Source organism: Lampetra planeri, chromosome 77 (assembly GCF_965212315.1).
Source record: "Lampetra planeri chromosome 77, kcLamPlan1.2.h2, whole genome shotgun sequence".
NCBI classification, from domain to species: domain Eukaryota; kingdom Metazoa; phylum Chordata; class Hyperoartia; order Petromyzontiformes; family Petromyzontidae; genus Lampetra; species Lampetra planeri.
The window spans coordinates 3,223,764-3,277,099 of NC_136182.1; the positions used below are offsets into that span (position 1 = coordinate 3,223,764).

Consider the following 53,336-nt stretch of genomic DNA (forward strand, 5'->3'; position numbering starts at 1 on the left):
CCCGGGGGCCTCGCGCAGTATATGGGCCCCACGGAGCCCCGGGCTCCGAGGGGCCCCGGGCGGGGTCGGGGGCGACGAGGACGGCGACCCTTAAACCCCACCGCCTCTGAGTTTGTTCCCCAGCCCGCAGGTGCCAGAGACCGAGGGGAGCCGTTGGAATGGAGGAGGAGACCACCGCCGGAGCCCCAGGAGACGGAGCCGCCACCCCCGAGGCCAGCCACAAGGGCCGGGCGAATCCCGCGGACCCCGCGGCGATACCTCGTGGGGGCAACCCAGGCGAGGTGCTCCAGTCAACCCGGGACGGGGACTGGCACCCCGGGGGGCTATGTGGTGCCACAGCGACGGGGCCGCTCGGCCGAGCCAGGGAGCCGCCCGGCTTCCACCGCCGCACTGCCCCCCATCACCCCCCCCACATAAACACGCACCCGCACCCACGTAGGGCCTCGTGGTCGGGTCACCTACCCTGAGTTTTCACCCGAGGGCCCCCTAGGGGGGTTACCCCACGGTTTCTCAGGGCCAGGGAATTGGACAGGACCCTTCCCAGGCCAAGTAACACTGCGGCGCCGTGGGCGGATTTGAGATCGCACGACCACGGCGAGCTCAGAGAGCCCCGCAGTTAGAAACGCATACAAACACAAACACGGGTCAGCAAGGCAGATAGCTGGGATCAGGACCCGGGACGACTGATTGGTCGAAAGTTCAAAGGCCGGCGAGATCGCAAAAGAGCGGGAAATCCTAGGCTCAGGATTGGTCGAGAGACCAAGGCGGTCGGGACGGGGGCGCCTAGCGTTTGATGTGAATAGTTTAAAAGAAAACGCAGGGGCAGTAGGGAAGTCTCTTCTTTTGGAGTTTGGACACGGGGTCAGCGACGAAGGAGTCATCGGGCGAGCCGCTAGATTGTCTGCAGGACGATCTGAGCGCCGCAAGGTCACCAAGGACTACAGACGGTATCGTGTTGCGCGCCTTACAACACCTCAGAGCGGAGAGTAGGATCCGTAGGAGAGGGTTAGTTCGGGGTAAGGACGAGTAGGAAAGCGGTTTAGCAGAGAGCGCAGCATAGAATAGGGCTACACGGCACCAGAGTGTGGGTTAGAAGCGCCTTGCTGGCCCGCACACACACACGGGTGGCTCGGTTGGTTAGCAAGGGCTAATAAAATCTCGAGCGTAGTAACAAAAGCGTGTTGTTGGGTGTTTTTGGAACGTGGTATTAGCGTGCACTGCATTCGCGAGTGTGTGGTCGTTGTATGCATAAAGGCCGTGGTCTCTGTACGATTGTGCGGGTACGGAGGTGTGTGCGTTAACGCCCGGGGAGAGCACTTTTGTGTGTTGGCGTGACTACGCAGCCGTGTGAGAGGAGAATCGTCCTTGTACGATATTTGTGTTGACGTGCACGCGCGAGTGGGGGAGGGGACGAGTCGTTGTGTCGGCGTGTGCCCCGCTTGCGTGTGCTCGTTACTTGCGTAAAGTGCGGCGCGGTGGTGGACCCCTGACACCCGACCCCGCGGCTCGAGCGCGTAATCGGCTGCGCATTGTTGTACGGTTTGTCTCGCGCGCACGGCGGCGGCGGCTTGAGTCGTTGTGTCGGCGTGTGCCCCGCTTGCGTGTGCTCGTTACTTGCGTAAGCTCTCGGCGTGCGTAATCGGCGTACCCCAGGTGCGCGATCATAACGTGAGCGGCCAGCGCGGCGCAGAGCGGCGCAAGAGTGGGTATCGCGTGTGGAGCTGTATGTGTGTGCGCGCACGTTCACGACGCGTGTAACACAGGTGCGCGATCCTAACGTGAGTGGTCAGTGTTGGGGAGTGCCGTGCAGAGCTGTGTGTGGGTGTGCGCGTACGTGGTTAACCATGCCTGCTACGCGGACCCGCGGTGGAGGGGAATCCTCGGGTGACGGCTCCCACACCATGGGTGAGGAGCCTAGCGGCGGTTCGCTTAGCAGCGGGGGGGCGATTGACGATGTTAGTCCGGCCGTTAGTATTATCGAGGGAGGGATTTCGGGGGCTAGCGACCCCCACACATCAACGATCAGATCTCATGATCACGTGATTAAAATTAAAAATAGGCTGTCTCGTGGTAACGCGACCATACACACAATGCCCCCGTTATGGTGATTCTTCTTGGCCCACAACCTGTGCAAGGTACAGTGGAAATAGTGAGTGTAAAGTTTATGTTTCTCACTTCTTCTTTCTGAACAATATCTCAAGTCTCACAACGATGTGTAGAACGGCAGGCTTCAACCACAGTTGCAGTGCGCTCGCGGCCTCGCTGCTCCTTGCTCACTGCTCCTTCCATGGTTGTCTGTGCGTCGTGCTCGACCCATGCTGGAGGGTGCTCGGGGCTCCCGAGTCAGCACGCTCGTGGTCAGCCGCTAGCTGCTGCGCTGCACCGGTGCAGGTTATCTGCACGCCAGGCTCGATCAGCAGTCGGAATGGGCTGTGGCCACGTTGCTCCTCATTCCTTGTCATCAGCAGCTGCCTGCTTCTCGCGAGTACCCTTGGTGCCCCCAGCTCCCTCGGGACGGCTCCTGCTGTGCGCCGCTCATCACTGCTCCTCGTTCACTCTCCAAAACTCATCATAACGCTTATCATCAGAATATCAGTCACTTGGGCAACATAACTTTTCCAGCCTATAGCTTGGACAACATTTCATGCACACTCGATATTGTTGCATAACTCAAATCTCCACTTAACTTCTCACATATCTTAGCTGATCACTGTATGATATGAAAATGCATTCGCACACCTCTTAGCTTCTCACAATTCCTATAGCTTAGTACAGTACAACTTATCGAAGTCCTTGACTCTGCAAGCGACTCAAAACATAAGGAAAAACTTAGAAACTTTCAGCGATACTCAAGAGTCTGTCAGCGCAGAACTCAACACTTGGCAACACAGAGCCTTTGACTCTGCAAGACTTGACTCTCTGGTTGTTTACGAGGATCACCCCCCGAAGTTTGCCATTACAAGACTGATCTGTACGATTTTGGGTGCTGTTTATATAGGATTTCTAGCTCATGTGGTTAATTACCTAGGACACCTTACGGCCCAACTTCTTCCTTTCATCTTTGCACACGTGGTGCATCTGGCGGATCCTGGTTCTTGCTCTGCAGACCTGGCGCCTGATGTTATAACCCCTATAAAATCCCCTCCCACCGGAAGATCATCTTGCGATTTGTGCAGTCAGTTTTTAGTTGACCTTTTAATCTGGCTGCCTGGATATCCTGAGCCAGTGATTGTCACTTACCCCCCCCCCTTCCTCCAGAGGTCGACTCAAGGCGTGTGGATGCAGATGTTCTTAATTGCCCCTGAGTGTGTTGTGTGTCTGTCGCCTTATTTATTCTGAAACGGCCTTCCCCCCTCTTTAGGTCGGCTCATCTTTAAAATGAATTATTGCTGCAGCATGTAATGACAGCCAATGGGAAGACAATGGTGGTTCGGCAGGCTTTAGTTATATCCCTGGAATACATATTATTCTGGTCGTGGAGAATTTATGTAATTCGTATTATGTATATCTTCTTAATGATCCTTTGGTTCAATAATTCAATATAAAACTTACATAATTCGTTATCAAGTTTATATGCCTAACCCAGATCACATGGCACTCATGTATAGATAGGTGGATGGTAATAAAACATGCAACTAATCGCATTCAAAACCTCAATATTTTATGTATTGTCATGTAACAATATATCCTATCACCAAAGTTAATGTTTAATGCCAGGTTGGTTAAGAATGTTCCTATGCATGGTTGGCATTTGAACGTTCCAACTTTCCAGGCACCAGGGTTTAATTCAGAGTAGAATGGCAATGGACATTCTTGTCTCTTTGCCCTGGATTTGCCCTCAGTGGGCAGCGAGGTTATGGTGTTTTGCCATGGGTCCTCCCTTGCTTCTCGGAAATTCCCTGATCACTCCTTGCATTATCATTAGTTTTACCTGCTTATCCCAGACCGTATGGCATAATAGTAATTGTTAATGAAAATATACAAAATAGTTACATCGAAATATTATATCATGTTAACATTTACTACCATAATGTTTGAAAATATTCTTATGAGGTGGTGGTCAATCCACCTTTACAACTTTACAGCCAAAGCCTGTGGAAAATTTACCTCCAGATGCCAGTCTCTTTTGTGTGAGGAACACTGCAGAAGCAGCGGGGGTGTTCCTTTGGCCTTTGTTGTCTCAATGGAGTTAACAGGCCTCCATTACTGCGTTTTTTAGAACGCGCTAAATCCAAACATGTGAAAAAAATAACTCTTACATTAAAACTAAACAATATCACTCAATATTATTTCTTGGAAAAGGCATATATACAACAGTCATGATCTGTTTCTATGCAAACTAAAGGTTTCATTAAGTTATAAATAAAACACAAGACAAATATTTCCCGTATAGCCTTAACAAACAGTTAAGGCAAGTGCTGTTAGCGAGCACCCATTAAGGCCAGCACGGCACACGAGGGGGTCCGGTGGCCAGCATCACGCCACCTTTGTCACCCCAGTGGCGATGTTTACGCACCGCACCAGTTACTCATATGAGGCTGAATCGACCACAGGGAAGCCCACGACTGGTTCAGATAATTGTCACTGATTTTGGCCATGAGCAGGAATTGAACTCAGGTCGCCGAGTTCGTAGCGCAGTACACTATCGCTCACCACACACACACACGTGCACGGGAAAATGAACCTAAGAACAATGCACTGTTGGTTGCGATGATTGCGGTTCCGTTGAAAATTTTAAATTGTTACTGCCGAAATTCTTATTTTGATATATAAACATACTGTATTGTATAGAATGCTGTTTGTTGCAGTCGTGTGCGTGAATAGTAATATAATATGCACTTAAGAGGCACCTTTCACAATTTATCATGTTCGCCAGCCACCGCAACACAAAATTAATTGTTAGATTCACATAGAATATCTTTTTTTGTAAAGCGACAAAAGCTAAAAAGTGTCCAAACTGCGTGGATAAGTGCATGCTTGGAATTACATTGAGAGACAAAAAGAAGAACACGTCGAATAGAGATTGTATGTGTTACCAGGTAAGGCCCACCAAGCTATGTAGTAGCTCTCTTTCAGAAGTGACCTGGACACAAATAATAGCTCAACGAAGTGGCTTACCACGTGGCAATTTATAGCAGCAAAATACTCTAAATGCACGTTCATTCTAAATGTGGATGTAAAAACATGAGGATCCAGATAAAAATCCATGCGACCACGGGGAGAACAAGGGGGGGGGAGACACGCAAACTCCAAATATACAGCAGGCTTTAGGGTCGGAATCGTACCCACGACCTCCTGTATACCAGTCATTGCAGAAGGATTTGCATCACACCTGGATCAGTCTATAAAAATAAGAATAGATTTTACCCTTTCTGGCAATAAATATTCAGATGTTGAAACACCAAAAGAAACCCTTGTGCAATAATCAATCTGTTTAGCCATGAATGCTCCTGCAATCAGAAATTACCATGTTTTAAAATACTAGTAATAATTAAACAAAGGAGAATGCAAACTAACTCCAAGCTTCCAAGACACCCCTCGTTGTTTCGACGAGCAGTGAGTAGTCATTTGTGTTATCCTCTTTACAAAAGTTAAAGCCTCTCCTACCACATGACAGCGAAGTTACAACCTAAATATTTCAGAAGAGGCACGCATTCTACAAACTACTCCTTTTTGTACGGGACTAGGTTCTGGTTTTAGGGGTCGGGATCGTTGCTCAACTTTTTGCCTCAAGCCAATGCGGAGGTCCTCTTAATTCACTGCTGTTGATTGGGTTCATTGGGTCCTCAGACTTGAGTTGCTCCATGCCCATCATGAGGCGGCGTCTTGGAGTAGAGGAATGACGCCTAAAGCTGCGATGGCTCCAGGACGTCGCAGATGCCCTCCCTTGGGCCCAGCGCCGTGTACTGTGAACTCACAAGCAACAACAACCGCCATTCGCCAATAAGTGGCGGTGGTGTCGCCACGGTGCTTGTGCTAGTTCAGCACACTGGTGTGTTGGACAGTAAACCCAATACAACATTTACCATTTGAATACAGTGACGTTTCACTGGTAATTACAACCAGCTTCATCGAGCGAGTTACATGTCCCCCTGTCCACCGACTATTCCCGGCACTGCAGATTCCCACTTCAACCTGGGTACCGCGTTGGCACCCCCCAATGCCCAAAGATTTGCGGATCCAGAATTGGACTCCTCAGCCACCTCGAGAGCCACCACCAAACCTGGTAGACATCAGCCTGGCAGAACAGTTATATCTATGGGGATTTTTTGCCGGTACCAAAACGATGAAACAATAGAAATAGGTTTTACCCTTTCTGGCAATAAGTAATATTTTAAAACATTTTTCAACACGCTTTAATGAAATGTACCGTACGAGTAATGGCAGAACTCCACGACTCCAGGAAGTGGCCCGAAGCTTGCCGTAACGTAAGGGACCGTGGTGATTTACAGCCAACGTGAGTTGAGCGTGGACAATTAGACCCAAGCCGAAACATAACATGTACAATTTTTTTTCAAATATAGATTTTTTTTAATGATAAAATATAGTATTGTCATGAGTATGACATAAGTATACCAAGTTTGCAGTCGATACCACATTGGGAAGTGGGTTGAAATTGAGTTACAAGATTTGAGGCTATGACAACAACAGAGTGAGTTAATAGAGAGCGTGTAATAAAACAGGTGTTAAGATGTTTTGCCACAAGTAACGGGTGTGGTTAATGCAGACTTGATAACTTGCAAAAGGTGTCTATTTGGTTTTCGAACATTTTAACACAAATCCTGCTTTATTGCCAGAAAGGGTACAACGTATTCTTATTGTTTCAGCGTCATCCTGGAACTCCCGAGGGACTGACAACGACGGCTATTCCCATTTCATCTCAATGTGTGCCTCTTACTGAATATTGTTCCTCTGCTAGCTATGGTTTACTCTCAACTCATCAAGTGCAGTTTCGAAACGTTGCCATCATTATCCGTATGTAGGCCATCACGACCGAGATTATAATTCGTAATCAGATGTCACGCGTGTTAGGTCGTGTAAATATGAGTGTGTTGTACACCCTACTCCACCCGACACAGCCAATGGATAAAAATGTCACGTGACTCAATCGTGCAAATTCTAGTACTGCTTCAGTAATCTCACAAAGTGTACGGAAGTTTCAATGGAGATTACATCCAGCATTATCAGATGTCCCCTGGACATCTGTGAAAAAGAACTTCACATATGATCAGATTCCTCCTCCAGTTTAAATAAAGATTCTGATTCTGTCAACAGGAGCTCAGATCTCGAGCGAAAAAACTTCCTGATCCGGGTCCTCGAGTAGATGCCATGATATCATTATCTCAGTCATGCACGTGATCGAATTTAACCAATTAGTTGATTCCTAGTTGATTGCTTGGTGAATGTTCACCGTTTAGCACGGTTTGGGTACGTATGGCGCAAACATTAATTACACTATCCTAACCTGCCAGTCACAATAAATCGAAAAGTAATAAACTGGAATCACGTGGCCATTGCGTGACCCGTGATAAAGACACACAGATACCCAGCCTCACGGATTGAACAAAACCTTGCGGATCTTAGTGGTGATGGCTCAGCACATCCGATGCAGTCATGAAGCCGAATGCACATCTCATTGTACTGACCACACTGTTGTCCAGCAAGATTTCAACTCACCTCATTCTCAGGTGGAGAAGCCTCTTGGTTAGACGCTTGTCGATTGCCTGCTGAGCACAAACACGCAAATGGTAATGATACAATCGACTCATGCTTAGCCCAATTAAACCTCATATAGTTTTCATGATTTTTGTCAAAATGAGATCAGACTTATTTCTTGGGTACGCTGAGCAAGTTCATTTGTGAAACGTTCACTGAGAATTAACATTGTTCAAACTGAGTGCCTCAGAGGAAAAGCAACATTTAGGTGCATCATAGGACAATGGATATTATCTGCATTGCCTACCATAATGTGTACATGCAGTCCCCGGGTTACGGAAAGGTTAGGTTCCCGATAATGATCCATAACTCGAATTTTCCATATGTCAGAAACTGAATAATTTCCCCCCAAAATTAAGATAAAATCCCATAGCCAAAATAGTTGTGCCTCCCCTACTGTATCGCGTTGTTGTCCATTTTCTATCGCTACCTGTATCATATCGCTGTACATACGCTCTGCGCTTCTTATCATTATTTCATTTATTCTAATATCTAACCTAGCACTACCCATAATTAAACTAATGGAACATATGTTGTGTCCAGAAAACAAATTTTTTGTAATGCTACAAAAGGAAAATAATTCTGTAACGCAAACATTTTTTTTTACCTTAATCCTAGTGAAGCTTGGGCTCGGTGACGGCTGGGTTTTGGAAGAGCAAGGCGTAAGGTGGCCCCGCCTAACACCTCGCTCTGCAGTATTAATCTGCAACCTCGCCGCACCGCACTACTTGCGCTTACGTAACTCACGCAAACATTTCCGCATTTTAAACGTTTTTTTTACATTATTTATGGGAGCATTTCCGTAAGGTCGAATTTCCGTAAGTCTTCCGCAACCCGGGGACTTGCTGTACTCGTGATTACGACTGAGTACATAGCCTATCCAACACGAGTGCCCATTATTATTTCTCAGTAAAGACCAAAGTCGCGAGGATTTGTTTTTCTCCGGGGGACCGGTATTAGGATGTTCGTAAAGAAATCCACTTTAATCAGGGTATGAAAATAATAATCATAGGTTTAATCCTTTCTGGCAATAGAACAATGAATCAAGTCTGCATTAACCACTTGTACTTGTGGTGAACATGCAAACCAACTTGCTCTGATAATCTTTGCATTGTCTTTAAAACTGATTGGCCTTCACCAGAGACAGCCTTCTTTCTGGCCTAATCTCACCAGTGTCAGACCAAAGAACATCAAAAGCCGAACAGTACAAAGCCAATGCACGTATCAGAGCATTTAAAAAGGGTACTTTATTCTGTTTTTTATTGGGTTCTCCGACACAACCCCCCAAATACAGGGGAGGTGGTTTGCCCCGAAAGGTACAGAAAGGTCACACACCAACTTGGTCTTTTCCCAATATTTTGCACAGGCCACCGCTTCTGGCGATGGCATTTACAAATATTGAGTGCATTGTGGCGCTGCAGGGCGTTTCTACTTTTCAATGTGAGCGTAAGTGTAATGTAGTAACTCGGCGGGAGACGACTTCACGGGTAGCACACTCTTTTATTTCACCAACTATAGTTACACGGGTGACTAACACCAGCTATAGTTACTCGGGTGACCAACACCCACTTAGTTACACGGGTGGCTAACACCAGCCTAACCCACACGGTTCTCCTGGCTACACCAACACGGGCTCTTACGCCCCGTAGCCTCTCGGAACACACCCAGCCGGGGTGTCCGTCTCGACTCTGGGTCCCACAGTCCCGACCCACATGGGCGTCGGACCACGGGTCCCACAGTCTCGCCTCCGAGCCACACAGGGCCCCGGTCCTGACAAGGACAGCGGGACTAGGGGTCTCAGGGCACTACTTCTTCAACTCCGTCTTCAATCTTCAACTGGTTAACAACCCCGAGTGCTCCCGCGCGTCCTCTTTTATGTCCATCCTGCGGACGTCGCTGAGAGCACTCATCCCAGTTGACCAATCACTGCGCGCTGCCCACGATCCCCTTTTCTCACCTCGTGTCAGCGCGCACAATCCCCCACGCCGCGCCGCCCCGTACTCACTCACTCCCGGCGCGCGCGTCCACACCACGCCCACATGCGTGCCCAACCCCGCACACCGCGCCGCCCCGTAATCCATCACTGTCGGCGCATGTCAACACCACCACTACATCACCCCCTACCACATAGCTCGCAGCCGACCCGGCTGCTATAAAAATGTATTACTCCCCCCCCCCCCCCCATGTGTGCCCCGTAACACAACAACAATCACAACAACACAACAAGAACACCCCCATTCGCAAAAATCAGCACATGCCACTGCAACAACAAGAACAATATGTACAATCCGGCGAGTGACAACAATAAATGTGTATGCAAGAAAAAAAAATTTCCGATTCGTGCAGCGTCCCATTCTTTCCGAGCGCCCCTTGAACGGGACATTACCCCGGCAGAGGGGGAACGCGGCGGCGAACTCGGGTTTGATTTTTTTTTTTTTCATGAAAAGTGTTGTGTCCTAGCACGAGTCCGCCTTGCCGGTCCGTCGTACGGCACCCGACGCGGTTGACCGTCCGGTGGTGCCGGCAGTCCAGGAAGGCACGGGCCAGGCATCAGAGATCCGCGCGTGCCGCGGGGTTCCGGTTCCCGACGGTCAACAGCCGTCAGGTCCGAGACACCTGGGGGTGGGTCAGGTGGAGACACGTGAGGATCAGCCTGGGACACATCCCTCCCCGAGTCGACGGCTACATCACACGCCCGGTCACCACGGCACAAAGTGGGGTCACGCGGTGCCGCGAAGGGTTTCAGTCGGGAGGGGTGCACGTACCAACGGCGTTTTTCCCATTTAATCTGTATACTCTGGGGTCGTGCAACACGCACAATTTCCACCGGTCCCCTCCATGATCTCAACAATTTAGGGGACGTAGCCAACGGTGTATGTGGACAATGCAGCCAGGCCTTATCGCCTGGTTTCCAATCGTGTGTATGCACCCTTCGCCCATGCAATCTTTCGTTCGCAATCTGCCGAGACCGCGAATTCAATCTCGCAGCCTCTCGCGCTTCAGCCAGTTTGGCGATATTAAATTTGATGTGGTCTGCCAATTTAGATTATTCGCGTGGCTGGGAAATCCCCAGTTGGACGTCCATGGCCGGATCGGCCTCCCGCCCATACATGAGAAAAAATGGGGAAAACCCCGTCGCCGCATGAGGGGCCATTCGATAGGCCGCGAGTACCCCAGGTACCTGTAAGTCCCAATCAACCTGATCGTTGCAGACCTGTTGGCACAGCATAGAAGTAATCGTCCTGTTCAGACGTTCAACCATTCCGTCAGTCTGCGGGTGGTACGGGGAGGTACGCACTTTCTTTGTACCCAACAGGTCGCACACCTCGCGCAACAAAACGCTCGAAAAAATTTTCCCTTGGTCCGTCAGCAAGCGTTCGGGGGCGCCCTTGTCCAAAACATAGCCCTGGACAAAGGCGTCCGCCACTGCCGCAGCCGACTGGTTGGCGAGTGGCCATGCCATGGGCCAACGGGTGAAGTACTCTACGCCAACCAGCAGGTACTTATTACCCCTAGGTGTAGCGGGAAAAGGCCCCAGGATGTCGAGCGCAACCAGTTCGTTTGTGCGTGAAACCTGAATGGATTGCAGCGGTGGATTAGCCGCTATTGGCGGCGGTTTTCTTTGGGCGCACCCTACACATCCCTTAAGGATGTTCGCCACGTCGTTGCCCATCCCCGGCCAATAACAGTCTCGCTGGATTAGGGCGAGCGTTTTGTGAAAACCCAGATGCATGAGTCGTTCATGAGCAGCCAGAACGACCCTACCCCGCATAGCAAATGGCACAACGAGCGCGTGACGCCGAGACATGTTGTCCCACTTCATCAAGAGGCCCTGTCTGCACACCCAGGAACCGACCCGCGTTTTCCCCCCTCCGGGAGCGTCAACCTTCCGACGTAGCGTGAGTAGGGAGCTGTCGGCCATTTGGAGATGGCCCCATTCGATGAGAGGCAACGCTAGTAACGAGTCCGTCCCCGTGGGAACGTCGACCCCCATAATGTCAGTGGCGGCGAGCAAAACTTCCGCGGGGGCGGCGACAGGGGGTTTACACTGCGCCGATCCCAGCAGACATGCGCATTCCGTGCGCGGCGGCAATCACGACAAGGCATCCGCAATCGAGTGGCGCAATCCCTTACGGTAAATCGTCGTGAATTGGTAGTCCTGAAGGACCTCCAACCATCAGGACAATTGGCCGGAGGGTTGCGCCACCCGCATAGCGTATTGGAGAGCCGCATGGTCCGTACGAACCACAAAAGGACGGCCGTAAAGATACGGCCTGAATTGCTGTATAAAAAAAACAATCGCCAGCAATTCACGACGTGTTACGCAGTAGCGTTGTTCCGCAGGTGACAGAACTCTGCTACCGTAGGCGACCACCCGTTCGACCCCCCCGACCACCTGTGAGAGCACTCCCCCGATACCCGTGTTACTGGCATCCGTGTCGAGCAAAAACGGTTGCGTGAAATCGGGGTAACACAAGGGGGGAACCCGCACCAAGGCGTCACGAAGGGAGCAGAACGCAGCCTCCTCTTCCGGCCCCCAGTGAAACCTCACACCTTTAGCCGTCAGAGCGTGCAGGGGCCTGGCTATGGTGGCAAATTGTTTGACAAAACGACGGTAGTAGGAGGCGAATCCTATGAAGCTGCGGACTTCAGTGACCGAGGTTGGCGTTGGCCATGAGCTGACGCAGTGCGTCTTAGCAGGGTCCGTCGAGATCCCTGAACGGCTAACGATATGGCCCAAGTACCTGACCGATTCCCGAAGCAGGTAACATTTTGCCGGTTTAAATTTAAGTTTAGCGGAACGCATCCTGAGGAACACCGCTCTCAGTCGCTGGAGGTGCTCCTCAAAAGTCCGGCTGAAAACGATGATATCATCGAGGTAAATCAAACAGGTGTCCCATTGGAGTCCTGACAAAACCAATTCCATGAGCCTCTGGAACGTGGCGGGAGCGGAATGTAAGCCCATGGGCAGTCGGTTGAATTCAAATAGGCCTCCCGGTGTCCGAAAAGCGGTTTTTGGTTTCGATTCGTCATCGAGGGGCAATTGCCAAAATCCCGAAAGCAGATCAAGCGTCGAAAAAAACTGTGCTCCCGCCAAGGCGTCCAGCGACTCATCCATCCTGGGGAGCGGATACGCGTCGGCCATTGAGATTTTGTTTAGGCGGCGGAAATCGACACAGAACCGCAAGGACCCGTCCTGTTTTTTAACAAGGACGATGGGAGCACCCCACGGACTGGAAGAGGGCGAAATGATGTTGGCCGCCAACATGTCATTAACCGCCGACTGCACATGCTCCTTCTCGGCTGGGCTGAGCCGGAAGGGATTCTGTCGAATAGGGGCCGCGTCCCCCGTCGCTATGTGGTGGTGCAACAGGTCTGTGCAGCCAATATCGTACTTGTGTCTGCTAAACACGTCAGCGAATTCGAGTAGCAAGCCCCTCAACGCTCCCAACTGCACACTAGACAAGTTACTAGACCCAGCACACAACGAGTCCAACCACTCTGTCCCCTCCTCAATTTGAGGATGCGTATCGACTCTCGAATCCGCGTGAGCAACGAGCTGTTCCTCGACGGGTAGGGGCGCCGCGTGAGCCAGCACTGTTCCCTGTGTAATTACGGCTGGCCGCGACCCCGTATTCAGGACCATAACGAACGGCTCACTGTCCGCCTGCACCATGGTCTGAGCCACCGCTAAGCCGAGGCCCCCAACAGCTCTGTTTGACGGCCCCAACAGAACTCCCTGTCCCCCCGCATCCACCCCGAGGGGTTTCCTCAATTGAAGGGGTACCAACATTTGCGATCCCGGGGGTACCCGTACAGTCTGAGTTGGCAGCGCCTGCACCGTCGCACAAACCGTGCGTATTTTAGTAGGACTCGTCAAAAATGCAACCCGCCGTCCCGATGGAAGCTCAATGCAGGCCTGATCTATGAGAATTTTGATGGGCATTTTAGCCAGAAAGTCCGTACCTAGTAAACAAGGAACTGCCAGCGATGATGATACAAAAATAGGACCCGCCAATTTGATATCGCCAATACAAATAGTCGCCCGAATCTGGCCGATGATCCCCAAGGATCCCCCGTTCGCCGCGTAAAATGGTACGTCCACCGGCAAAAGGGGTCGACATTGGACGGGAAGGATGTTATAAATAAGGTCCGAAATGATAGTGGCTGACGCACCCGTGTCCACAAGCACCCGGACCTCAACCCCGTCAATAAACCCCGTTACCACGGACGACCCGGCCGACGCAGCCACCATCCTGTGGGCCAATTCGGACCATTCGACTGCTTTCGGGCCGTGTACGAACCCCCCTCGTCGAACCGAATCCCCGGTACCCATACGCGGTCCCCCCACCGCGCAGCGGCGACCCGAGTGTGCCACGTATGTGGACCGAGCGTGTGAGGTGCCGCGACTTGCCGGGTTTAGCTGGGACGACTTGTGGCCCTGGTTGTCGTCCGGACGTGGTCCCGTGGCACGCTGACGCGGAGCCCGGCACCCGGACGCGACGTGACCCCGAAGGCCGCAGTTGTAGCAGACGACGAGGGACGTCATAGGTTTCGGTTGCTCCAGCTTGCGGGATGAACGTGTGGGCGAACGACCTCCCGTTCTCCACTCCCCCGGTCTTGATACGGTGAAGGCCTCCTCCCGAGCCGCAGCAGGCTGAGGCTCGGCGACCGTGGCGGCAGGTGCCGCGATCCCCGCCGATGCGCAGATGACCGTCCTCTTGCGCTTGAGGACTTCGTATGCGTGAATACTCGTGGCAATCCCCAGGGAGCAGATGTCCATTTCGTCCGCCGTATTAATGGGGACTCCCAGGTCGTGAGCCAACGCCAGCAGCTGCTCCGTCACCATGGCGTCCTTCCCCTCCTTGTCCATGCGGGGAAAAGCTGCGTCTGCCAGGGCGAGCAGCGCCGTGCGATAGGCGAGCGTTGTTTCTCCAACCACCTTGCGCCGTTCGTAGAAATGGTGGCGACAGGTCGAGGGCGGGCCGAACACCTTAACCATTAGATGTAGCGCGGCCTGGAGCGTTGAGCGGGACGACCTTGGGGCAGATGTGAAGGCTGCAAGCGCGTCGTCGTCGAGCATCGCTGGCAGCGCGCGTAGGGCAGTGGTGTCGGACCACCCCGACATTTCTTGATGTGCGAGGAACCTTCGTTGGAAGGCTCCCCAGTCGGCCCCGTCTGCCTTGAACGCCGTCAGCGCGGGCAATCGTTGCTGGAAGACCCGGTCGTCGTCCTCCGAGGAACGATTTTCCCGTGCGCCGCTGTGGTTATAGAAATGTCGGCTCCGTTTGCAGGCGCATGATGGAGAGCTCTGGCGTGCGCCGATGACGCGGGCAGCGCTGAGTGGAGATCTCCGCCCACGTAGTGTCCGCGCTTCCCGCCAACCGATGGCGGACCCTCAAAAACGGCGCCAACTTCAAAACTTTTGGCGCGAAGCGCCTTCTGGCGGGATCCCTCCAGCCGCGCTCCCTCCTCCAACCCCGCAGCCGTCCCTCCGCCCGCTGAAACGGTGATGTCCGCCAAAATTGCAGCGGCGGCGAGCAGCAACTCCGCCAGGCGGGAGTGTGCGTCCTGTAGGCTGGTGTCGGAGACGAGCGGAGCGTCGGCCATCGCCGCGAAGTGCTGCATCGGCGGCAACTCCTCGTCCTCCCCTTCCGAGGTTTGTGTCTCCGGTACGCCGTCGTCTTCCCGATCTCGCTCGTGGGTACGGGTAGTCTTCCTAGTATCCATTCTTTTTTTGAAGACAGGTTTACTTCTGACGCCAGTTGTAATGTAGTAACTCCGCGGGAGACGACTTCACGGGTAGCACACTCTTTTATTTCACCAACTATAGTTACACGGGTGACTAACACCAGCTATAATTACTCGGGTGACCAACACCCACTTAGTTACACGGGTGGCTAACACCAGCCTAACCCACACGGTTCTCCTGGCTACACCAACACGGGCTCTTACGCCCCGTAGCCTCTCCGAACACACCCAGCCGGGGTGTCCGTCTCGACTCTGGGTCCCACAGTCCCGACCCACATGGGCGTCGGACCACGGGTCCCACAGTCTCGCCTCCAAGCCACACAGGGCCCCGGTCCTGACAAGGACAGCGGGACTAGGGGTCTCAGGGCACTACTTCTTCAACTCCGTCTTCAATCTTCAACTGGTTAACAACCCCGAGTGCTCCCGCGCGTCCTCTTTTATGTCCATCCTGCGGACGTCACTGAGAGCACCCATCCCATTTGACCAATCACTGCGCGCTGCCCACGATCCCCTTTTCTCACCTCGTGTCAGCGCGCACAATCCCCCACGCCGCGCCGCCCCGTACTCACTCACTCCCGGCGCGCGCGTCCACACCACGCCCACATGCGTGCCCAACCCCGCACCCCGCGCCGCCCCGTAATCCATCACTGTCGGCGCATGTCAACACCACCACTACATAAGCATTGCACTCACGTGTGAACCGGTACACGATGAGGACGATCACCACCGCTGCTGCCACAACCACCACCCCCACCACCACGACCACCACCATGACCGCCACCAGCCAGTTCACAGGTACAACAAGCACGGGCGTTGACGAGGTGCTTTCTTAACAAGAGAGAAAGAAGGCCACTCCACGACGATTACAGCAAAACAACACAACATGGATTCCTGCGGACATTGAAAACTAAAATTCCATTTGAGTGGTGACTAAAATGGTCATATTCCGAGTTAACAAAATTCATCATCATCATTGCCATCTATAATCATCAGCAATGGTCTATGCACTTGTGGTTGAATGCCTTTACCGACACCGAACCTCATGGCCGTGTGAAATACGTTCAAAGCTTGAAACCAGTTCGATATCACTCGCCACTGACCTTAGCCATGTCTAGGAATCGAACTCAGGTTGCTGGCACCACCTTTCCACTCCTATTTAGTCTCAAAGTGTCAACTGCATCATGGCATGGTATGAAGAATGACATTTGCATCTCTCACAAGGAGAGGAGTGTAACATCCCCTTGTGTACAATTATGGGGAAAGATCTGTTCAGAACAACACTGTTCCTTTAAAAGTCACTTCAACAGTTATTCACTTACCCAGAGAAGCCTCTCTGAGATTCAATAATCTCCTTTCAAGAGCGTCTGTGAATTTGTGATGTTTGTGTAATAACCAAAATTAACCAGCACGCACCCCACGTCAATTCGCAGCCAAACGGTTATTCAAAAGTTGGCCAAGGTCACCGATAGGCGGAAAGAGGCCTCCACAGTGATTGGTAGGGAGGCAGGCTTTTGAAGTGTTTGGAAGAAAGGGTTTGAACGAGAATAGGTGGGATGAAGGTGATGGTTGGGAATCATTGCGAGGGGGACAAACAGTAACGGAAGATTCGAGAAAGGGGGCTCGAGAGATGAATGTCATGGCGGGACCCCGGGGTCCCATAAGCCCCCGGCTCTCACATAAACTGTGTTGCAACGTCATTTTATGCCTTGAAGGCAAACGATACGGCAATCTATTTCTCTTGACGAGCTCTACACGATGCGCTAATCAAAGTTTTGTTCATGACTACAGCAATTTTGGCAACATGATAACAGAATGATCCGCGCCTTGTTGGGTCGCGTCGTTTATGTGCGCGGTGAGACGGAGTCGCCAAAATAAATACATTCATTACGATATTGACTTTTGTTTATTAGGGACCCCGGGGTCCCGCCATAAAGTTCAGATATAAAAGGCACAAGGGGAGGGGACGTTGAATGGAAGGCACGAGCTTTGAGACGAAGCATGAAGCCCGGACCTCATGTTACTGTATCTGAATAAAAGAGGCTCCTAGTAGTACGTCGTTCGAGTCTTAATTTATATTAACATCCCAGAGACAATCAACTGCAGTCGTCAATTAGATGAGAGGTGATGAGGGTGGTAACTGGTGTGTGGTTACCTGTGTAGTGAGTTCAACTGAGTTTTCGGACGTACTCCTTGGAGGCACATTTATTGATACCAACACAAAGGGGTAATTGCATGTTCTCCCCGTGGACATATGTATTTTTCTCTGGGTTGTCAGGTTTTTTCCCTCTAAATTTAGAATCAACATCATGCGTTTCGAGTATTTGTGCTGTGTCTTGATCGCCAAGAGCAACCCCGGACTCACTCCTTCATCAGACCAGAGGCAGAGGAGCTTTCACATGAACTATTGCTTTACTGAACGACTCCATTTTGTGGCCCCAAATCCCAGGGACCGCGATCCTTTATAGCTCCGAGCGAAGCTTGACATAACGTTAGGGACCGCGGACAATTACACCCAAACAACGAAACATAACAATTTGGCTGCTATAAAGGTACACATTATAAGCCACTTTGTTGAGCTATCATTTGTGGCCAGGTAGCTTCTGAATAATATGGAGTCGCCCACTTCCCCAGAGGACAGAACGCAACGCGGACTAACAACTCAATCGTGTCCTAACTTAATTATTTTTTATTGCTGTCTATTTAGCTGACCTGTCCCATCGTTATGGTTCACAGGTGTAGGGGTCCGGGTGGGCCGACTACAAGGGCATCTATGAGCGTCTCAGCAGCAGCTGAAGTAAGGGTGTGGCGATTAAGCGTGGACTGTAGGAGGGAGTAAAGTGACGAGTATTATGGGATGAAAATAAGGGCTAAACGTCAATGACATCTCAAAGATTACGCATGCTCTTTTCCAATAATGATCTTTCTACTTTTTATTATTTCCTCAGTCAAATGACACAATTACCCGTATATACGAGGGTCCACACACTCACGTTCATTGACCACGAGTGTCACGCTGTCACAGCGGAACTTCTCTCGGCCTCCACATCTCCACTTGCGCAAACAGCGATACTCTCTGCTGTCGTTGAGGGCGACGTCGGTGAGGATCAATGAGACGTCATCGGTTCCCGGCTTGGCCAGGCGGACCTTGCCCTTGTACATGGGGTCCGTGAAGTTTGTGGCATCCGTGACGAAGTACAGCATTTCCTGTATCTCCAACTCGGATTTGACTTTGAACCATGCCACAGATTGGAAGGTGCAGAGTGGTGGCGAGGCGCGACATGGAAGAGTGATGCTCTGACGCAGAGTGGAGAGGAGTGGCGTCGCCTCCTTACACTCTGATACAAAGCACGGGGGAACAGCGACATTCACGCAAACACATACATGGGCACACACACACAAGTAACAACTGCCATTCACTATCAAATTTAATCACCGCAAAGCTTATGCCAGGCTAGGTGAGGCAGGTTTTCTAATGGAGGTCTGAATTGGCTGAGATCAGGTGATTGTGCATTTGGATATGGTCTGAATTGGATTTCCACTCCAGCAGTCGAAGAATGACACGGGCATCTTACAGTCGACAAGTTGGTGGTCAGCAGGCAGATCAACTCCATGGTAGATCAACTCCATTGGGTCAAGGTTCATATTTGCTGTCCTGCCACTATATAGTAGTAAATCCTTCCTACGGGAGAGACTATAAAATGTGGTCTGCAAAACCGCCTGTCACAGGCATAACGACAACCACCACAACCACCATAACCAGCTATGCTACCACTACTATAATCAGTAATACCACCACTATAATCAGTAATACCACCACTACAATCAGTAATACCACCAATATAATCAGTAATACCACCACTATAATCAGTAATACCACCACAATAATTACCCCGAGCATATCCATGGTAAGACCAATCACGACAACTAACAAACACAACCACCACAGCCACCATAATCACCATTGTCCACTACAACCGCCAAGACGCATGTGTATGGGGGCTGCAGCCCGAGATTCAATCCCCAGATCCCCCCTCAATAGACTTCAATGTGGACTATGGACCCCAGATAACCTTTTGTCTAACCCCAAAATCAAACACTTCCCACAGCTCCCTCCTCCTCTGCGGTTAACCTGGCTTCACAATCAGGTTCCATGTGTCCGGCTACGTGACATGGGCACCACATGACCTCTTGCCGAACCTCAACCTCAAACACTTTATCCACTGCTTGTTAATCGGGCTCCGCAATCAGGTTCACATCTCTGTATGGCTACGTGACATGGGCTCCACATGACCTCTTGCCGAATACCATCCTCAAACACTTTCCCCACTGCTGGTTAATCAGGCTCCACAATCAAGGTCGCATTTGAGCCCGGGGTTTGGGTACTGACACGCCATCGCCTTTTCCACTCAATTCAATGGGAGGTGATTTTGGTGGTGGTGGTGGTGGCTGTGGCCGATGTGTTGAAGTCAAAGGGTGGAACTTTTTTTCATATTTGTGCTCTGCATCTGACTGGAACACATTACTGAGTTGCTGATTCAGTGGACTCAATTCTTCAAATACCGTAAAATGTTCGTTAAAATAATGCACAAGCCAATATGAGAGCCTTTTTCTTCCAACTGTTGGATCAGAACTCCTTCCTTTATGGAAGTGCTTCTTACCCTAGGGTGCATGCACTCCCTGTGGGTGCGAGATGCCCTTTCTGGTTATGCGAGACATACCAGATGGAAACACAAATTAAGCACGGACACGTGAGTACAACTACTATTTTCTTTAAACCTATGTATTAACATTTTTATTTGTTTTACGAATGAGAACCACAGGGGTGCAAGGCTGCAGTAAAGGTTAAGAACCACTCCTTTAAGGCAATGTCCCTTCGAAAATACATGCTTGTACCTTGCAAAAGGCAATTCGAATGAGGAACGTGCATTTTCTGAATACAGACACATAGCAAGATAATTGAGTTAGCGCTATTAGAAACTGCACTGCACTGAGCCATATCACAACTCTGTAGTTGGCTATGCCTGTGTTTACTATGTTAAACTTATTTTGCTACCACACATAGTCAACCGTGCTAATTTGTGGTGCGGTGGAAAGACAACATACCAAACACGAAAAGCAGTTGTAAAGAAATGAGTTTTGAATATAGATTTAAAAGTGCACAGCTCAAATGGCTTCCTAATATCGGAAGGAAGAGCGTTCCAGACGGCCGCAGGAGTGCATCTGAAAGCGTCGCGCGATGCAGTAACCGTCGTTTGATGGTTAGCCAAAAGCTTCTCCGAGGGTGACTGGAGTTCGAGTGATGATGGTTAATGCTCCTTCACGATATCGTGTGTACTCCCGTGTAAAAAAACATTAATTGAGTTAACCGATTGGTAAACCTGATCATATTGGAGTGGGGACATGTCCATGCACCTCACACCAAAGTTAAAGAGCCAAGAGTGGACTGTATATTGGACTGCTTTGGTCGACTGGACGTAGATAATTCATAATGATGTATTCAACAGTTTGTCATCGAATCGACCAATAATAATAACTACAATAGAATTGTGACTGAATTAACGCCATGTACTTAATTATATGTATATGTGTACATGTGTATCTCTGTGTACATGTGTAAGTCTACGTGTTAGAGTGCATATCTATGTGTACATGTGTTAGTGTCTATGTATGTTCAGTGTATCCAGTACATTGTGCCTGCGTGAGCAGTGCCAGAGCTAGCAGCAACAGCCAGCCCACGACGAATCCCCGACTCTCCTCCATACCTTCACTGTGAATAGCCACTGAACGAGCGAGACACGGTTTGTACAACGACAGAGAACAAGCGGAGTGGGCGGGGTTAGTAAATGAGAGGGCATGGCTATAGCAGAGATGATGGGGCTGGAGATAAGGGCTAAAGAAGGATTAGACTGAGGGGGGAGGGGCTAGAGTTTGATAAGGAAGGGGCTGGAGAGGGATGAGAGGGGAGGTGAGAGGGATAAGAGAGGGGCTAGAAAGGGAGAGGAAGGGGCTGGAGAGAAATAAGGGAGGGATCACAACGGCCGGGGTCGTGAGCTGCAAAGTGTTAGAATCCGAATATTTATTTCAGAATATTAATAGGAGAAATCCGATTAACTATCAAGCTCTTTTTTACAGATGTCCAGTCGGTGGCAGTGAGGTTCGGCCACGTGATTTTCCTTACTTTATCAGTGCGCTCATTGATTGGGTGCCGTGGTGGCTCGGATATGTTGACTATCTCTCCTGATATACAGGAGGTTGTGGGTTCCATCCCGACCCTGATGCCTGTTGTATATTTGTAGTTAGCATTTCTCTCCCCGTGGTCGCATGGATTTTCTTTCCGGGTCCTCTGGTTTTCCCCTCCATATTTAGAATCAACGTTACACGTTTAGAGTATTTAGCTGATATACATTTCCACACGATAAGCCACTTCATTGAGCTATCATTTGTGATAGCAAGGTCCCTTCTCAAAAATAAGTGTATTCCTGTGAGCTTTCCCTGGGAGGATGGGGACAGTTTAGTTGTATTTGTATCCATTTGGGTGATTTATTTACCTTTCTTGTACTTTGCACTCCAATCCTGTTAGTGTATTGTTGTTGTAACGTTCTTACCCCGTACCCCGACTGGACATGCTAATGTATCACATTAACATAATGCTAATCCCTCACATTAACATAGCCACTTCCGTGCCCTCGTCTAGGAGGCCGCTCCCCTATCTTACAGTTACATGCTGATTTCTTACATTAACATCACTAGCCCTGGCTACTTCTTTATAACCTTTGAGCTACACCCATTTCAATACATTTAAAAGTCTGCCTCAGCAGCAGACCATGCTTTCCCACCTGATGATGGACGCTTGTGTTGCGCCCGAAACGTCGTGATTTATTTTATTTTATATCTACGTGACTTTACCGAAAGAACCAAAGAGTATGTACAATATTGTGCACTAAATTCATTTTCAACAGTGTAGAGCACTTTACACTACGTAAAAAGAAATTCCCATTCTATACATTTTCTGTTCAAGTGATATTTAACACTGTGGATAATATTATTCATATTGTACATTAAAATACTTCCCGTTGCAGGCCTGGGTTCACTTAGGGTAACATGAAACAGAAGGAGGGGTGGGTTGTCATGTTACAAACCGTTAACCAGATTTGCCGATTGAGTGCCAAACGAATTTTCGATTTGCCGACCAAACACTGGCCGCACTCATTGCACACAAAGTGCTCTCCGCAAATGAACCACAAACGTTAAACATGTAGTAAGAGGCTTTTGCGACCAGTATCATCCGTTATAGAGTTGTTTTTGGTTAGATCACATGAATATAATTGTTGTGTCGTTAAACCCGCCACCACCCGACACAGCCAATTAGTAAAGGTTTGTCACGTAAACAAACACATGCACATTCATTACTAGTGTAGTAACGCTTATGACTCGTTCACACCGGAGTTGGAGGCACACTTGTTTATTTAACACCACACGTTGTGACATACACACTGAGGGGGTATCGGCCCCCTCACCCGTCTATCTGAGGACACACCTCTAGGCTAACCCTAGCCTGCCTCTCAGTCCTCCTCTAATGGGCTAGGGGAGGCTATCTTGGCCCGACACTGGTCAGTCGGGCCCGGTACCCAGAGTCCAGACCAGCACTGGCTCTGGCTCTGGTACCACGCCACTGGCTCGAGCCTGCGCGGTCCTGATAAGGACGGCGTGCCAGGGGGAGACCAGGGCTCTATCTAGGACGTCTTCCGTCTCCTCTTCTTAGCTAACACAACACTCCCGAGCCCCTCGATACATTCCCCTTTTATACCCAACCCCTCCCCGAGGGGTGGGGCCCCGGGGGATCATAATGACCGAATCGACCCCCCAGGGTGTCTGGCGCGGACGTCGCAGAGGGCACCTGCTCGTGCACACATGTAGCCCCGCCTACTGTGTTTGTTTACCATAGGCTGCCATGCATAACGGGCTCTCTGTAACAGCCCTACATCACTCCCCCCCACATAGCATGCAGCCGTCCCGGCTGCCAACATACAAAATTTTACAATAAAGGTGCCTTCACCCCCTGACGTGTGCCTCACTATTTTTGAACCATAACAGGAACCAGAACAAGACACAACAACAAGATGAGAAACAACCCGTCGCACCCCCCCGAATAAATACGAATTCCGTAAAAAAAACAGCTTATATACAACCAGCAGGGAACCCACCCCGCACACACAACAAACGGTGAACCCAACATATGTACATCCGAGGAGCGGGAAACACACCATCCACACAACAGCCAATAAACACAACAGCTATGTACACATTTTCCGGCCTCACAACAGTTTGCGCATTTTAGCGCGCGTCCTTGCAGCGGGCCCCTCACACGGGGTAACCCCGCGTGGCGGACCATCAGGTGGCGACTGTCCGTCTTGAGGTGAGCATTCCTCTGACTCCGCGTGACCCTCGGTATCCGCAGGAGGGGTGATCGGGCGTGAGCCCGTCACTCCTGATGCCCCTGAAGGTGGCACAGCCGGCAAGGCATTAGGTGAGAGCGACAGAGACGGACCCAGCAAGTCGGCCGACCCCCCACACGTTTGGCCACGCGCGTGTGAAGTGGGGTTGTGTACCGCAGCGAAGGGTTTTAATCTGGAGGGGTGCACGAACCATCGCCGCTTCCCCCACTTGATGCGCACGCACTGCGGACGTAACACCTCCACCACTTCCACAGGGCCCCGCCACGGCCGCACAAGTTTAGAGGAGGTTGCCAGTGGCACCTGGGGGCAGTGCAACCATGCCTTGTCCCCCGGCTTCCACTGCAGCATGTGCGCTCGACTCAATCTGAGGCGCTCATTTGCCTTCTGACGGAGGTCAGAGTTTTGCATTGCAGCATCCCGTGCCTCGGTCAATTTGTCCAGATTAAATTTAACGTGGTCAGCCAGATTAGTTTTTCCCTGCGGCACGGGGATCCGCAACTGGGCACGAACAGGCGGGTCTGGTTCTCGGCCGTACATGAGGTAAAAGGGAGAAAACCCCGTAGCCGCATGGGGTGCCATCCGGTACGCCGCCAAGACCCCCTGAATTTGTAGGTCCCAATCCGTTTGCGAGTCCGAAACTTGTTGTGATAACATGGACGAGATGGTGCGATGCAAACGTTCGACCATCCCGTCAGTTTGTGGGTGATATGGGGAGGTCCGAATTTTCTTTGTGCCCAGGAGATCGCAGACTTGTCTGAGTAGTTTACCGGAAAAATTTCTGCCCTGGTCGGTCAGCAGCCTCTCCGGAGCACCTTTGTCCAGGACATAACCCTGAACAAAGGCCTCCACGATGGCTGCTGCCGACTGGTTGGCCAAAGGCCAGGCCATAGGCCAGCGTGTAAAATACTCGACACCCGTCAACAAATATCTATTCCCTCTGGGGGTGGCGGGGAATGGTCCCAAAATGTCCAGAGCGACCAGCTCGTTTATCCTGGACACTTTGATCGATTGCAAGGGCGGGTTAGACTCCCGTGCCGGCGGTTTGCGTTGTGCACATTGAGGGCACGATCCCAACAAATCCCCCACATCCCTCGTCATGCCAGGCCAGTAAAAATCAAGTTGCAGCAAGGCGAGAGTCTTTTGGGTCCCCAGGTGTAGGAGGCGCTCATGAGCGGCCCATACCACCCTACCCCGCAACCCAGTAGGGACAACCAGCCGATGTCGACGTGACTTCCCGTCCCAATGCATTAGCAGACCTTGGCACATTTCCCATGCGTCGGAACCACCTCTTTTTCCCCCCGCCGCACTGCCAACGCGACGTCGCCACCCGAGGAGGGAGACATCCTCCATCTGGAGGCGCCCCCATTCAATGACGGGCAACCCCAACAGGGAATCTTTGCCCTGTTGTTCGATCGAATTAGGAACCATTGCATCGTCGTCGTTGGCGGCCGCCAAGACAGGTACCGATGTGTCCCCTGGAGGCCTGCAACGTCCAGACCCCAGGAGGCATGCACACTCGGAGGTGGTTGGCAAGCGTGACAGAGCGTCCGCGTTGGTGTGGCGAACGCCCTTACGGTATGTGGTTTGGAAATCGTAATCCTGGAGGACCTCCAACCATCGGGACAATTGTCCCGATGGCTGTTGAACCCTCAGGGCGTACTGCAGTGCCGCATGATCTGTGCGGACGGTGAAATGCCGACCGTACAGATATGGGCGATACTGTTGGACGAAATGGACAATTGCCAACAGTTCCCTACGGGTGACACAATACCGTTGCTCCGCTGGAGACAACACCCGACTGCCGTACGCAACCACATGTTCCACGCCGTCAACCACCTGGGAGAGCACGCCCCCAATACCCGTGTTGCTCGCATCGGTGTCGAGCAAGAACGGTTTTGAAAAATCAGGGTAAATCAGGGGAGGAGCGTTTACCAAAGCATCCCGAAGGGAGCAAAAAGCAGCCTCCTCCTCCTGACCCCAGCAAAACCGAACCCCTTTAGATGTTAAAGCATGTAGGGGTTTGGCGATAGTCGCAAAATTAGCGACGAAGCGTCTATAATACGACGCAAACCCAATAAAACTCCTAACCTCTCCCACTGAGGTGGGAGTCGGCCAGGAGCTTACACACTGCGTTTTGGCGGGATCGGTAGAAATACCTGAGCGCCCCACGATGTGCCCCAAATAACGCACCGACTCGCGTAACAAATGGCATTTTTGGGGCTTAAATTTCAAATTAGCAGCCCGCATCTTTAGGAAAACCGCCCGCAACCTCTGGAGATGTTCCTCAAAAGTTTTGCCAAAGACAATGACGTCATCCAAATAAATCAGGCACGACTCCCATTGCAATCCAGCCAAAACCAATTCCATCAACCGCTGGAAAGTTGCCGGCGCTGAGTGTAAGCCCATCGGCAACCGGTTGAATTGAAACAGGCCGTGCGGAGTACGGAAAGCAGTTTTAGGCTTTGAATCATCGTCCAGAGGAAGCTGCCAGAATCCCGAAAGTAAGTCCAATGTGGAGAAGAATCGCGCTCCCGCCAAGGCGTCAAGCGATTCGTCCATCCGTGGGAGCGGGTATGCGTCGGCAACCGTAATTTTATTAAGGCGCCGAAAGTCAACGCAAAACCGCAACGAACCGTCCTGCTTCTTAACCAGGACGATCGGCGCTCCCCAAGGGCTGTTGGAGGGAGAAATTATGTCGGCGGCTAGCATGTCATCAACAGCCGATTTGACATGGTCCTTTTCGGCGGGACTCAACCGAAAAGGATTTTGGCGTATTGGCGCGCTGTCACCCGTATCAATATGGTGACGCAGCAGATGAGTGCAGCCCAAATCGTATTTATCCCGACTGAAAACGTCGGAAAATTCCCTCAGTAGTGTCTTAAGACGTTGGCGCTCTAAATTTGACAGGTCCGTCGATCCCGCGCAAAGCGCCTCGAGCCACCCTTCATCGCTGTCTGAATGTGGTCGCGGTGCAGGGGCAGCGCCGACATGACTCGCGACGGGTTCCTCACAGGGCACCGGCGTTGCGTGAGCAAGCACGGTCCCCTGTGGGACCACCACCGTCTGCGAGCCCACATTGAGGACCGCGATGAAGGGTTCTCCATCCCCTCTCACTATGGTCTGGGCCGGGAGTAAATTAGGTCCACTGACCCCGGCCCTAGACGGTCCCAGCAAAACCCCTTGAGCCCCAATGCCCTTAGCGAAGGGCCGCCGAAGTCTCAAAGGAATTAACATTTGCGCCCCCGGAGGAACGCGCACCGTTCTATCTACGAACGCCGGCACCGTCGCGAACGCCGTCCGGCTCGTAGCGGGGGATGGCAAAAACGCCATGCGTCGGCCCGATGGGAGCTCAATGCATCCCTGGTCGATTAATATCCTAATCGGCATTTTGGCCAGGAAATCCGTCCCCAGCAGGCACGGAACCGCCAGCGAGGAGGAAACAAAAATCGGCCCAGATAATTTAATATCCCCGACACAAATTTGGGCTCGAATTTGTCCGATGATGCCAAGTGAACCCCCGTTAGCAGCAAAGAATGGCACATTAACAGGCATCAAAGGACGGCTCTGGGCAGGGAGAATGTTATAAATCAACTCCGAAATAATGGTCGCCGATGCTCCTGTATCGACCAAGATGCGAACCTCCACCCCATCGATGTGACCCACAACGGCCGACGACCCCGACGACGCGGCTACAACCCGATGGGCCAACACGGACCACTGGCTGGGTTCAATGTGAGTACCCAGAGCGGTGCGTGTTGGTGCCATGGTACGCGATATTGGCCCCCCCTTCGCTGCGGTGTTTAAGTGTGCGACGGGCGTGTGCGTGGGCCAAACGTGAGGGGTGCCGCGACTCGCCGGATTATGATGGTGGAGCTTGTGACGAGGGCCGGCGTCCCGTTGAGGTGTCGTCCCGCGCTGCCGAGGAGAGCGGCACCCCGAGGCGACGTGGCCCCGGATGCCGCAGTTGTAGCAGCGTGGAAGCGCTGGTGGCGACGATGGACGTTGTAGATGGCTTGAACCGGCCCGGTCCCCCCGCGCTCCCGCTCCGTGCTGCCGTCGATGGTTGATGGCGCAAACCTCTTCCGCCGGGAGGGTGGCCGCAGCGACGGCGCGCCCACTCGCCGCCTTGCTGGCCTTCCGTCGTTGAGAGGACAGGTTTGCGTGGAGGAGACGGGCCGCTTGGAGGGAGCACATTTCTGCATCGTCCTGTGCGACAATGACGATGTCTAAGTCGTCCGCCAGCAAAAGTATCTTTTCTGTCACCATGGCGTCGATCCCCTCGTCGTCCATTCGTGGAAAGGCTTCCTTTGCCAGCGCCAGGAGGCTTGTACGGTACGCCAGGGGCGACTCCTTCGTCCCCCGCTGGCGATCGTAAAAGAGTTGACGACAGTCCGATGGTGGCCCATACACAGCGGACAGCACTTGCATCGCCTCCCGCAGCGTGGAACGCCTCTCCTTCGTTGCCGATGTTAGTGTGGCGAGGGCGTCGCTGTCGAGGAGTGCTGGCAGTGCTCGGAGAGCCTCGGCGTCTGTCCACTGTGCCATCTCCTGGTGAGCGAGGAAGCGCCGCTGGAAGCCGCCCCAGTCGCCCTCCTCGCCCACAAATTCTTTGAGTGGCGGCAGTCGCTGATGTAAGGCAGCGGCTGCAGAGGACGATCGCGCTCCCTCGTCTCCCTCACTCGACTCAGCGTCGGCCCGAAGCAGCGATGGCATCGCCGGTCGCACCCGTGGTGACGCGGCAGGTACTGTACTCCCGCCGTTGGACGCGATGCTTAGAGCGGCCACGCCCTCAACAGCAGCTGCGGCGATGGCGGGAGTTTCAAAATGTTGCTCCGTTGAAATGGCGGGAAGGCGCTGTGGTCGTTGGCTGCTGTCGCCTCGTGGCGGTCCCGCAGCCCCCAGCCGTGTGATGTTATCGAGCATGGCGGCTGCGGCGTACAGCAGCTCGGCCAGCTTCGCGTGCGCCTGCCTCAGCCCCTCCGTCGACGGCTCCCCTTCCTCCAGCTGCTGTGGCGTGGATGCACCCAGCCCCGGCTGCTCGATGGCATCTTCAGCCGTCTCGGGCTCTCCAACTGCAGCGGTGTCCTCCGCTCCTGGTACTCCGACTCGAGTCGTCCGGCGTGTATCCATGTTCGTACTTTGTTTCACTTCTGACGCCAGATGTAGTAACGCTTATGACTCGTTCACACCGGAGTTGGAGGCACACTTGTTTATTTAACACCACACGTTGTGACATACACACTGAGGGGGTATCGGCCCCCTCACCCGTCTATCTGAGGACACACCTCTAGGCTAACCCTAGCCTGCCTCTCAGTCCTCCTCTAATGGGCTAGGGGAGGCTATCTTGGCCCGACACTGGTCAGTCGGGCCCGGTACCCAGAGTCCAGACCAGCACTGGCTCTGGCTCTGGTACCACGCCACTGGCTCGAGCCTGCGCGGTCCTGATAAGGACGGCGTGCCAGGGGGAGACCAGGGCTCTATCTAGGACGTCTTCCGTCTCCTCTTCTTAGCTAACACAACACTCCCGAGCCCCTCGATACATTCCCCTTTTATACCCAACCCCTCCCCGAGGGGTGGGGCCCCGGGGGATCATAATGACCGAATCGACCCCCCAGGGTGTCTGGCGTGGACGTCGCAGAGGGCACCTGCTCGTGCACACATGTAGCCCCGCCTACTGTGTTTGTTTACCATAGGCTGCCATGCATAACGGGCTCTCTGTAACAGCCCTACACTAGTGTAATGATTGTGGTATCACTACTGTGTACACACGCACACGTGTGACGTTACTATGCCGGGAACGTTACTACCACGTGGGTCTACACACACACATGACGTTATCCCAGCTGAAGGCGGGAATGACGTCAGGGCCTGTGCTGGACACGTGACCGGATCCCAGTGGGGGCCGGGGGCCCAGGGGGACCTCGGGGGGCACGTGGACAGTAGGGGGGCTTCGAGAGGGTGCTCGAAGGGAGGCGTGGCCGGGGTGGGGCCCGGGCACACCGAGGCCCATATAAGCAGCCTCCTCACAAGGTTCGAGGCTGCCCGTGCCGAGAATGAAGACGCCTTGTGAAGACGCCAAGAAGAGAAGGCCTCCAGTGAGCGGACCTGCCAGCAGCCCACCTGACTGGGTCACGCTAGAGTAGCTGAGAGTTAGAGAAGTGTGTGTTAGCTAGAGTAGGTCGGTGGTCACCACCCTATGTGTAAAGTAAGAGTAACTGTTGTGTTCATTAATAAATGAGTGTTGCCTCCCAAGAAGTATGTGCGCCTAAATTGAACCCATTACACTAGTATAAAGACGATCTCAACGCACTTGTCCGGTTAAGGAGTTCTATATTAAGGAGCAATGTGTTCACCCTCAAACTGGCAAAGACCCCACTGCAGCCGGCCCGAATCTCCCGCACGTTCTCCTTATTTAAGGTGCGTGGCCACGACCCTGTCCCATGGCCCTGCCCCTATTCCCGATCCTTCCTGCTGACCCGAGACCACTCGTCCTGCAGGTTGACTCCACCGTCCCATTACATCACATGGCCATGCCCTTATTCTCGATCATTCTCGTGGCCTCTAATCCACTCGCACTGTAGGTTGACTCGACCATCATTGCACTGGTGTAGTGCTAATACGTGATCTGAGGGTAGAAATAGTCGCGTAATAAAAGGGGACAGTGTCAGGATGACGTAACAATGAAAGGAAGAGAGAGGTGATGTCACCGGGAGAGGCAGGGCGATCGAAGCATTTCTTGGGGGAGAACGGAGTAGGGTGGACGCGTGCAGGGTTGGACCAGATGACGCCAAAAGGCGTCATCTGGTCCAATCCATGTGAGACTAGGCTCTAAGGAAAGCTGTCTCGGGTGTGGACCAATCAACTTCAAGGACAGTGCACATTATCAGAGTTATGTTTTTTTGCTTGCATTATGACTGCAGGTATTGTGGTCTATGCAAACATGACTCCTTGTAAAAAGGTGTCAGTTTTGTTGCCAGATAGAAGGGTAAAAAAACAATTATCACCTCTACATGCACTTACAACTAAGGGGCAAACATTCCAATGGGGTACTGAAGAGGACAGGGCTATTCAAAATCTGTGGACACTCCTTACAGAGGCACCACCGCTGGCGTACCCTGATTTTTGATTGCCCTTCACGCTGGACACAGGTGCAAGGAATCTGAGGATTGGGGCCATCCTTTGTCAGGTGCAGTCAGCCAGAGAGATGGTTATAGCATATGGCAGCCGGGTACTGTCATCAACTGAACAACGCTACTGCGTAACGAGGAGAGGATTCCTGGCCGTTGTGCATTTTGTACAGCAGTTTTGCCCATACCTATTAGGCAAGAAAATGCGCGTTGCAGACTGACCACACAGCACTGAAATACTCATTACAGCTGGTCAAATGATCAGGTGGATTGATTGGCTGCAAGAATTATCCTATAAGGTGGTCCATAGGAAGGGGTTGCGCCACACCAACTGATGTTTTATTGAGTCTGCCCGAGGCAGGTACTTGTGCATGTGCTAGGGGCTCGCCCAGGTGTAAACCACTCTTACCTGACGCGGTATTCCTCACAGCACCTGTGCACATGTGGAAATACAAACCAGAGCCTCCCCTGGCCGATCATGATTTAGGACAGAATCAGGAGGAATGGCGTTGATTACAAGGGGAAGATGAGATGCTGGACCCCATTCGCACCATAAATAAATTCAGCCCAGAACAGGACCGACCTCCAACAGCTTCGACATTTATAGATTACAAAGGGCTGTTGATGTGCTGGGAGATACTAGATTTGAAGCTTTCGTGACTGCAAGGATTCATATTCTTAGGTTTCTTTCGGTAAAGTCACGTAGGTAAAAAATTAAAATTAATGAATGTAAAATAAAATAAAAATCACGACGTTTCGGAGGCAACACAAGCTTCCATCTTTAGGTGGAACCGTCACTGCACGATAGCTGTATGAAGTGTAATAAATTCCAAGAAAACAGTCCTTGTATATATACTGGTTGAGGGTGGGAGGAGCCAAGGTAGGCCCTGAATATTATTTTTGTGAGGTTCGGTGCGGCTGAAGCACGCTGTTAGGAATGAGCCTTTGTTGTGTAAACTAGGTGCGGATGATGTAAAGGTGCGTGTAAATGGGACTGAGCCTTTAGTTATGTAGAGGTGATGCGGCTGAAATCGCTGCCAGGAAATGAGTATTTGTTGTGTAGAATGGTTGACTGAGCCTATTGTTATGTAGAGGTGGTGCGGCTGAAATCGCTGCCAGGAAATGAGTATTTGTTGTGAAGAATGGTTGACTGAGCCTATTGTTATGTAGAGGTGGTGCGGCTGAAATCGCTGCCAGGAATGCTCCAAATATGTGTAGTTAAATCTTTTTTTTGCATGGTTAATAACATCTTTCCAATGATTACTAAGTTTGTACCCATCATCACGGTGGAAAATATGTCTGTGTTTGTATATTTGGATGGCCTCGTGTACAAACCTTTGATGGTAGCCAGGAGGCTTGCAGAGCACCTTGGTCTCGGAAAAGACAATTTCATGAGAGCCCACAGCGTTGTAGCAATGATCGGCAATGGCGGAAGAATCAGTTTTGCCATGTTGCAGATCTGACTTGTGCTCGCGGACACGATCAGAGATATGACGTTTTGTTTCTCGAAAATATAGCAATCACCACAACAGCAACTCAGTTTGTAGACTCCAGGGTATTGTAAGTCAGGAATGACATCTTTCACAGATGGAATTAGATCACGGATTTTATGTACTGTACTTAATCGGACTTGGATCTTATGTTTGTTTAGAATTTTGTAGATCTTTATGGTCACGCCTGCTATGTATGGCAACGTGATAGTTTTGATCGGAGTTTCATGTGGTTGTTTCTGTATGGTGGAAAAACAGCTTGGCGGATTGCGCGGTCAGAGTAGGCGTTCATCCTGAGGGCCCGATGTACATATCTTAATTCACTGGCCAGGTGGTGTTGGTCAGAAATGCCATGAGCTCTGTGGTATAGCGTTTAGATGAGATAATTATTTTGAGATGGGTGGTGGTAGGAATCAGGTTTCAAGTAGGAATCTGTGTGGGTGGCTTTCCTGTAGACAGAATGTCCCAAGGATCCGTCAGGTCTCCTCTCAAACAGAATATCTAAGAATGGTAGTTTACCATCTTTCTCCACTTCTATGGTAAATCTGATGGATGGGTGTCTGGAATTGATGTGGTCCAAGAAGTGGTTCAATGCTGGGAGGCCATGTGGCGAAATGACGGAAGTGTCATCTACATACCTCTTCCACAGGGAAGGACGCAGGGTGGATGTCTGGATGGCGTCTGATTCAAACTTTTCCATGAACATGTTGGATATCACTGGTGACAAGGGGGAGCCCATAGGGGTACCCTCATTCTGTTTGTAGAAGGTGCCATTCCAGGTAAAATAAGTGTTGGTGAGGCAATGCCTAACCCGCGCAGGTACATCCGAATTCAATCCATGTTGGACCAAGTCTTCAATTCAATTATTGTTAGGGTGTCAGGTACTGGGACCTTGGTAAACAGAGATATTACATCAAAACTGACGAGGACATCATCAGGAGATAGTACTATGTCCTTGACCATAGAGACGAATTGGGTTGAATTGAGTACTGCCGAAAAGGTCTTGCCTGTGCAGGGAAGCAGAGTATCTGATAGAAACCGGGCTAGTTTGTAGGTAGGAGAGTTGATCGTGGACACGATGGGTCATAGCGGGGTGCCTTTTTTATGGATCTTGGGAAGACGTTTGGTTGGTTCGATTAGGGAAGTCGAACTCATGATGATTTTGTTAGTTTTTGTCGTTAGGCTGTTAGTAGGATCGTTTTTAATTTTGGAGTAACTCCCATCATTAAGTAGGTCCAGGATTTTGTTGTTGTATGAATCTTTATCCATGATGACCGTGGCATTGCCCTTGTCTGCCGAGAGGATGACAATACAATTTCTCTTGTTTAGGTCCGCGAGTTCAGAGTGTTCGTTTTTGCTAATGTTACTAGTGGGTTTCTTAGCATTCTTAAGAGTAGTGGCTATTTCAGCTCTTGCTACATCCGCATGGATGTGTCCTATGCCTCTGAGGGCTACATCAATCTGAGAAAACACATCCTCTACTGGTATATATTTAGGGGTGACAGCGAAATTTAGTCCTCTGGCTAGTACCGTCTTCAGATGGTCAGAAATTGGGATGTTACTCTGATTAATAACGGTCTTGTTGACATCCAGCTTTGTGATGTGTGGCTCTGGTTTCTTCTTAGATAGGAGGTTGAATTTAGAAATCAGGTTAGCTTTGCATTTGGCTGACATTGAGTCAGCAGAAGTCATGTTGTCAACGTGGTTCCAATCGGAAGGGGAACCAACCAAACGTCCCTCTCTAAAACCATCGGCGGCAAGACTTCCCAGACTCTATGGTCTTCCCAAGATCCATAAAGAAGGCACCCCGCTATGACCCATCGTGTCGACGATCAACTCTCCTACCTACAAACTAGCCCGGTTTCTATCAGATACTCTGCTTCCCTTCACAGGCAAGACCTTTTCGGCAGTACTCAATTCAACCCAATTAGTCTCTATGGTCAAGGACATGGTACTATCTCCTGATGACATCCTCGTCAGTTTTGATGTAGTATCTCTGTTTACCAAGGTCCCAGTACCTGACACCCTAACAATAATTGAGGACTTGGTCCAACATGGATTGAATTCGGATGTACCTGCGCTGGTTAGGCATTGCCTCACCAACACTTATTTTACCTGGAATGGCACCTTCGACAAACAAAATGAGGGAACCCCTTTGGGCTCCCCCTTGTCACCAGTGATAGCCAACATGTTCATGAAAAAGTTTGAATCAAACGCCATCCAGACATTCACTCTGCGTCCTTCCCTGTGGAAGAGGTATGTAGATGATACTTTCGTCATTTGGCCACATGGCCTCCCAGCATTGAACCACTTCTTGAACCACATAAATTCCAGATACCCATCCATCAGATTCACCATGGAAGTGGAGAAAGATGGTAAACTACCATTCTTAGATATTCTGTTTGAGAGGAGACCTGACGGATCCTTGGGACATTCTGTCTACAGGAAAGCCACCTACACAGATTCCTACTTGAAACCTGATTCCCACCACCACCCATCTCAAAATAATTATCTCATCAAAACGCATTTTTGACCAACACCACCTGGCCAGCGAATTAAGACATGTGTAGGGGTCTTACGGAGGAAATATGTGTAGAGCTGATATGTATGGGATCCTACGGGAAACTAGCACAGTGGGCGGGGCTACGTCAGTGCACGGGCAGGTGCCCTCTACGACGTCCGCGCTTCGGACGTTACGATCCCCCGGGGCCCCACCCCTCAGGGAGGGGGATGTATAAAAGGGGAATGTATCGGGGGGCTAGGGAGAGTTGGGTTAGCTAAGAAGAGAAGACGGAAGACGTCCTAGATAGAGCCCTGGTCTCCCCCTGGTACGCCGTCCTTGTCAGGACCGCGCAGGCTCGAGCCAGTGGCGTGGTGCCAGAGCCAGAGCCAGTGCTGGTCTGGACTCTGAGTACCGGGCCCGACTGACCAGTGTCGGGCCAAGATAGCCTCCCCTAGTCCACGAGAGGAGGACTCTGAGGCAGGCTAGGGTTAGCTAGGAGGTGTGTCCTCAGATAGACGGGTGAGGGGGCCAATACCCCCTCAAGTGTGTATGTCACAACGTTTGGTGTAATAAACCTCAGTGTGCCTCAACCCCGGGTGTCGACCTGTATTCGACGGTACTACATCTGGCGTCAGAAGTAAACAACAACGAACATGGACACGCGCCGAACAGCTCGGGCCGGGGTGCAGGAGGCGGAGGACACCGCGGGAAGTGCGGTACCAGAGACGGCTGATGGGGGCAACGAGCAGCCGGGACCAAATGCATCCTTACCGGGGCATCGGGAGGAAGGGGAGTTGCTGTCCGACGGACTTCGGCTGGCGCACGCGAGGTTGGCGGAGCTGCTATACGCTGCTGCCGCCACACTCGAGACCATCACTCGGCTGGGGGCTGCTGGACCACCGCGGGGCGAGGACGGCCGACGGCCGTTGCACCTTCCCGCCATTTCTACCGACGGCACTTTTGAAAGTCCCGCCATCGCCGCAGCAGCTGCCGAGGGCGTGGCCAACCTCAACTTGGGGTCCGACATCGGCTCCGCTGGGGCTGCCGCGTCACCGCCTTCGGACGGAGCGTCACTATCTGCGCGACAGGCGATTACAGCTGCCGTTCGTGCTGACGCTCGGCCGAGTTGCGGGGACATCAAAGTGCGGGCCTCCACGGCGGTCGCTGCGCTACACCAAAGGCTGCCCCCGCTGAAGGAGTTTGTGGCTGAGGAGGGCGACTGGGGGGGATTTCAGCGGCGCTTCCTCGCGCATCAAGAGATGGCGGGGTGGTCAGACGACGAAGCCCTCTGCGCACTACCGGCGCTCCTTGACGGCGACGCCCTCGCCGCTCTTACGTCCGCATCGAGGGACAAGCGCTCTACTCTTCAGATGGCGCTGCAATTGCTGGCTGGGGTTTACGGACCCTCGGCGGAGTGTAGGCAGCGATTCTACGACCGCCAGCGGGGTGCGAAGGAGTCGCCCCTCGCCTACCGTACGAGCCTTCTGGCGCTCGCAAAGACGGCCTTCCCTCGTATGGATGACCAAGGCGTCGACGCCATGGTCACCGAGAAGATCCTTCTGCTGGCGGACGACCTGGATGTCGCTATCGTCGCGCAGGAGGACGTGGAGATGGGTTCCCTCCAAGCGGCGCGGCTCCTCCACGCCAACCTCCTGTCGCAGCGAAGGAAGGCCAGCAGGGCAGCTGCCGGCCGTACGGTGGCTGCCATCACCTCACCGACGGAGGAGGTCTACGCCGCCGACTTCCGACAGCAGCAACGGATGGGAGCACGGGCGGACCGGGATGGGTCGGCCCGCTCCGACCGCCCGTCTTCACCACCTGCGCTCCCGCGCTGCTATAACTGCGGCATCCGGGGCCACGTCGCCTCGGGGTGCCGCTCCCCTCGACAGCGGGGGACGACGCCTCGCCGGGACGCCGGCCCTCCTCCTCCTCCTCCCAAGCTCCACCGACATGACCCGGCGAGTCGCGGCACCCCACATGTTTGGCCGAAGCACACACCCGTTACACATGTACACACCGCAACGAACGGGGGGCCAACATTGCACACCGTGGGGCCAACACGAACCACTATGGGGACCGAATTCGAACCCGCCCAGTGGTCCGTGTTGGCCCATCGCGTTCTAGCTGCGCCGTCGGGGTCGTCGGCCGTAGTAGGGTATATTGACGGGGTCGAAGTGCGTATCCTCGTCGATACAGGTGCGTCGGCAACCATCATTTCGGAACTAATATACAACATTCTCCCTGTCCAAAGTCGTCCCTTGCTACCGGTTAATGTCCCATTCTACGCTGCTAACGGGGGCCTACTGGGTATCATGGGGCAGATTCGCGCGCAAATTTCGATCGGTGATATTAAATTGTCCGGCCCTATTTTTGTGTCCTCCTCGCTGGCGGTTCCGTGCCTGCTGGGGACGGATTTCTTGGGCAAAATGCCGATTCGGATTATGATTAATCAGGGTTGCATTGAACTCCCGTCGGGACGGCGGATGGCGTTTTTGCCTTCCCCTACTACGGATCGCTCGGCGTTCGCGACGGTACCCGCGTTTGTAGTTCAGACGGTTCGCGTGCCGCTGGGGGCACAAATGTTGGTGCCCCTAAAGCTTCGTAGGCCCTTCGCTAAGGGTGTTGGGGACCAGGGTGTCCTGCTCGGGCCATCTAGGGCTGGGGTTAGCGGGCCGCATTTGATTCCCGCTCAGACCATTGTAAGGGGGGACGGGGACCCCTTCATCGCGGTCCTCAATGTGGGGTCGCAGGCCGTGGTAATTCCCCAAGGGACCGTGCTTGCTCACGCAACGCCGGTGCCCTGTGAGGAGTCTGTCGCAAATCACGTGCACGCTGCCACTCTGCCGACTCCACATTCGGACACCGATGAAGGGTGGCTTGAGGCGCTTTGTGCGGGATCGACGGACCTGTCGGATGTAGAGCGTCAAAAACTTAGGACACTATTGCGCGAATTCGCCGATGTGTTTAGTCAAACAAATTCGATCTGGGCTGCACCCATTTGCTGCGTCACCATATTGATACTGGTGACAGCGCGCCCATACGCCAAAATCCCTTCCGGCTGAGTCCCGCCGAGAAGGACCATGTCAAATCGGCTGTTGATGACATGTTAGCCGCCGATATCATTTCTCCCTCTACCAGCCCGTGGGGTGCACCGATCGTTCTGGTAAAGAAACAGGATGGATCGTTGCGGTTTTGCGTCGATTTTCGCCGCCTCAACAAAATTTCCGTTGCTGACGCATACCCGCTTCCCCGTATTGATGAATCGCTCGACGCCTTGGCGGGGGCGCGATTCTTCTCCACATTGGATTTGCTTTCGGGATTCTGGCAGCTTCCTCTGGACGATGAATCTAAGCCTAAAACCGCATTCTGTACGCCACATGGTCTCTTCCAATTTAACCGGTTGCCGATGGGATTACACTCGGCGCCAGCGACTTTCCAGCGATTGATGGAATTGGTTTTGGCTGGATTGCAGTGGGATTCGTGTTTAATCTATTTGGACGACGTTATCGTCTTTAGCAGAACATTTGACGAGCATCTCCAGAGGTTGCGGGCCGTTTTCCTCAAAATGCGGGCTGCTAATTTGAAATTTAAACCCCAAAAGTGTCATTTGTTGCGCGAATCGGTACGTTATTTGGGGCACATCGTAGGGCGCTCGGGTATTGCTACCGATCCCGCCAAAACGCAGTGCGTCAGCTCCTGGCCGACTCCCACCTCGGTGGGAGAGGTCAGGAGCTTTGTTGGTTTCGCGTCATACTACCGACGCTTTGTCGCGGACTTTGCCACCATTGCTAAGCCCCTGCACGCTTTGACGTCAAAGGGGGTCCGTTTCCATTGGGGACAGGAGGAGGAGGCTGCGTTCCGCTCACTTCGGGACGCTCTGGTTAATGCCCCTCCCCTGGTTTATCCCGATTTTTCAAAACCCTTTGTGCTCGATACTGACGCGAGCAACACAGGTATTGGGGGCGTGCTGTCCCAGGTGGTCGAGGGCGTCGAACGGGTGGTCGCGTACGGTAGCCGAGTGTTGTCTCCAGCGGAGCAACGATATTGTGTCACGCGTCGGGAACTGCTGGCAATTGTCTACTTCATCCAGCAGTACCAGCCGTATCTGTATGGACAGTGTTTCACCGTCCGTACAGACCATGCAGCGCTACAGTACGCCCTGCGAGTCCAACAACCATCGGGACAATTGTCTCGATGGCTGGAGGTTCTCCAGGATTTTGATTTTCAGACCACGTACCGTAAGGGCGTTCGCCACACCAACGCGGACGCCCTGTCACGCATGCCGACCACCCCCGAATGCGCATGCCTCCTGGGGTCGGGTCGGTGCAGGCATCCTGCTGAATTGCCTGTCCCGGTCTTGGCGGCTGCTGATGACGCAGCATCAATGACTAATTCTATCGCACAACAGGGTTCTGATTCCCTGTTGGGGTTGCCTGCTACGGAATGGGGCCGGTTGCAAATGGAAGATACTTCCCTCCTTGCGTTGCGCCGCCGCGTCAGGGACCGGGGGTGGGGGAGGGGTGATGCCGACGCATGGGAAATGCTCGGTGGGTTGTTAATGCATTGGGACGGGAAATCCCATCGCCACCGGCTGGTGGTCCCTTCGGGGTTACGGGGTAGGGTGGTGTGGGCCGCTCACGAGCGCCTCCTCCACCTGGGTACCCAAAAGACTTGCTCCAACTTGATTTCTTTTGGCCGGGCATGACAAGGGATGTCGGGGATCTATTAGGATCGTGCCCTAGATGTGCGCAGTGCAAACCACCAGCGAAGGAGTCGAACCCGCCCCTGCAATCTATCAGGGTTTCCCGGGTGAACGAACTCGTCGCGCTGGACATTCTAGGACCGTTCCCCGCCACCCCTAGGGGAAATAGGTATTTGCTAACCGGGGTTGAATATTTCACGTGCTGGCCTATGGCCTGGCCCCTGGCCAACCAGTCGGCGGCAGCCATCGTGGAGGCCTTTGTCCAGGGATACGTCCTTGACAAAGGTGCTCCCGAGAGGCTGCTGACCGACCAGGGTAAAATTTTTTCAAGCAAATTGCTCAAACAGGTCTGTGAGATCCTTGGCACTAAAAAGATTCGCACCTCTCCATATCACCCACAAACCGACGGGATGGTCGAGCGGTTGCATCGTACCATCACGTCGATGTTGTCGCAGGACGTTTCTGACTCACAGACGGATTGGGATTTGAAAATTCAGGGGGTCCTGTCAGCATACCGGTTGGCCCCCCATGCTGCGACGGGATTTTCCCCCTTTTTCCTTATGTATGGCCGCGAACCGGAGCCACCTGTTCAGGCCCAACTGCAGATCCCGGCGCCGCAGGGAAAAACTCAATTGGCCGAACATGTTAAATTCAACCTGGAAAAATTAACGGAGGCACGGGATGCTGCCATGCAGAATTCTGCCAGGCGGCAGAGGGCTAATGAGCGCCTCAGAATGGGTCGCGCGCATGTGATACAGTGGAAGCCGGGGGACAGGGCGTGGTTGCACTGTCCCCAGGTACCGCTCGCGTCCTCCTCTAAACTGCTGCGACCGTGGCGGGGTCCCGTCGAGGTGGTTGAGGTCCTGAGACCTCAGTGCGTGCGCATTCAATGGGGGAGGCGCCGGTGGTTTGTACACCCCTCCAGGCTAAAACCCTTCGTTGCGGTGCGAGATCCCACTACACACGCGCGTGGCCAAGCATGTGGGGGGGCGTCCGACTCAGAGGGGTCTTCTCCGTTGCTCCCGCCTAACGTGCTGCCGGCTGTCCCACCCCCAGGTGCACCGGGAGTGACGGGCTCACGCCCGACGACCCCCGCAGGTGATGCTGAGGGTCTTGCGACGTCGGCAACAGACTCGCTCTGTGATGAACACCTGCCGGCCAACGACCTGCCGGCCGACGGCCTGCCGGCCGGGCCTGTCCCGTGTGACGGGCCTGCGGCGAGGACGCGCGCAAAAATGCGCAAACTCTTGTTGAAAAAAAAGAGAAGAAACATTTTTTTTTATTTTTTTGCATCTTTTGTGGCTTCTCTTTCCGGTGTACATTCGCATGTTGTGCTCACGGTGTGGGGCGTCCGTGCTGTGTTCCCGGCACGTGCCACGTTGCGTTGTACGATTATTGGGTGTTGTGTGTGTTGTGTGTGTTGTGTGTGTTCTGTGGGGGCTGGGGGGGGACTCCAGGTAAAGAAACACGTGTATATACGCTCGTCCTACGGTTTTCGTATTTATTCGCGGGGGGGGTTCGTCGGGTTATTTTTTTTCTCCTTCCTGTTGTTCTTCTCGTTGCGACATTTTGGAAAAAAAATGAGGCACACGCTGGGGAATCGAGGGCTGAATAAACTTTTATTGTCAATGTTGCAGCCGGGACGGCTGCGAGCTGTACAGGGGGGGGTGATGTAGGGGTCTTACGGAGGAAATATGTGTAGAGCTGATATGTATGGGATCCTACGGGAAACTAGCACAGTGGGCGGGGCTACGTCAGTGCACGGGCAGGTGCCCTATACGACGTCCCCGCTTCGGACGTTACGATCCCCCGGGGCCCCACCCCTCAGGGAGGGGGATGTATAAAAGGGGAATGTATCGGGGGGCTAGGGAGAGTTGGGTTAGCTAAGAAGAGAAGACGGAAGACGTCCTAGATAGAGCCCTGGTCTCCCCCTGGTACGCCGTCCTTGTCAGGACCGCGCAGGCTCGAGCCAGTGGCGTGGTGCCAGAGCCAGAGCCAGTGCTGGTCTGGACTCTGAGTACCGGGCCCGACTGACCAGTGTCGGGCCAAGATAGCCTCCCCTAGTCCACGAGAGGAGGACTCTGAGGCAGGCTAGGGTTAGCTAGGAGGTGTGTCCTCAGATAGACGGGTGAGGGGGCCAATACCCCCTCAAGTGTGTATGTCACAACGTTTGGTGTAATAAACCTCAGTGTGCCTCAACCCCGGGTGTCGACCTGTATTCGACGGTACTACACATGTACTCTGACCGCGCAATCCGCCAAGCTGTTTCTCCCACCATACAGAAACAGCCACATGAAACTCCGATCAAAACTATCATGTTGCCATACATAGCAGGCGTGACCAAAAAGATCTACAAAATTCTAAACAAACATAAGATCCAAGTCCGATTCAGTACAGTACATAAAATCCGTGATCTAATTCCATCTGTGAAAGATGTCATTCCTGACTTAGGATACCCTGGAGTCTACAAACTGAGTTGCAGTTGTGGTGATTGCTACATTGGAGAAACAAAACGTCATATCTCTGATCGTGTCCGCGAGCACAAGTCGGATCTGAAACATGGAAAAACTGATTCTTCCGCCGTTGCCGATCATTGCTACAACGCTGTGGGCTCTCAAGAAATTGTCTTTTCCGAGACCAAGGTGCTCTGCAAGCCTCCTGGCTACCATCAAATGTTTGTACACGAGGCCTTCCAAATATACAAACACAGACATAATTTCCACCGTGATGATGGGTACAAACTTAGTAATCATTGGAAAGATGTTATTAACCATGCAAAAAAGATTTAACTACACATATTTGGAGCATTCCTGGCAGCGATTTCAGCCGCACCACCTCTACATAACAATAGGCTCAGTCAACCATTCTACACAACAAAGACTAATTTCCTGGCAGCGATTTCAGCCGCATCACCTCGACATAACTAAAGGCTCAGTCCCATTTACACGCACCTTTACATCATCCGCACCTAGTTTACACAACAAAGGCTCATTCCTAACAGCGTGCTTCAGCCGCACCGAACCTCACAAAAATAATATTCAGGGCCTACCTTGGCTCCTCCCACCCTCAACCAGTATATATACAAGGACTGTTTTCTTGGAATTTATCTCACTTGATACAGCTATCGTGCTGTGACGGTTCCACCTGAAGACGGAAGCTTGTGTTGCCTCCGAAACGTCGTTATTTTTATTTTATTTTTTATTTTACTTTTATTAATTTTATTTTTTTACCTACGTGACTTTACCGAAAAAAACCCTAAGAATATGCTGGGAGATAGACACACAGTCCTACTGTGTCGTTGTGCCAACCTCCATACACAAAATTTTGGTGTCGGAGGTGCATCGCCACCACCTCTTGCATTTGGGGTAGCTGAAAACACTTTCCACCACAAATACACATGATTTCTGGCCGAGCATGATGGCAGATATTCGCGAAATGGACGACCTCATACGTAAAATATGCATGGTGGAAACCAACAGAACACCCGGTCAAAGTTTCCCGACAGTCAATCGATAATGGACAACCACTGCATGCAAGACCACGGGACCGCAGATAAAAATTATACTCTCGTTTTTTTCGTGCTGGAGGTTCGTCAGTTTTTGCATGTTGGGGGCTCCAATTAACTTCCTGTGTGTACCGCCTTGTCTTATGGTTGTTTGTTGCTGTTGTCTATACACATGCATTTCACGCCTACACACAAAGTTCAGGACTTGGGTTGAGTCGAAATTGCTTGTTATTGCCCACATTTTTTTTTCTGCCGTCATGGTTACCCTGAATCCCTTGGATTCGCATGGGTTATATTTAGTCGAGGATGACGTTTTCTTCATAGGGGAGGGGGGGACGTCACGAGGAAAGGGAGAGAAAGGTGACGTCACCGGAAGAGTCGGGGTGATCGAGGCGTTTCTTTGGGGAGATCGGAGTAGGATGGACGCGTTCGGTGTGAGCTCGTGGGGACTAAAGAAAAGTGTTTGACTCTCATTCTTCGCCTGGTGGACTCTCTACACTAGTACAGTGCACTGGTGTGTTGGAGAGTACACCCACAACATTTACAATTCTAGTACGACGTTTCGCCAGTAATTACAAATAGTATTGTAAAGGAGAGCCGACACAAGATTGCAGGGGTTTCGTCTTTTAATCCTTTTCTCCCATCCACACCTGTCCCCAGCCGTCCCAATCTCGTTCCCGCCAAAGGCCCCCTCTTCCCGCCCGTTCTCCCATTATATCTCCTCGATCACCCCTCCCACTAACCCTCCTATTGGTGGGAATCCTTCCCCCGACACCCTTACAGTATCATCAGGCGACAGCCGGATCTGTGGAGAAATCCTGTTTCGTTGTCAAATAAATGGGAGGTAAATGGGATTTCCTCACTTATGAGCCAATCAGGTGCGAAGGCCAGAGGGGGTTAGTGTATTCATATGAATGCATATAAATTACAATGGATACCCATTACCGGTTAGGTTATTCATAGGGTTAATCAATACACACTATGCATGCACATCGTGCCTGTATATCCTGCTGTTTTTGCATTATCAACCACAATGCATCGCTTCTGATCTCACCAAGGAGCATAAACCATGAACACGCGACACTGCTCATTGTCGCAGCAGTATCGGCTTTTGGCTGATAGAGATCAAACTGCGTATTGTTTTACTTAGATTATTGTCCTTCCCCGGCACCTCCAATTAGCATGATTCGCTACGTACGGTGCAAAAGAAGTTCAACATACATACGTATATTTCCAAAAACGTAACCCCCACGATGGGCAAGGGTTTTCGTGTAGCTGGTGTGATGCGTAAACATCGGTAGGGCGTGGTGCTGGCCACCCACCCCCTCGTGTGCCACAGTGCCGACCTTCATAGGTGCTGCTGCTACTCACTATTTATTATCAGCCCTTGCCCTCACAGTCTGTTCAGGTTATGCGAGTGATCGTTGCGCATTCAGTAGCTCGTGCCTGTGTGAGCAGCGTTAAAGCCAGCAGCCAGATATATCGTGAGCCCACTCCTTCATCACTCCAAACTCAGAGTCGTGAATGAATCAGTCGCAGCTCGTTAAACAAGATCAAACGGAGAGGGCGGGGCAGGATATAAAGAGGGCGGGGCCAGCACAGGAGAGGGTGGGACTTGAGATAGAGTAAAGGGTGGGGCTATAGAGGAGATAAGGGAAGGTCCGAAATGGGCGAACGTGAGGTCAGGAACATTGGACAAGGGAGGGGTTAACGCGTGGGTGAGGAGCGAGGAGTTAAATGTCACAGAATCTTCAGGACCGCAGCCTCTCTGCTATGACCGTCTGTGTGGCCTGTTTAAACTAATAAAACGCAATAATGTTTTAAAACTATTTTTATTTTACCAGGTAAGGCCCACTGAACTCTGTAGCTCTTTTTCAGAAGCGATCTCGCCATTACAAACGATAGCTCAGAGAAATGGCTTATCGCATGGGAAATTATAGCAAAATACACTTTATCTCGTGATGTTGATTATGAATGTGGAGGTAAAACCCGGAGGATCTGTATAAAAATCCACGAGAACACCACCAGGAGAGAAAGAGACACATACGTGGGGATACAGATTGAGACAGAGACGAACATTCAAATATAAAGCAGGTATCGTCAGGTTCGGGATAGATCCCACCAGCTCCTGTATACCAGGTGAGGTAGATATTGACTCACCACAGGATGCAGGTGCAGTGTACCTCGCGTGCAAAGGGCAATCAACTTCCCCTTTCCGCTGCATGAGGGGTGAAGGTTTCTGACAAAAAGGAAATGATTGTGCCGTTAGATGAACAAACACGAAGCAACGAGATGCCCCGTGGCCTTTTCACCATCACCACTTGCCCTTGCAGAATGAATCAAAACACATCGCTGATTTATTTTATTTTAACTATTTTTATTGTACCAGATATAAGGCCCCGTACTGTATAGCTCCTTTTCAGAGGCGGACCTGACTATCACAAACGACAGCTCAAAGAAGTTGCCTATCATCATATGGAAATTAAAGGCAGCCAAATACTATAAACTCTACTCGCATGTTTCTAAACGTAAAAGGAAACCCCGATGGACCCGGAGATAAATACAAAAGCCACGGGGAGAAAATGCAAACTCGAAATATACAGCAGGCATCGGGTCGGAATCGAACCCACGGTATGCTGCATACCAGGCGAGGGAGTTAACATCTCCTAGCCACCACAGCGTCCTAAATTTGGAATCCGCTTACTTCTTCTGTCGTCCGGCTGCTGATGTTAATGCAGAGCCAACGACTACAAATTCACATTGGAGTTGTGAATCATCATTACTGTGATGTTTCCTTCGTATTTGTGGATCTGGGCAGTGCGTCATTACATACTGCACGGTCTCTGTTCTGGATGACCACAGTCACATCACTACTATTGTAGAGTATTTTTATTTTCCATTTGAGCATCAGCTATCATCCGCATCTACTGCTGCTTCCATGGTTTGTGCAGTGGATAATGCGATTCATGGTGGACCATGAGCAGCTTTTTGGAATATCAAACCCAGGGATCTTCTGCGTTGGGTATTTCACAAGGCGATTGTTTGTGAGTTCTTTTGAATTATATTCAGCTCTCCAAGCTTCTTCGGGGGGTTGAATGCAAAGGGTGATAGAACTATGAAGCAACCGGGAAGATGTTACGCAACTCATTGCGTCAATTGCAGCGAAAATAACATCTCGAATCAAAAAGTGTCATTGCGTCTCGCACCGACCGCAATACGATTATAAATGATTTTCCATCACTGTGATTTTTTAAAAAATATAACGAACATCGATGTACATTTCATTTTCTACATATTTAATACTTTTTTTAATGGAAACGTTGCATGCTACAAATGTCGTTTCACGAAATGGGTTGCCACCTCTACAATGTTCAGCTTGTTGTGCCACTGTGGTGAGGTAAGGATGAACAAAAAATACATCTGATACAAACACTATATTTTGTGTTACTAGGTAAGGGTCAGGGTCGGGAATTAACCCGCGATTGGCACGGTTTTCTATATACGGTGCCCAAAGAGGCTCAACATATATACACTACATCAGCTTCCTACACTTGAGAACCGGGTTTAAAATCAGAGGGGTCGAAAGTTGGATTCTAATGTCCAATGTCTCAGCAGTGCCAGCGCAGCAACGTGGCGTGTGGACGAGCCCGTTCACTTCTCATATCTGTTGGCGGATATTGTCGGCAAAGGGGCCGTCCATAAATGATGTCACGCACCTAGGGTTGGTGGGGGGTGTGTCAGACATTTGTGACGATGTGTGACGATGGGGGGGGGGGGGGGGTTGATAAATGTGACGTCACATCAAAATTATTTTATAATACTTAAACAATGGATATTAATACATAAAGATACTAACAACATTATAAACATAACATTAAAATAAATATGGTTATTCAATGCGGAGGCCCGCCGTTAAGCGATTAGTCGTTAACATTATACACTGCACTATACACTACACTAATATACACTACACATTGGGCTCTATGGAGGCCCGTCGTTAAGCGATTAGTTGTATACAGGAGTGGTCGTTAAGCGGGGTTCTACTCTACACAACAATACACTACCTTACACTACACTCCATAATATAGGTTTTTTTGGTTTGAAGAAAAGTATCCTCCCCATAGAGGCTCGTCTGACCTGGATGCAAGGAACGAAACAAGAGGATTTCTCCACAATTCTGGCTGTCACCTGATGAAGCTAGTTGTAATTACTGGTGAAACGTCGTACTCAGATTGTAAATGTTGTGTATTTGCTCTCCAACACACGTGTGCTGTACTAGTGTAGTGAGTCCAACTGAGTCACAGACGTTATCTTGGGAGCAACACTGTTTATTTACTCAACAGTACATAACACAACACAATCTGCACTCGGGTATCGAATGCCCATCTAACCACGCTACGGCAGAATTAGACACGGTTCGCTATCCCGGTCCGGACCACAAGCTGGGTCCCAGACCGCGTGGCTAGAGGCTTCTTCTCCCCGACGTGGATCTTCCAACACCAGCACATAAAGAACCCCGAGCTCCTCGCGGAGCCCTCATTATATGCTCCCGGGCTGCGGCTGGCTTCGCCTTTAGCCCAGCCCACCTTCCAGGCCGCTCGAGCTCATTCTCGAAGGTTCCCGAGAGCCCCTTTGGACCATGTGACCGCCCCAGATCCCCCGTCCACCAGTGCCCCCCCTCAAGTATCGTCTGGTCACGTGACGGCAGGTCAACCAGAGTATCATGCCCCAAGGTAACCCTGGCTGGCTGACGCTCCCTCTCGCTCCCTCACCGGGAGCCCGCACCGCACACGCTCGCAGTGCCTCCGCTAACCAGCGCTCACCCAGCCCCACTAGGGCTGGTACTACATCCCATAACCCGTGCTGCCCATAATGACAACACATTACCGGTCGTGATTTCGCAAGCCCCGGCACCATACAGTGACAAGCACAGTCACTACACGAGTAACGAATTGGCATGCTCTATTTCCGCAACAACCTTACTAATTGGCTGTGTTGGGTGGTGGCGGGTTTAATTACACATTTATATTCATGCGATCTAACCACAAAAAAACCTGTGTTATGGATGATATTGGTCGCGAACATCTACATGTTGAACATACACTACACTATTATACACTACACTATTACACAGAACACTACAATACACTACACTACATTACACTACACTAGTATACACTACACTACTATACATTATTCGCTATACGCTACACCAGTATACACTAAACTACCATACACTACACGACTATTCACTACACTATACACTACACATTGGGCTCTATTGAGACTAGTCGTTAACAGGGGTTGTCGTTAAGAGGGGTTCTTCTCTACACTGCTATACACTACACTACTTTGCACTACACTAATACACACTACTATACACTACACTATACACTAGACTAGCATACACTACTATACATTATACATTACACTACACTAGTATACACTACACTACCATACACTACACGACTATACACGTCACTGTACACTACACATTGGGCTCTATTGATTCCAGTTGTTAACAGGGGTTGTCGTTAAGTGGGGTTCTACTCTACACTGCCATACACTACACTACTTTACACTACACTAAAATACACTACTATACACAACACAACACTACTATACACTAGACTATCATACACTACACTACTATACACTCCACTACTATACACTACACTACTATGCACTACACTACTACATACAACACTACTATACACTACACCGTACACCACTACTATGCACTACACTATACACTACACATTAGGCTCTATGGAGGCCCGTCTTTAAGCAATTAGTGGTTAACAGCGGTGGTCGTTAAAAGGGGTTCTACTGTATAAAATTACGTTTATTGTCGTTTACCCAGGAAAGCATAACACAAGTCTCAAAATTGTGTATGCGCAGTCAGGGTTGATGTTGCTGCTATGTGAAATCCCAATTGAGTAATCTGCAGGTAATGGTTCACAAGTGGAATTGTTAGGGCAATACCAGTTACGTTGTGTCATTTATTTTCGCTATGGAAGGAAACCAGTGAACACGGAGGAAACCCATGCGGAAACAGGGGGTGGGGACACAAAAACTCGACACTCATACAAGCACCCTGCAGATCCAAAGGAGAACATACAAACTCCACTAAGAAATGCACCTAATGTATTAATCGAACTCATTGCCGTCTTGCTGTGAGGCTACCTCACTTAGTGCTCTTTAGCGAGTTATACCAAACAGACGCATGATCAATGCCTCACAATACAGATATGGCTAGAACCTATACCGAAGGGAGGTTGGCGTGAGTTCAAATCACCACATTTCAGATCTGATTGATAAGGGTCCTTGCCACCAAGCCATAGAACAGTCCTTATCGTTCTTCCAGGTGGTTTCTGAGTCTTTATCAGTGAGTGGAAAAAAATAATCAGCGGTCGTGGAGAGGTTCTTGGTTTGACGTAATTTGCTGAATTTATTAGTGTTATACCTTGGTCCATATGTAACATTGTAAATTACAGCGGGAGACCACTTGACGGGTAGCACACTTTATTAACACTTTCTTTATCCACAATAACACGTGTGGTCACTACAGCTCACGCTACGCGTTCCACCCGGCTACACACACACGGGCTCTCCAGCCCCGTAGCTTCCAGGGGAACTTACAGACCCACCCCAGCTTGGGTATGGATCACGACCACTGGGTCCCGCAGCCCGGCCCTCACACGGACGTCCGGCCGTGGGTCCCAAGGTCCCGCCTCTGAGCCACACAGGGTCCCGGCCCTTACAAGGACAGCGGGGCTAGGGGTCTCAGGGCCCTATCTCTTCCTCCTCCGTCTTCCGTCTTCACTGGTTACCAACTCCCCGAGCGCCCGCGCGCATCGCCTTTTATAGTCCTCCGCTCCCGAGGGGACGGAGCCTATGCGGACCGCGATGTGAGCACCCACTCTAGTTGACCAATCACCACGCGCTGCCACACGATCCGTTTTGCCAGCGCGTGTTACCACCACATAACCAATCACCCCGCGCTGCCACACGATCCCTCACTGTCAGCGCGCGTCACCAATACACAGCCAATCACCACGCGCTGCCACACGATCCCTACTGCCAGCGCGTATCACCACTACACATACACTAATATTTTCAGACCGGATTTTTTTGAGCGCCTCGTTAGCAAAATGGTAACAGATATGCTCAGCACCCAGACTGACAAGAATCCACCCAGGTTATACAGCCAATATACTCTTTTTCTGATGTAGTATTATGATAATAAGCATTCGCCCTTTTACGGGGAAATGAATAGATTCAGTGTGGACTTGACCAGTAATGTACACAAATGTGGGCAGTACCAGATGGTTGGGGCAGCAGAGAAAGACAGTCCTCCCACTGCACTCCTTCCGTTGTATTGTGAGGGGGTTGGTCAGCAAGATGTACACTTTCATTTTGAAGCTGAGAAGCCAGCGAGCGATTTCAGGAGTAGCCTAGACAACATCCAAAATGCTGTCGGTGAATTGTCGAAGCAGAAAGTAGTGGTATTACTCTAAAGTCCATGGTTTGAGCTTTTTGATCGCAGTCACTCTGTGGGGCATTGTTGTTCGATTCGGTGCAGGTTGTTGTTGTTTGAGTGGTGTATTGAGACTGGAAGGTTGTTCTGTGGGGCTGGCAATGAAGTGTTTGTTGGAGGCGATGGCATTGTCACAGGTTACCCTCCACTCAGGATGGAATGAGAGCACGTTGAGAGTGGGTATCGGGATTGTATTCTTGCCTTGAGGAGTCTCTGAAGGTCGTTTTGGATCAGTGGTTTTAGGTTTGTCCATTAATTTGGGTGTAGATGCGAGATATGTATGCATCTCTTAAAATCGTCGGTAGTTTTCTGTGGAATATACTTGAATGCCAAATAAACCCGCATTGATTTTGGTGGTCAACTTATGAGCTCCACCGTTAATGTCTCTAACCCAGCCTATATGAAACTCTCACTGTGCTACTACGATCTTTGTCTCTCTCAACAACCCCACCTCACAGCCTGTCAAGTGAACTTCTCCCAGGCGGTGGTTGGAAGCTCCATGTCCTTTAATCTGACCAAGGCTCCTCCAGGCTGTCTCCTCCTCAGCCTCTACCTCCAGAATCACGGAAAGTCTGGGCAAGCGTGTACTGAGCCAGTGAGGATCTTGACCTGGAATTACTACTCTGGTTTCAGGCTGGAGCCTGGCCGCTTGGGCAGAGTGGTGGTGAAATATATGGAGTCTCACGTGGACTCAGTAGAATTGATGGTGCCAATGTCGCAAAACGCGGGCGAGTTCTCAATCACGCTCTACTGGGAGTACCAGGGCAGAGTCTTGAATGCGACGTTGTACGAGAAGGTGATGGTCATTGAACGTAAGTGTGTGTGTGTATGTCTTTGCATGTGGATTGGGGAATGGTAGTGTCGTGGCTAGTGCCGCTGCGCTACAAAACCGGTAACCTGAGTTAAATTCCCGCTCACAACCAACAACAATGATGATTAACTAAACCGTTCCTGGATCTCCCCTAGGTCGACTCAGCCTCAAACGAGTACATGGTGTGGTGTGTAAACATCGCCACTTGAGAAACAACAATGGTCGGGCGCGGCGTTGGCCACCCACCCCATCGTGCACTGTGCCAGCCTTCATAGGTGCTCGCTAACAGCACTTGCCCCAACAGTTTGTTAAGTCTATATGGGGGATCTTTTCGTTTGTTCATAGATATACAAACAGCCCCCTAACTCATCGATGGTGCCAGATGGTAATATTGTTGTGGCTGTGAGCAATGCTATGGGGGGAGGGCCAATTCCAATCGGCTCTTCCTGTCATGGTGCTCGTAGCCACCACAGCAACTAATAGGGGATCTGAACGGGTGTGAGGGGCTGGTAACTCCTCCACCTTCAATTCATTTACCACTAAACCATGAATTAAATATCAAATGAAGCTTGTGCCAGAGGCCCTCGGGGGACAGGCGTCTATGACGTCAACTGGCAAAACCCCATTTGGTGGAGCCAGAAACAGCAAAAAACCACGGTGAGTGGCCATATAGAATGTTCGAACACTCACTGCGGAGGAGCGGCTGCCACTCCTCTATCGGAAGCTGGGCTGATACTGCCTGGATCTTTGTGACATTCAGGAGGTCTGGTGGACTAGTTCTGGCTCCAGTCATAATGAGGGGTGGACAGACCTGTACTACGGGCAGGAACTGCCAAACAACAGGGAGTGGATCTTCCTCTGAACAAAATAATAAAGGGGACATGATAGCGTGGAAGTGAGGTGTGGGAAGCTGTGAGTTCCAAGGCTACTGTGGGCTCGCCTCGCCATCAATGTGAGATGAGGAATAGTTTAGGTGGCTTACGCCCCCACCAAAGATGAACATCAGTGAATGTAGGCAATGACTATGAGTCAGATGCCTTCTACGATGTCTGGTCACAAGTGCAAGGCTGCAGCAGAGAGAGGTCACCAATAATTGCCATGGCATTAGCCCCTGATCCCTCTCTGTCATAGGATCGTGTGGCAGCTGACTGTGCATCCGTCTCCCCATGTTTAAAGATATCATGCGCAGGCATTCTCTTGAAAGGGAACAAACTCTTGCACATCCTAGATTCAAAGTGCTGTGGCGATCAGGGAATAGTGTCGGAAGCAGGATAGTGATAATCGGGCATTGGCATGCAGGCAGTGGGTGTTTGATCCAGACGTTAATTCTAGACTTGAAGCTTTCGTGACTGCAAGGAATCATATTCTTAGGTTTTTTCGGTAAAGTACTTTTTTCGGTAAAGTGACTTTGCCGAAAAAACCTAAGAATATGATTCCTTGCAGTCACGAAAGCTTCAAATCTAGAATTAATGCCCTCTACGGGGAGGAATTCCACCTATCTGTTAGAGTTTTTAACAGACAACGAGACAAGAAGTCACAGCTTCTCGAGACGCTGGCCTTCCTCAAGAGATGCCGAGATAACAAGGTAATACCCATCGATTTCACACTCACATCCGCTGCTGTATCCTCACCGAACTCTAAACAGATCTTATTTAAAGCTAGCCTATCACTAATCTCGGAGAGAATAAGGTTACTCCGATCTGAACTCGATTATTTAGACAAGACTCTCTTACA

The 53,336-nt window shown here is 51.2% G+C and overlaps 1 protein-coding gene and 1 long non-coding RNA gene across 2 annotated transcripts; both read right to left on the minus strand.

Moving 5' to 3' along the window:
* Nucleotides 1–3,286: 3,286 nt before the first annotated feature.
* LOC144738109 (uncharacterized) lies at nucleotides 3,287–17,088 on the minus strand. The gene is made up of 3 exons (XR_013589136.1): nucleotides 16,162–17,088; nucleotides 7,678–7,724; nucleotides 3,287–5,906 (listed from the first exon to the last, which is right to left on the minus strand). It is a non-coding gene; the product is annotated as an uncharacterized LOC144738109 (long non-coding RNA).
* Nucleotides 17,089–22,885: 5,797 nt separating this feature from the next.
* LOC144738060 (uncharacterized) lies at nucleotides 22,886–29,652 on the minus strand. The gene is made up of 2 exons (XM_078620965.1): nucleotides 27,780–29,652; nucleotides 22,886–23,965 (listed from the first exon to the last, which is right to left on the minus strand). Exons 1-2 carry the CDS (start codon nucleotides 29,052–29,054, stop codon nucleotides 23,951–23,953), a joined length of 1,290 nt encoding a protein of 429 aa, XP_078477091.1. The 5' UTR covers nucleotides 29,055–29,652; the 3' UTR covers nucleotides 22,886–23,950.
* Between the last annotated feature and the right edge of the window lie 23,684 nt (nucleotides 29,653–53,336).

Bases quoted from the DNA above. Each gene is read 5' to 3' on its own strand.
- LOC144738060 (XM_078620965.1), bottom strand. From the start codon at position 29,054: ATGGATACACGCCGGACGACTCGAGTCGGAGTACCAGGAGCGGAGGAC.